Genomic DNA, 55,711 nt, shown 5'->3' with positions numbered 1-55,711 from the left:
AGAGGGTGGGAAAGGACAGAGGGTCAGAAAGAGGGGTAAAAATAATTCTAGGAACTAGAAACGGAAAATTGTTTATAACATGCATGATTAAGTCACTATGCAGTATATTCTGGATGGGAAATCACATTTTGTATGCTGTAATGATGCTTCGGGAAAGAATGTAAATTAAGTTACAAAAAAAAAGTTTCAGAAAAAAATATCTATTCGATGATTGCAGTAAGAGATATAGCCCCAGCTAGGCGCTACTTTATAGGATGCCTAAAGATAGACTTGTGTTCATGGAAATGTATATATCAGTTGTGTGTGCTATGAAAATATTTAGATTAATTAAGATCTTTAGTAATTCAATAAAATGTGGGGGGAAAACAGTATAGAAAGTAAACATAGATAACAGAGACAGTGTGGGAAGAGAGTGGGAGATGGCAGAGGGTAAGAGATAGGGAATCAAGGATGGGGAAAAAAAAGCAAAACATACAGAAAACAAGAAATGGAAAATTATTTGCTGACAATAACATGTATGTTGATGTGCTTGATTGAGACAATATACAGTGTACTCTGGATGGAAAATCTCATTTTGTATACTGTAATGATGTACATTGAATGAACGTAAATAAATAAATTTAAATTAGAAAAAAAGAAACATGAAAAATGGTTATAGGTACGAGATATAGTGAAGGAAGAGGGTGGTTATAGGTACGAGATACAGTGAAGAAGGCAGAAAGACATTAAGGGGAAAAATAGACATGACATTTATGTGACACAGAAATGAATTATTATCTGTTGATGATAATGTGTATAGTAACCTCAAGTGGACTGGTGAGAAATGTTTTCATGTTGGAAAACTTAATTTACAAGCTAAGTGATGTCTAGTGATTGAATAAAATAAATTAAAATAAAATATATATAAAAAAAGAAAAACACAGAAAAACGTGTCATGAATTTTCCAAGGTCCCAATAGTTTTCATGGTGACTGTAACGTGTGTGCAGGTGACAAGAAGTAAGAGGTAACAAAGGCTGAAAATGATGGGACATATTGGACCTAACATGTGGAGCTGTTAGATATTATCTCATAATGGTGACATCTTTCAAAGTTTTAAGGTGGTGCGTGAGATGGTTAGAAAAGTTTGAGAAAGCTAAATCTGGTGGCTATCAGGATGGTTTGAAGGGGTAAGGAATGGAGGCTATGGGATCTGATGGGAAAGTGACTGTACTAGTCTAAGTAAAGGAAGAGCAAGGCTTAGGTTACTATAGTAATGATGACTATAGAGAGAAGTGGACAGAAGTCAAAGGCTTTTCTAATCTCCATCTTCAGTCTCTGAAGATTTTAATGTAGGACCTTATTTTCTTCTCACCTAGAATGCAGTAATAGCTTTTTAATTAGTTTCTCTTCCTTTTCTTGGATACCTCCCCTGCACATAGCTACCAGAGTGGTATTTGCAAAATGTAAGCCCAAACATAATCTTCCTCCATTGGAATGGTTCGATAATGTTCTGTAATACTATTTTTCTTTTTGCAATAGGGTGTGTTCGCTTCCTGGGTAAGGAGAAGGAACGTGAGAAATCACCCTCTGGGGGTATTTCCAGGCTGCAATCCCTTCTCTCTTCTCATCTTGAGACATTGTGGCACACATGCACATGTACCTGGTGTATTTTTTTAAGCTACTTGGTCTGGGACTTCAACTGTACAATTGGTCACATAGGGTCTAGCCACCCTAACCTCCATGCCATCTGTTGGCCCTCCACATTTTAGTAAGGTAAAGTTTGTACTTAATTTAGCATGCAATCTTCTATATTATCTGGCCCCTGGTTCCTGCTCTTCCCTCATCTATCTATCTACCTACCTACCTACCTTCCTTCTTTCCTTCCTTCCTTCCTTCCTTCCTTCCTTCCTTTCCTTCCTTTCCTTCCTTTCCTTCTCTTTCTTTCTTTCTTTCTTTCTTTCTTTCTTTCTTTCTTTCTTTTAATTTCATTTTCTTGTATACATTCAATCACATTATTATTTGGCTTACAAAATGGATCTTTCAACAAGTGAACATTTCTCCTTAGTACAGTTGACAAAACTACAAAATATCTTCAACAGATAATACCACATTTCTTTGTGCCATTAATGCTTTGCCTCCCTATATTTCTTCTAAATGTCCTTCCTCAAACCCTCCTCTTTCACACACACTGTATCTGGTATTTACATCTATGTACTGTGTTTCGATATCCTTTAGTCAGTTAGTTTCAGTCACAGAGTGCGGACACTCGGTATATATTAAGTGGGGACATACAGTGCCTCTCCTTCATAGCCTGACTTATTTTATTCAGCAGTAAATCTTCCATATTCATCCACTTCCTGTCAAAAGCCAGGGTTTTTTTTTATGGCTAAATAGTATTCCATAGACTATTTGTGCCACAGTTTCTCACTTCATCTTTAGATCTATTGACCCATTAGTAGTGCTAAAAAATGGATCATGTTCTGTCTTATTTGCGTAACTTCCCACATACTCTTCTCTCTGCTTGGAATGATTTCCCATGACTCATTTTCCTGATTAATGCCTATTTTGCCATCAAGTCTGTGCTCCATATCATTTCCTTTGACAAGAATCCTGGGTTCCCAATATGATGTACATGCCTCTTTCTACGGAGCACTGAAATAATTACATTACCCATGTGCCTCTCCTAATAGACTGTGAGATTCTTGAGTCAGGGACTATCTTGTTTTAATTTTGTGTTGTTTGAATTATTAAGGTACAGTCATAAATGGCTATGGGGTTGGTACTGAATGACTAAAATATAGTCAGTACAATTTTAAAATTTCATATGATAAATAAGCGCAATAAAGTAAACATCTTAGTTTTTCAAATGTAGTACTTTATTGCGAATAATTCAGTTATTTATTTTTTATTTTTAAACTTTATTTTGTTCTTTCATGAGAGAGAGAGAGAAAGAGACAGAGACCCTCCCACAGGATCCTCATGCCACGATCCACCCCAGCCTGAGCCAGCCTGTATCACAGATATGTGGAAAATTAAAAATAAAGGTCCTCTTGAGAGAACAAGAGAGATAATATAACATTAATTATGTTTATATTTTATGTAAAAACATAGAATTAGATAATTTTTAAAAGAATAAATATGTTTTTTATTGGGAAAATTGGAAATGACTGATATCTTGCCCAATTAGTGTAACTTGAATGTAATAATACTACTTTATCCCAGTAATTAATGTATCAGACATCAGCTGGTTCACAATCCTAGGTGGATTATATTTATACACACATTCATAAATGTCTCAAATATTAAGAGACTAATCACTTCTTAAACTATAAAATTCCACTTATATTTTTAGTTTTGTAACTTTTCTTGGGTAACAAAAAATAATTTGGCTGGAATCTAAATTAAGGCTTGTACTACTATATATGTGTATATATATTTGTGGCATATATATGAGCATATCATATTAACAAATAAAGCATAAATTAACTATAGTTGATATTAATAGCAAATTGTGATCTGTAAAAATAAATCTCTAATAAAGTGTTATCCCAGAAACCACAGGGGAAAAAAAGAAATTTTAGCTTTTAAGATGAGACATAAATGATATTTTTTAATTTAAACTTTAAAAATAATTTTATTTCAAGTTCTTTTATACATTCAATCATGTTATTTAGCTTGCAAAGTGAATATTCCAACATGTGTACATTTCTCACCAGTCCAGTTGATAATACTATAAAATTATTTTCAACAGATAATACCCCATTTCTTCATCCCATTAATGCTTTGCCTCTCTATTTTTCTCCTTAATGTTCTTTCTCGACTCTACTCCTTCACTGGCCTTCTTCCCACACTATATCTGATATTCACAACCATTTACTATCTTGCTATATCCTTTGGCCATTCAGTTTCAGTCAAAGAGTGCAGACACTCGGTATATAGTAAGTGGAGACATACAATGTCTCTCCTTCATAGTCTGGCTTGCTTCACTCAGCAGTTAATCTTTAATATTTATCCACTTTCTGTCAAAAGCCAGGTCTTGTTGTTTTTTATGGCTGAGTAGTATTCCATAGAGTATATGTGCCACAGTGGGTTTTAAATCCATTCATCTGTTCTTGGGCATTCGGGTTGGTTCCATGTCTTAGCAATTGTGAATAATTCCACAATAAACATCGATATGCAAGCACTTTTCCGATTAAGAATTTTTCTGTCCTTTGGGTAGATACCAAGGAGTGGGATTGCTGGATCATGTGGTAGTTCTATTTGTAGATTTTTGAGGAATCTCCAAATCATTCTCCACATTGGCTGGACCAATTTACATTCCCACCAGCAGTGTAATTCAATTTAGACAATAAACATCTATTTCCACTTGGATTTTTCATTTGACATTTCTCAGAACCTTTGCCCTATTTTTTTTGTGTATTTAGATAATTAAATTCAATTGATACTTTTAGTTAAATACTATTAAAAATAATAGTCCTCACTCACTGCTGAAGGGCTGCTTCACCACAGGCACGCCTTGCAGCTGCTCCGCAGAAAGGCCCACAGTCCTTTGCCAGATGAGGCCCATGTCCAGGGCACTGGCTCCTCATCTCACTTGTGCTTATGCCAAAGTTGTAAAATTTGGTGCAGATGCCTGTGCCTTAATGCTTCAATTTGTAGACCTTTGAGCTGATGCTGTAGCCATTACAACGGGTCCAAAGGCAAGAACAGTAATTGTTGAACAGAGTTGGAGAAGTCCCAAAGTAACAAAAAATGGCATGACTGTTGCAAAATCAATTGACAATTGACTTAAAGGATAAATATAAAAATATTGGACTTAAACTTGTTCAAGATGCTGCCAATAACACAAACAAAGAGGCTGAAGATGGTACCACAATGGCTATGGTACTGGCACGCTGTATGACCAAAGAAGGCTTCCAGAAGGTTAGTAAAGGTACTAATCCAGTGGAAATCAGGAGCGGTGTGATGTTAGCTATCGATGCTGTAATTGCTGAACCTAAGAAGGAGTCTAAACCTGTGATGACACCCCAAAAAATTGCTTGGGTTGCTATAATTTCTGCAAATACAAAGAAATTGGTAACATTATTTCTGATGCCATGAAAAAGGTTGAAAGAAAGCATGTCATCACAGTAAATGATGGAAAAACAATGAATGATGAATTAGAAATTATTGAAGGCATGAAATTGGATCGAGGTTATATTCACCCATACTTCATTTTAAATACATCAAAAGGTCAAAATGTGAATTCCAGGATGCCTACATTCTATTGAGTGAAAAGAAAATTTCTAGTGTCTGATCCATTGTACCTGCTCTTTAAATAGCCAATGCTCACTGTAAGTCCTTGGTCATAATTGTTGAAGATGTTGATGGAGAAGCTCTAAGTACACTCATTTTGAATAGGCTAAAAGTTGATTTTCAGGTTGTAGCAATCAAACTTCCAGATTTTGGAGATAATCCAAAGAACCAACTTAAAGGCATGGCTATTGCTAAGGGTGATGCAGTGTTTGGGGAAGAGGATTTGACCCTAAATATTGAGGATATTCAGCCTCATGACATAGAAGTTGGAGAGGCCATTGTGACCAAAGATGAGGTGCCATGCTCTTGAAAGGACAAGGTGACAAGAATCAAATTGAAAAGTACATTCAAGAATTCATCAAGTGTGAAGAGTGGCAATTTCAGAAAACATGGTGTGACTTTTAGAAGCATGCAGAAATGCGCTTTTGTGAGCTACTTTAGCAGAACCATTCAGAAGCATTTACATATGAAAGTACTATTTGCTTGTTGTTAATGGCCATTTTTGTTCATGCTGAGCAGGTCCCAGCAATCAAGTAGATGTCACAGCTAGTCAATATGAAAAGAAAAAATGGAATGAACATCTGGCAAAACTTTCAGATAGAGTAGTGGTGCTGAAGGTTGGTGGAAATAGTAATGTGGCAGTGAATAAAAAGAAAGTTACAGATGCCCTCAATGCTACAAGAGCTGCTATTGAAGAAGGCATTGTTCTAGGAGAGGGTTGTGCCCTGCTTCATTGCATTCCAGCCTTGGAATCACTGACTGCAGCTAATAAAGATAAAAAAATTGATATAGAAATACTTAAAAGAACACTTAAAATTTCTACATGACCATTGCTAAAAATGCAGGTGTTGCAGGATCTTTGCTAGTTGAGAAAATTATGCAAAGTTCTTCAGAAGTTGGTTATGATGCTGTACTTGGACATTTTGTGAATATGGTGGAAAAAAGAATCATTGACCCAACAAAGGTTGTAGGAATTGCTTTATTAGATGCTGTTGGAGTGGCCTTTCTGTTAATTACAGCAGAAGCCATAGTCACAGAAATCCCTAAAGAAGAGAAGGAGCCTGGAATGGGCAGAATGGGAGGTAGCATGTTTTAATTTCTAGAATAGTGCTTTACCATTATTCATGAACTGTGACAGGAAGCTCAAGGCAGTGCTCCTCACCAAATAACTTCAGAGAAGTTAGCTGAATAAAATAAAAGTGAAGAAAAGGCTGGCTGATGTTTAAGAAAATCACTATAGCCATTAGTTGCTGGTTTCAGTTGACAATATATAGTAGGTTTCTGCTGTCATTGTCTATGTCTACAAATAATTTATTTTGTATTTTTGAATAAAAAGACATTTGTGCATTTCTGATACTGGGTGCAAGAGCCATGGACCAGTGTACTGCTTTTAATTGAAATCACTGAGGCATTTTTAATACTATTCTATTAAAATCAGGATTTTAGTGCTTGCCATCACCAGATGAGAAGTTAAGAAGTGGCCTTTCTGTGGAGAGTAAGAATAATTATGTACAAAGTGGAGAAATATCCAATTATGTGACAACCTTTATGTAATAAAAATTTGTTTAAAGTTAAAAAATCAGGATGATGTTCTTAGTCATTTATAAATTGTTACATTCAGTAAAACCAATAATAAATGACAAATTAAGATAAAAGAAAGCAAATACTCATAATTTTATCATCCATGTGTAGTATTAAGTTAGAATGCAGAGCATGGTGAGTCAGATCATGCTTTATTAAAAAGACTGAGTGATCTTTGCATCACAGTAGTTCAGAGATGGCAAACATCTTACATGCTTTTTTAGTTTCCTAAACCTTCTCTCACTTATGCCTGTGACAGACATCACAAATTGATTATAGCATTCTTCTCACTGAATGACCTGTACTGGGCCTCATGTTTCACCTAGAACTCAAGGCATCATTACTAATCAACTGGATTTGACATGTGAGATGAAACTTCTTTGCCATCCTTGAGACAGACAATTCTTCTTTTTTAAAAAAGGGAATTAAAAGTCAGAGAGAGATGCGACTCTGCTCGTATCACATCCTAGCTCTGTGACTACATTCCAGATTGGTACCTGTCAGTCTACTAAGTCTTTTATTCCCTGGTTTATATCCTTTTACTGTATTTGATTCTTAAGAGAGTTTAGTAAAGAATTCCACATATGGTGTTCATTCCAGGGATATTTTTGAATGACAGGCTTCATATTAAGCATAAAGTCATTTTATTAGAAACTAAATGGAGCATATAATGATTGCAAAAGTCATTAAATGCTCTTTCTCTCACATACTTTTGGCTGAGTGAGATGTTATGAGATGCTGACGATTAAGGACAAAGGGATCCTGTTAGTGATGGAGAGCGTGCTGACCTTTTGCTTTTAGGGAAAATGGAACTATGGAAATGTAGCAGGTTTTCTGTGAAGGCAAGAATGTAAAAAATGGCAAGCTAAGATAATAACTGGTTTATTCAATTGTGGGTCTATCAGAAACTTGGTAATTGCTTCTTTCGAACAGAAATATAATGGAAAGTAGAAAACAACCTGGGAGTAAGCTATTAAGTTACAGTATAGAGCAATATTTGTTGGATGGATAAATTATAGACGAAGGGATGTAAAATAGGTCAGCGATTAAGATGATGGGGCTAGCTAGGGCAAATGTGTGACTTAGAGCCAAATTTTAGCTCTAAAGTGATTGTCTTCTTAGGAAGTCATCAACTTATATTGAATGGTCATTGTAGCTCATACTGATGCATTTTAATGGCTTTAAGCTAGTCTTTCTCTTGCCCAACTGCCCTGTCTAGCACCTTCAGTACATTGAATAGAAGTGATAAGACTAGACATTCTTGTCCTGTTCTTGATACTAAGGGGAAAGCATTGGTCTTTTACCAGTAAGTATGATAGGTTACCTGTAGATTTTTGTAGATGCCCTCTGTTACACTGAGGAAATTCTTGTCTATTCCTAGATCATTGAAAGTTTTAAATCACAAAATCTTGGACTTTGTCAGATGCTTTTTGTGGATCTATTGAGATGATCATATAACTTTTTAGAAAGTCTATTGTTATTATATATTATCAATTTTGAGATGTTAAACCTACTTTACATACTTAGGAAAAGTCTCATTTAGTTAGGATGTAAAATTCTTTGTATATTGTATATGTTGCAATAGTAAGAAACGTGAAACTATGTTTTTCTTTTTCTTTTTTTTTTAAGAATTATTTTATTTAACTTATGTATGTATTTTAATTTTACCAGAGAGGGACAGGGCAAGAAAATGAGAGAGCTAGAGAGTAAGAGAGGGGAAGTGAGAAAGCAAGCTGCCAGGTCTGGGACTTGAACCACAGTTGACCATTTGGGAGTCCAGTACCACTAACCACCATGCCACCTGCTGGCCCCGTGAGGCTATGTTTATCTTTGTGGATAATTTTTTGATACTATTTCAATCTATTCATTTTTTCTAGAACTATTCGGATTGTCTATTCTTGAGTCAGCTTCATTAGTTTGTGTCTTTCTAGAGAATTGTTCATTTCATCTAAATTTTGACTTTGTTAGCATATGATTTTTTATAATATTCCTTTGTAACATTTTTTATTTCTGTAAAGTCAGTAGTAATGTCCTGTTTTATTTATAATTCTGGTAATGATTCTTCTCTTATGTGTAGTAGTCAATAGAGCTAATACTTCATAAATTTTGTTCTTTTCAAAGAACCAGCTTTTTGTTGCATTGATTTTTCTATATTATTTTTCTATTCTCTATTTTAACTCTAATCACTATTCTTTTCTTTCCTTCCTTTATTTTCCTCTCTCCCTTCTGTTCTTTCTCCCTTCCTTCTTTCCTATATTCCTTTCTTGCTTTCCTTTCTTTCATTTTCAATTTTTTTCTTTTCTTGTCCTTTCTTTATCTCTCCCTCTTTCTTTTCTTTAGTTTCCTTATCTTTTTTTCTTCTTTCCTCATTTTGGGTTTACTTTTCTTTTTCTAGTGTCTTAAGGTAAAAGATCATGAGATTGAGACTCTCTTTTTTAATAGAGGCATTTATAACCTGTATTTCCTTCTAAGCATTACTTTAGCTGCATTGCATAAATTTTGGTATGTTGTGTCTCTGTTTATACACCTCAAAGTATTTTTTGATTTCTGTTTTATTTTCCTTTGACCCATTGGTTATTTAAGGATGCATTATTTTATTTGCACATTCTTTTGAGGACCAGAAAAAATTTTCCTATTATTGATTTCATTTTTTTTTTTGAAGAGGTTTTTGCTATAGAGTGCGTGTGCTCACCAGACAGACAGAGAGAGACAGAGAGACAGAAGGTGAGAAATCACCCCCCAGGGGGGATGGCCACACCGCAATCCCTTCTCCTCCATTCTCCTCTCGGAATCTTGGGCATGCATGCACACGCTCCTGGTGTGAGTTTAAGCCACCGGGTCCGGGACGCAAACTGCGGTTGCCTTTATGGGAGTCCAGCGACATAGCCATTATACTAACTGCTGGTCCCTCCTATTATTGATTTCTAATTTTATTCCAGGGTGCATACTTTGTATCCTTTCTATTGTTTTAAATAAACTGAGGTTTGTTTTATGGTTGACTATGTACGTTATCTTGGAGAATGTTCCATGTACAACTTGGAAAAACTGTGTATTCTGTTCTGGTTGGATGGAATGTTCTGTAAATGTCTGCTAGGTCTATTGGATTTACGGTACTATTCAGACCCGTTTAATTGTTGATATTCAGTCTTGTTGTTCTGTTCATTATTCAAAGTGGGATACTGAAGCCTATATCCATTATTGTTGATTTGTCCACTTCTCCCTGTGTGTGCACATGTGTATACACATACAATTTGTCTTCGTTTCATATATTATAGTACTCTGTTTTGTGCTCAGATGTTTATAATTGTTATATCTTCCTGATGGTTTGTCTCTTTAATATATATTTTTTTCTTTTTTTGAGATCTTTATGCTATAGGGTGCATGCACTCACCAGAGAGAGACAGAGATAGAAAGCGAGAAATCACCCCCCAGGGGGGATGGCCATGCTGCAATCCCTTGTCCTCCATTCTCCTTTTGGGATCTTGGGCATGCACGCACATGTGCCCGGCGTGAGTTTAAGCCACCGAGTCCGGGATGCAAACCATGGTCGACTACATGGGAGTCCAGCAATATAGCCATTATGTTAACTGCTAGTATCTCTCTTTTATATTTTTAAAATACCTCTTTTTAGTAACTTTTTTGTTTATTTGAAAGTGTATTTTTTCAATAGCAGTATATCACTCCAATCTCCTTTTGATTGCTGTTTGCATGTATATGTTTTTCAATCTTTGTACTTTCAGTCTGTTAGTATCTTTAAACCTAAAGTGTGTCTCCAGTAGATAGTACATAATTGCAACATTTTTCATTATGCATTTTGGTCGATTTGTTTAATTCAATGAAAGATTTTTATTGATACAGTTGTGTACATGCCTGCTATTTTTCTTTTTGCTTTTTATATGTCTCATGTCCTTCTTGCTCATCTGTTTTTCCATCACTGATTTCTTTTGAATTAAATGAATATTTTTTTTTTTTTGAGAGATTTCTGCTCTGGGGTGCGTGTGCTTGCTGAAGAGACAGAGAAAAAGACAGAAAGCAAGAAGTCATACTGCTGACCAAACCCAAATGTTAAACTTTACTAGTCTTCACTAATTATCAGTTGATTGCTCTGCTGTTTTCAGTAATATGTTGGAGTATACATTGTCCTAAAAAGAATCAATTTCGGGGCTGGCAGGTGGTGTGGTGGTTAAGGACGCTGGACTCCCACATGGCTGACTACAGTTTGAGTCTTGGACCTAGCAGCTTGTTTTCTCACTACCCCCCGAACCCCCCATCCCTATCTGGTCAAATTAAAGTAAATAAATAAACAAACAAGCAAACAAACAAACAAAGTTAAAATAATTCTTTTTTTTTTTTTTTTTTGGAGAGGTTTTCGCCATAGGGCGCATGCGCTCGCCAGACAGACAGAGAGAGACAGACAGAAAGCGAGAAATCACTCCCCAGAAGGGATGGCCACACCGCAATCCCTTCTCCTCCATTCTCCTCTTGGGATCTTGGGCACGTACGCACACGTGCCCGGCGTGAGTTTTAAGCCACTGGGTCCGGGACGCGAACTGCGGTCGACTACGTGGGAGTCCAGCGACATAGCCATTACGCTAACTGCTGATTCCCTAAAATAATTCTTTAAAAAAAGAAATCAATTTCTCTAATGACTAACAAGGTTGAAAGTCTTGCTTCTGTTTATTACCCACTGTTTTTTTTTTTTTTTTGTACACAGGAAAACTAGTCTTTGCTTATTATTCTATTGTGTGTTGTGATAACCTGTCTAGATTTTTATAATCTTCTAGATTTTGGCCCCAATATTCCTCACTATTTTGTTATTTCTCTTATGAAAAACTTCTAAGAAGATATTTTTATATTTCAGTCAACTTTTTAGTTTTCCTCAAAGAAGGATTTGTTTGAAATGGTAGGTTGGTTTGTCCTTACTGGAAGTAGAAATCATTCATTCACTTATAATTTTCATTTCTTTGATTTCTAAGAATACCTCAAATTCTTTTTTTATCACTTGGGCTTATCAGCCATTCACATTTCTTTCTTTCTTTTTTTTTTCTTTATATTCAGTTGTTTAATTAGGTTCTTGGCTGTGGAGCTGAGGAACAGCTTTGATTTTTGGTATAATTTGCAAGTCCACAGCGTTCTGATTGGACTTGCGCTGCTCTGTAATCTCATATTTTTCCTTCTCTTTGTTGAAGATCTCATCTTCTGGTGTCTGGGTTTCTGCAGCTTCTTTTTCTTGAAGTAAGTATCAGTAAGGTGCTCTGGGATTCTTACTTTGCTAATATCAATTTTCATGGACATGGCGATGACAAATTTCTAGAGTGTTCTACGTGGTGGAACTTATTTGAGGACCAAAGGTCCAGTCATACATAGCAAGCCACTGCTCAGCTGCTTCAGGAAAACCACTCTCTTGCCTTTGTGGTGTCCAGTAAGAATGATCTGAATGGTCCTGGGAATGATGCTAGCTCGCAGCTTTCTCACATGCTGACTGAAGGGTATTTTTGCCATGACTCAACAGCTTTCAAGGCACTGTAGGATAGTACGTAGGCACTTTGTGAAGTTTAACCAGCCACGTATCACCATGCTTGTCCCCACCAACTGTATTTGTGACAGTGGTAAGGACCGTCTCCTTTTTCTTTTCAATCCTGGATTTAGTGGCCGAGTACTTCCTCTTGTATATGGCATACCTGGAATACAGGGCAGATCAAGAATATGTGATACCACGGATTAGGATTGGGTTTTGGCTGTAATTGGGGCTTCCCCTTCTTGAGCCTTTTAGCCTTGGGTTCACCCTTTTTAATTTGCTACTGGCATTTGCCTTCTTGGCTTCAGGTTTCTTCTTACTATCATGCTTCATAGCTTTTTTACCTGCTATCTTGTAGAATGGGAAACTTTAAGTTTCTAAGATGAAGTTTCCTATTTATGTTCTTTTCTTTTTTACAGAGATTTTGCTATAGAACATGTGTGCTCACCAGAGAGACAAAGAGAGACAGAGACAGAAACTGAGAAATCACCCCCCAGGGGGATGGCCACACTGCAATCCTTTGTCCTTCATTCTCTTCTTGGGATATTTGGGCTCATACATACATACATGTGCCCAGTGTGAGTTTTAAGCCTCTGAGCCCAGGACTTGATCTATGTTGACTGACTACATGGGAGTCCAGTGACGTAACCATTATACCATCTGCTGGTCCCCTTATTTGTATTCTTTACCTGTTTTTTTTTTTTTTTTTAATTGGGTTGATTATATATTTCTAATTGATTTACATGCAGGATCTTAAAGAAGTTTATAGAAAATTCATATTCAAAAACTGCAAGGATTTCATATTTATTACATATCAATGCACTCATGGTTTAGTTTTTCAGAGAACTTTTTGAAATCCCCTTGTATATTCTGAATATTAATACTTTGTGAATTACACAGTTATGTTATATCCATCTCTTACATTTTCAGTACACTTATAGCATATTTTTCTTTTTTAAAAAATATATTTTATTTTGGGGCCAGCTGGTCTGGTAGTTAAGGGTACTAGACTCCCACATAGCTGACTGTGGTTCAAGGCCCAGACCGGGCGGCTTGATTTCTCACTTTCCCTCTCTTTCTCTCTCTCGCTCTGTCACTCTCTGGTTGAATTAAAATAAATAAAATAAAGTTAAATACAAATAATAATTCTAAAAAATATAAATATTTATTTTGATTTCTTTTATACAGTCAATTACTATACATTGCTTAACTTGTAAAATGAATTTTCCAACATGAATACACTTCACACCAGTCAAGTTGGTTATACTATACACACTATCAACAGATAATAATCCATTTCTGTGTCCTATAAATGTCTTGCCTCTATTTTTCTCCTTAATGTCTTTCTTTAGACTTTTCTCCCCCCCTCTTCCCACACTGTATTCAGTATCCATAATCACTTTCCATGTTTCTGTATCCTCTAATCTTTAAGTTTCAGCCATAGAGTGCATATTTTGCTTTTTGAAATCTTCTGTTGTGTATTTTTATTTGCCAGAGGGTATGTGCACTGGCCAGACAGAGGGGAGAGTAAAAGCACCCCCCTCAATGGGACATGGACATGTCTGTCACAATCCCCTCATTTCCCATCCTGTTGGGACTTTGGGTACACATGCACATGTACTTGGTGTGTATTTCAAGCTACCAGGGCTGGGATTTGAAGCACAATGGGCCATGTGGGACTGAGCTCCCTTAAGCACTGGGCTACAGGGCCAGCCCCAGATTTTCTGTTTTAATGTATTTATGTTTCTGAATTTCCTGGAGTGTTCTATGCAGTGGATCTTGATTGAGGACCAGAGGTCCAGTCACACATATGGTTGTTTTTCTTTAAGGAATACTCCTTGGGGTCAGCAGGTGGCATAGTAGTTAAGGTGCTGGACTCTCACATGAACCATGGTTTGAGTCCCAGAACCAGTGGCTTGAAACTTATATGCTGCATGTCCAAAATCCTGAAAGAAGAATGGAGAAGGGACTACAGCATGATCACCCCCCTTGGGAGGTGATTTCTCTCCTCTTTCTGTCTGTCTCTCTCTGTTTATCTGGTGAGAGCACATGGCCTATAACAAAAATCTCTCAAAAAAAAAATAATGCCGAGCAGTCTTCCAAAGAGATTGTGTCATTTTACATTCCCACCAGGATGAATGAGAGTTCCTGTTTACCCATATCTTCATCAGCATTTGCTATTGTCAGTGTTTGAACTTTGGCTGTTTTGATTTTGGTATGTGGTAATATCTCATTATTTTAATTTTCATTTTCCTGATGACCTATGACTTTGAGCATCTTTTCATGTATTTTTTGCCATTGTATATGTTCTTTGGTGATGCATCTTTTCAGGGCTTTTGTCCACTCTTGAATCATTTGTTCTTATTTCTTATTGTCACAATAAAAAATAACGGAAACAAAAAACTGTCAAAGAGTGGATGTGTTCACTAGAGAGAGAGAAAGAGAGAGAGAGAGAGAGAGAGAAAATGAGAAAGCATCTCCTGTTTCTCCTCTCCCCACCCAGAGAGTAGTCATGCCACAATCCCTTCTCCTCCATTTCTCCCTTCTTTTGTGATTTTGGGCATGCACACACATGCACACGTATTTCCCAAGCTGCTGGGTCCAGGACTTGAACTGTGTGGTTGGCCATGTGGGATCAAGTCACAAGCTCGCTACTTATTGTCACATGCTAAGAGTTCTTCACATAGTTTGGATAATAGTCTTTTATTAGATCTACCTTGTTTAAATATTTTCTTCCAGTCTGTGGCTTGTGTTTCATTTTCTTGGCAGTGTCTTTCCGAGAGTGTGAATGAGCTATATTTTGATTATTGGAATTCTGCTTTAAGGCAGCCACAAAATAAAGTGAGTTCTCTATGCAGTTAGCCTCCCTAAAATTGGTTTTCTGTAAAGGAGTAAGAGGGAGCTGGCAGGTCTCTTCTGAAGAAAGCTAAGGACAGAGAGAAATGAAAGTGGTGTGGACTTGTGTTTTTATCGCATACAAATGACGTCGCTATCTGACATGTGGTAGATCCTCAGGTACTTAGAATGGAGAAGGAGCAGAAAGGTTTACGAAACAAGGCACCAGTCACTAAGTGTAGTTAGTCTGAACCGAGTACTTACCATATGGCCTGGAACAAGTCGTTATTCTTCTTGAGCCACAATTTCTTTACCTCTGAAATAGGTGCAGCATTACCTACTTTGCAGGACTGCTGTGAGAATTCAGTGACACGCTGTACACACTAGCACAAGCTCTGCGCTTGGCTTGTGATACATGCTGCCCACATGAATTCCTACTCCCCTTTCCTTCTTCCCTAAGTGCTCCCTTTTTGGAGGTCCTTGAGGCTATAGTTTTATGACGCTATAATTTTTATTCAATACCAATTTTAAGCACACCTAGTGAATCTGAGTGACCATGTGTGCTTTTATATCAAAAACCCTTACCATATGTCACTTCTTTTAAATAGTGTGCTGGCAAAAAGGCCCATCTGGAAATAACCAGTGAGAATGCAGAACCTAGTTTTAATAATAATAAAAAAAAAGGTTCTGAATGACTGGAAGGCAAAAACCAAACTAACAGTTCCAAAGGTCATGATGAATGAATTAGGAAAGCAATCAAAATGGCTTAGCAAAGCAATGCTGTCATTCTTCATCTTAATGAATCTCTTAAAGAGTAAATAAAAGGAGAAAGATGAAAGTAATTATTGACTGTGTACCTAGTTATTGGAGCTGCTGGGATCTCCAAGGAATACAGTTCATAAAGCTGAAGCTGTAGGTGAATATACATCTCCATCATGCAGCTGCCTCAGAGCTGGGGAACTATACATCATGTTTACACAGTGGGTGTATAAACACTGCGTTTAATGAACATGTTATGTAGACCTCTATTTCTCTGTCATGCCCTGCTCAATTTATAGAGTGAGTTTTGAGAGTTAGAAGGGCTAGAGGGAAGATGGCAATAAGAATCAAAGGCATGGGTCAGCTCCCATTGCTACCGCGTCTTGCCGAATAGAGAAAACCTTAAATTTTTGTGGCTGCCATTGAACAGCAAAAGAGATGGAGGAGACAAATGAGGAACAAAAATTTTTTTTAAAGAAAGCATTCCAAAAAAGGAAGAACAACGTACAGTATTATTATTCTTATGAGAAGAGCAATAAATCCTCTTTCTATGACTAGTGTATTGGGGGTGGGTTGGCTGGTGCAGATTTTATTCCAGTCAACACAAAAAGAACACTGCTAGAGCTGGGGAATTCTGTTCATTAATTGATGGCTAGAAAATGTGCAGGTTAGCCTTGTCATTTTGCCTGATGCAGCAATTATACCATTTTGTTCAATACATCGTAATGCTGATTATACAATAATATTAGTTTACTTGGAAGGCGATGACCAGAGAAGCAAGAAACCACCCAACACTGAGAGACATGTTGGAGTACAATTCTGGATAAAGGATAATGCACCTGTGATGAAGCGAGACACCAACTATTCACTGAAAGACCAGAGCAGGGAAAAGTGTTTGTCATGGACAGGTTGCTGGGGCCCCAGCCAAACAGTTTTAGTTACAGTCTAGTTTTATGACCTAGATATGCCCAGGGGACTAGAAGATATTAGAGGGTAGAGGTTGTCCCTTCTGTAGGATCTCAAATTCCAGACACTTGACTAATTTCTCATCTCACCTTCTCCAGAAACATTTTCAGAAGGGAGGTTGCTAAAAACCCTTCAGATTTGGTTATTATCGACATAGGACTGAACGAAGCTACTTCATTCAACTAAAGTTGTTCAGGGCTGAGGGAGGCTGTGAGTTTGACATGCTCTCTGTGTAAGTGATAGAAATGACAGACGTGTGGCCCAAGGCTGCAGATACGACTGATATTTACAGAGCCTCTTGCTGTCTGCCATTTAGGCGTGTCTAGACAGAAAATTAGGACTGAAGAACAATCAATCCAAATCTTTAGACACTTTGATAGCAGAATTGAATCAAATGCAACCAAATGAATATCTTATGCCTAAGCCAATCCTAACATGATCCTCCCTTAAAAGACAACAAAAAAAAATTGCCATGGGTTGTCAAGGTCTGAAATATTTGCCTCTTGAAATCCTTGCTCCGGAAGAATAATTTTACAGTAATAGTTATTAGGAAAACTCATTTCTCCCTGTTGCTTCCAGAAGTTGGAATCCTTATACTATGGTATCATGTAGAAGATTGTCTTATGATTTCTAGGGGACTTTCTAAAAAAAATCTCCTCTTTAGCCTTCTACTCCATAGTAAAAACTAAATTACTCAACCTAGTTCATTAATTATTTGGAAAACCATGTTTGTTTATTTTATTTTATTCTTAATTTGCCATAGGGCACATGTACTCATGGGACAGAGAGAGAGAGAGAGAGAGAGAGAGAGAGAGGGAAAGAAAGAGAGAAAAAAGCACCTCCCTTCAGGAATGGTCATGCCACAATCCCCTCTCCATTTTGCCTTTTGGGATTTCAGACATCACACACACACACACACACACACACACACACACACACACACGGAAGTGCCTTTGAAATTAGTTGCCAGGTCCAGAACTAAAAGCACACAGGCAGCCATGCTGGATCCAGCTGCCTTAACCACCATTCCACTAGCCTCCCCCCTTCAAAGTCATGTTTTTTAGCTTTAGAATCACTGTCCATATGACAAAGGAAAAAGTGTGAACTATGTTTCATTTTGTTTGCCAGTATTTAATAGAAGGGTTTATCAATATCTGTAATAGTTTAATAGTTTCTGTCAAGTGCTCAGAAAATTGGAACAGTTACATTGCCTCACCAAGGGAGACATGAAAAAATAACTTTCTTTGCTCAAAAGAATAGCTATGGGATCCTATTAGAGGGAAATATACTACTAATCAAGGGTACCTGAATTCTATGAAGTGAAATTTAGGTCAGCCTTGTTGGATTTATAATTCTACGTATTTCAATATTATATTCTACATCACAGCATTTAAAAAAAAAATTAATAGGTTAAGTATGCAATCTTGGAACTGATTCTGATTAGGTAAAAATCTACAACATTATCCACAGGACAAGCATATTACATAGAACAAAATGCTGATATATAGAATATTACTTATAATTTATTATAGGTTATATTGATTTTATCACACATTTCATAATTTTCAGTTTTGTGATCAATTTGTATCTACATACATAACATATCAAAAACTAGAAAAAGCTCCAAAGAAAAAGCACCCATGAAGAATTTCCTATCTTCCTCATTCTCCAAACAACTCAGTTTACTTCTAACAAGAACATCAGAAAGTTTCTTACTGTGGGAGAGTGACCTTTAAAAGAAAAGACCTGACAAACAGATAAACTACACACCATTTACAGAGGGATTCAGTGGAATTTACTCCATCTATTTCCCTGGTCTCTAGAGGAAATTATTCATTCTAGAAGGGCACAGTTGATTGAGGAAAGAAAGCACACGGATTGAAAGAGACAGTGCTTTGAATTTGTTTACAGGAGACGCTAGACCTCTGGATTCTTATCTGTAAAGGGAGGCAGTTGGACTAGTTTATTTTAAAAGAAACTTCTGAGCCGAACAGGATGGGTATTATGCTGAACTGGCTGTGCTGTTCACAAGCTCATCACAAGCTTATTATTGGACTGCAAGCACTTGGCTAGATGAGTCCAAGAACTTCAGCTCACTCGGTCTTCAGTGTGTGGGTCAATGCCCGGCCAGCCTTCTCTATTTTCTCTGCCCAGGGATTCTTTAGAGGTGTTTTACCTCCCTGAGGGTGTGGTGAGGGGTAAGTAAGGTATCGTACTTAGAACTGGTTCCTAGAGTGCTACAAAGGCTTTTCATTTTTAGAAAAACGACATATAAAGGTGTCATATGTAGGAACTAAGAATAGTCTGAGGCCAGCAGATGGCATGGGGTTACGTTGCTAGACTCCCACATGGCCAACTGAGGTTTGAGTCATGAACCCAGCCGCTTGAATATCACAGGGCATGCGTGCCCAAGGTCCCAGGTGAAGAATGAAAGAGAAGGGATTGTGGTATTGCCATCTCTCTGCAGGGATGATTTCTCACATTCCCTCTCACTGTCTCTGTCTCTCTCTCTCTGGCAGATGCATGTGCCCTAAGGCGAAAACCTTAAAAAAATAGTCTGAAGATATTTCTTTGATTCTGATCATTTTAGAATTGAAAGAAAATGTAATGAGTGTCTAGTACAGTCTACTTATTTACAATGGAGGGAGCAGATGCTAGCGGGAAAGGGACTACCCGAGGAGGCAGCTGGTGGCTGAAAGCAGGATGCCGTGATTCTGAATTCATCACCCTGCAGCTTTTCATTAGCTCATATTAACATTTACAAAAGAAGATAAAGTGATGCAAGGGAAAAGAGGCTACCTGCACTAATATAACCCTCAAGGTCATTGTGATGTTTGCCCTTGAAGATTTCAATTAAATGGTTATTTGAAAAATGTTTTATTTCTTCTGAGAGTGAGAGGTACCTACAATAGGCTCTCCATGCTGCAGTCTGCCTCTGGGCTCAATTGGCCTGAATCACAGGCACAGGGATGCTCCCTGCATAGTCTGGCAGGTCTCTAGATGTGAACCCAGGACCCTTCCCATGTAAATCCAGTTGCATTATCACTGTGTCACCGCCTGGCCCCAAATCATTTTACACAGAGAAACACTGTAAATCATGCCGTCTTCATAAAGCAGTGGAAGGACGAGTCAAAAGGTGAGAACAGTTTAATTTTAGATAGTGACTTTTGGTTTATCATGGGTGAGTTTGGAAGAAATTGCAATTATTTGTCCTCATTGAGTTAGTTTGCATGTATGCAGGAAATGATTTGGTACATGACATATACCAGGTCTTCAAGTTGCTTCATTATTTCCTTTCAGGGCAGTCGTATATATGTGCAGAATGTTTTAGACAGGGTCTTACTGCGTCATGATCCTCTTGCCTCAGCCCCCTGAGGAGCTGGGGCTATTAGACATGTGCCACCGTGATTGGTTTTAGGGTGGGCCAGGAGTTGAACCTGGCCCTCCTATATGGCCTCCGTTGTGGAGCAGCAGTCTAGTGTGTGCTACTGCAACTGGGCCACTATCTTATTATTATTATTATTTATCTTCTTATTTTTTTAAGAATTATTTTAACTAACCAATTTTCTTCCTTCCTTTTTCTTTTTTTCTTCTTTTTGTCTTCTTTCAATTTGACCAGAGACAGACAGAATAAGAGAGAGGGAAACTGCGAAAGCAAACCACCAGGTTTGGGACATGAACTGTGGTTAGCCATGTGGGAGTCCAGAGCCCTTAACCATCACGCCACCCGCCGGCCTGGGCCATTATTTTTAATGATCATATCTAGCTGTTTGTGTACTAATTTCAGCCCAATCATGGAGAGCTTTATGTATTTTCTTCTTCCCTTTTTTTTTTTTTTTTTTTTAGTTTGCCATAGTGTGCATGTGCTTACTGGAGATAGAGAGAAAACAAGTGAGAAAGAACCCCCTCCTCCCAGGGTGGGGATGGCCACACCACAATACCTTCTCCATTCTCCTTTCAGGGTTTTATGGGCATGCACACACACATACCTGCGTGTTTTTCAAGCTACAAATTTGGGTCTGGGACTCAAACTGCATAGCTGGCCATGTGGGAGCCAGCTACTCCAATCACCCTGCTACTGGCTGGCCCCGTATTTACTTACAGGTGTAATTTTTAAGCGAAATGCTTGAGAATGCCTTAGTTCATTGGGCTCAGAAGAGATTCCCCAAGCTCAGGAAGATATTAAAACAACAACAACAACAACATTGCTCTGGGATGAGCAGATGGCATAGTGGTTAAGGCACTGAATTCCCACATAGCTGACTGCATTTTGAGTCCCAGATCCACAGCTTGAAACTCATGTCAGGTGCATATATGTGTGTGTCCAAAATTACAAGAGGAGAATGGAAGAAAAGGGATTGTAGCATGGCCATCCCTCCTCGGGGGTGATTTCTCACTTTCTGTCTCTGTGTCTATGGTGAGTGCACATCCTCATAGTAAAAATCTCTCTAAACAAAACAAAACAAAACAAAACAAAAGGGACCAGAAGATGGCATCATGGTTATGTAGCTGGATTCCCACATGCTCAACCGCTGTTAGAGTCATGCACCTGAAGGCTTGAAACTAAGGCTGGGTGCATGTTTGCGTACCCAAAATCCCGAGAGGAGAATGGAGGAGAAGGGATTGTGGTGAGGCCATCCCACCTGGGGGGAGGGGTGAGTTCTTGCTTTCTGTTTCTCTGTCTCTCTGGTGAGTGCATATGCCCTATAGCAAAAATCTCTCACAAACAAACAAAAAAACAAAACAAAAATCTGCTTATGTTGTATGCAGATAGGTCTTTAAGATGACCTGAATTTTCAAAATTTATCCACAGATGATTAGAAATGGTGTTCATTATAACCAAGGCATCCCTGCAGTGGAGTTATGGTGTGTGTGGGAATTAATAATGTGGCAATTAGCAATTGAGTGCTTAGAAAAATCAGACAGGAGAGACAAATAAAAATTAAGTGTACTCTTCATATCTATATCTTTAAAAAATCAGTATAGTCTTATATATGGTCATTTTAGAATATTTAGAGATACTTATAACCACAAAGAGAAAATGAAAAAAAAAAACCTTCCTATTATTCAGAGATAACTGCTACTACCAGTCTGGTGTATAGCACCTCTAGACTATTTTGACATATTTAAATAATATGTATAAATAAAAAAAATCCTTTTGCTTTATAATCAGTCTTTTCTACCTACCATGAATATATTTTCCTGTAATTTAGTGTATCATATTCTTTTTTTTTGGAGAGGTTTTTGCTATAGGGCGCGTGCGCTCGCCAGACAGAGAGAGACAGAGAGATAGAAAGCGAGAAATCACTCCCCAGGGGAGCATGCACACACATGCGCCTGGCGTGAGTTTAAGCCACCGGATCTGGGACTCGAACCGTGGTCCACTATGTGGGAGTCCAGCGACATAGCCATTATGCTAAGTGCTGGTCCCTCATATTCTTTAAATCACATACCAAAAATAGATTTCTTAGGATTACTGGAACGGAATACTAATATGGGCACGTGAAGTTAGTTTAAGGTATTGTAAATTAATTCCTATCAACCTCCTACTTTGCTCTATGCCAGGCACATAAGAGGTGATGATTTCATTAGAATGTGGTGCTATGTATGAGATAAAGTTTTGATTGCTTGGGACTTGTGATTTTAAATTTATAGCACTGGTTTTCAGGCATAGTTATACTTACAATCTAGAAATTGCAGTTTCTCCCCAGAAGCAGTCCTTTATTATCTTCATGAGGAGGACTTAGGATTTTAGAAGTTGTAGACAAAGAATTATATAAGGCAATTTAATAAAGTTAGCTGAATTATGATATGTATTGATTAGGGCTCCTAATGTAGAAACTCCTTGAAAATATCTCTTTATTACGTCAAGGAACTATGAATGAGCTAAACCTGCACTATTGAACACCCTAGAATTGTCCTGTATTTGGGATGTTGTTGTGGCTGAGATAAATCATCATATTTGTATCGAAAGACCAAATGTCCAAAAGAAAGAAAACAATATAGCTTTAATTATAATACATAACTCAAAAACTAATTACATGTACCTTTAACTGGACATAATTTACTAGAATTTTTGCCAAATAGTAATAGCAAACAATCATGTGAAGAATCTAACTTTTTTTTAGAGAGATTTCTGCTGTAGGGTGTATGTGCTTACAACAGAGACAGGGAAATAGCTGAGTCTAACTTTTAGTAGGTGATTCACTTGTGTGTGCATTCAACTATTGCTAAAAATATGTATTCAAATCCAGCACTTAACTGACTTGGCTCAGTCCTTGAGTATAAGGATGAGTAACACACTTAGTAGGAAAATGAGTTTTCTGTTACTGGAGGTTAGACTGTTGTGGTCATTGTATGATACTGAGTATTGTGGTGACAGGTTGAAGAGGCAGCTGTTCTCATTAGAGGGTAAAATCTTTCATGTCAGTTACCTGGGAAAAAGGTTGATCTTTCAGTTTGGTTGATCTGAGCTAATGAGGGAAAAGCTCTTCTTCTTCATCATCATCATCATCATCATCATCATCATCATTTTCTTCTTCTTTTTTTTTTTGGAAAGGTTTTTGCTATAGGGCACGTGTGCTCGCCAGACAGAGAGAGACAGAGAGACAGAAAGCAAGAAATCACCCCCCGGGGGGATGGCCACGCCACAATCCCTTCTCCTCTATTTTTGTCTCTGGATCTTGGGCATGCACACACATGTGCCTGGCGTGAGTTTTAAGTCACTGGGTCTGGGATGCAAACCACAGTCGACTACATGGGAGTCCAGCGACATAGCCATTATGCTAACTGCTGGTCCATGTCTTCTTCTTTTTTAACAATTATTTAAGAACTTTATTAATAGGTGCTTGAAGTTTGTTGACTTTTTTGAGAAAAAAATTAAGTCGTAAACTTTTACTACAAATTAAAAATAAAGTTCTTAAAAATCTCAACCTGATCAGATATGAAACAGTTTAAAAAACCTTTAAAAGAATATTGAGAGGGTCCACCAGGTGCTTCGGTGGTTAAAGGTGCTGGACTCCCACATGGCTGATCATGGTCTGAGGCTTGGTTTCTTGCTTTCCCTTTCTCTGTCTCTCTCTGGTCAATTTTTTTTTTTAAAAGTAACAAATGTAAATAAATAAATAAATCTTTAAAAAAAGAATATTGAGGAAAAAAACAGGCTTTTAAAAACATATGTTGGTCATTACCAGAAAGAGACATGTTTAGGTAAAAATGATAAATAAATCTATGCTCCATAGATAATGTAGATAGTTATAGTTAACTGGTCAATGGGCAAAAGCAAATACTTAAGGTCTTTAATTCCAATCTTTTGTTTATTTGTTGTTAGAATTTTATGCTCATTTCTTGTTGGATGACTAAATTGGAAGATGGTGGAGATGGCAAGTTGGCATTTGCTCAACCCTGCCCTGCTCAGCCTTGGGAGCAGATGAACTGTGAGTGGATCCACTGCTTTCATGTCTTTGCCATGTTGTGGTTTCGGGTTTTATGGGCATCTGTATAGGTAATTGAAGTTGCAGAGGTATGGATGTTAAAGTGGCTGTTGCCTTTGAGTTTCATCTCCTTGGTTAGGTACCGATGATGATGTGACTGTTGACCTTGGGTCTCATTTCCTTAATTTTCCTTATTTTCTTTATTTCCATCCTTTCTAGCATTTCTTTGGTGAGGAGGCTCCCTGAGAAATCATGGGTTATAACCCTGATAGATATTCTGCCTCACCAGTCTCCCTTGTTCTGCACCCTGGTTGTCAGCACCCTTCATCACTTCTCCCTCTTAAGAATGTTGGAATGCTGTGGTAGATGCCCATAGGGTCTCTACGTGTGATAAGGAGGGGATCTCCGCCTACTATAGGGGCAGTGTTGTTGGGCCTGGCCTTTGGGAGCTTTCTCTGACCCCACCTTCTTTTCCCCACTATCACCATTTCAGTAATTTTACTGCTAATTGTGGAGGACTCCTACAATGCAGATAGCTTCTGTAAAGGTTATTGTCGGTTGCATATTTATTGCCTTCAACTGCAACCACAAGGGCCTGTAACATTCTCTACATCCACACCTTTTTCTCCTTCAAGAAGATCATATTCCACAGTCTCTCCATCTCCTACACTGTGAAGGTACTTCCTGGGGTTATTCTTTAAGACAGTCTGGTATACAAATACATCTTCTTTGGTGTCATTTCTGATCATAAAACAATATTTGTTTCTGACCGAAGACCCTTTGCCCAGACTTCACCCTCCTGCTCCCGGTCTAGCCAGGAGCCAGGATAAGCCAGTCAGCAGCCATCTACATCTCAGTTAAAAGTGGCCCCTTTCAGGGAGTTCAACTACTGACGACCGTCTGCCCAGACTTCACCCTCCTGCTTCCTAGTCTAGCCAGGAGCCAGGTTAGAACACCTACTCATTCTCTGTCTCTTTCCATCTTTCTCTATTTTAGTATTTTTTTTTTTTAAATTTAAACTTAGCTCTTTGCAGCTCTTTTGTCTTTCTAATTCTTACCTTTCCCTCTGCTCCCATAGGATAAGCCAACCAGAAACCATCTACATGTCAGATAAAAGCAGCCCCTTTCCACAGTGTGCTAGCGCCGCTGCAGTTTTCATTTTTTGACAAAAACAACTTTTTTCTTCTCCTTTTCTTATTGTTTTTGTCTTATTTTTTTCTCTCTTTTTTCCCCCCACGTATTCCTTTCCTTTTTCTTTTTACCTTTTCTCACTTTTCTGCTCAGACTCCATACACTGATTTTCTAGACAGGTCGAGGTGCTCAGTAGCCAGATATCTGAATACTTTTATGATCAGATTAATCCTCAGGTTTCATTGAATCAGTTTTGCAAAGGCATAAACATGGTACTAGGTACAGACTGCAGGTCACCTCCTGCTGCATTCCTCTGATTGCTCAGATTTAACTTCAAAAAATGGGAAAAAAACATATAATCCATCAGATGACTAGAAACCACTGCAGAGGCACAAGAAATATGAGAAACCAAGAAAACATCACTCCTCTAAGGGAAAAGAATAACTCCTCTTTGTCCACAAAGAATACAAGAAAATTCATGGAAATGTCAGATAAAGAATTTAAAATATTCATTATGACAAAGCTAAAAGAGATGCAAGGGAATAAAGACAACAAACTCCAGAAGATGTAGTAGAAAAGAGATACCAAGTTCCATGAGGTGAGGAAGTTCTTGCATGATCTGAAAGAGGAGATACACATCATAAAAAAGAATCAAATGGAATTGTTAGAGATGAAGGCTGTAATACAGAAAGTCAAAACTTATGGTAATGTAAAATGAAATAAGTAAATAAATAAATCAAAAGCAGATTAGACCATGCAGAAGATCAAATCTCAGGATGTCGAAGATAGAATCTCTGACCTAGAAAAATTAACCAAAAAGATTGATAAAATAACTCCCAAAAATGAGAATAACATATGAGTTATACTAGATACCATTAAATGCCACACCCGGATCATCGGTATCCCTGGAGGTAAAGAAACTAATAAGGGTGTTGATAATTTTATTCCATGAAGTTCTGGAAGAAAACTTTCCAAATCTAGAGAGGCACTCAAATATCCATACCCAAGAAATAAAAAGGAGCCCTCATAGAATCAACCCAAGAAGATCTTCTCCAAGGCACATCATAGCCAGATTGACCAAAACCACAGACTGAGACAAGATGCTAAAATTGGCAAGACAGAAATGTCAAGTTATTTTCAAAGGATATCTCATCAGATATATGTTGAACCTCTCATAAGAAACAATGTAAGCAAGGAAAGAATGGGAAAATATATTCAAAGTGTTAAGTGAAAAACAATTTCAACCAACAATACTATACCCAGCAAGATTATCTTTTATATGGGGGAAAAAAAAAGACGAAAACATTCTCAGTTAAACAAAACCTGAAAGAATTTATCAGCACCAGACTAGCTCTCCAAAAAGTGATGGAAGGAGTGCTATACCAGGACAACTAAAGCTGGACACGCAGAAAAAGAGTAGAAGAAACAACCAAAAGAATGTCCAGCCTAATGGTAGGGACAAATCCAGAGTTGAATGTTAACTTCCAGAGTTTAAATGGAAAGATCAGACCATAGTAACACTGCAAATTCAATAGAAGAGAAATTAATTATACAAGTCTGAACTAGTGAAATAGAATTTTTTACTTTAGACTGAAACATTACTGATTTTTTTCTATGCTTTGATTTCTATATTTAAGGATTTTAGTCTTCTCTTGATCTGTTGAGAGGTTCATCTACCTACTAGTTGAACTGAATCCTAACATTTTTCCTGGTTTTAAGTCCTAAGGAAATAACTCTTAACATTTTTTTGATTTGGATCTATTAGAACTATAATTTTTTTTGAAATGTAAAAATACATTAAAAACACCTATTAAATACCTATTCAATTACTGCAGTAAGCTATATAGATAGCCCCAGCGAGGTGCTACTTTATAGTATGTTCACTTTGCTCACTGAGGTTTACACCTAAAGTCAGACATGCATTCTTAAATATGTACATATATCAACTGTGCTTGATATTGAAAGCTTTCAAATTAATTAAGATCTTCAGTGATACAATAAAATGTAAAAAAAAAAACAAACAACAAAAACCAACAAAAAAACCCATATTCATTTCTTACATTGAGCCATTTTACTGTTTCTAGAAACTTCACTGTGATGACCTTCTTTTCCTCTCTCTGGAGGTGCCACCAGTGTGAGGCCTCCTGGGTTGCTGCTTCATGTACCAGTGTGGTGGTGCCAGGCTTGGTGTCTGCAGGATGGTGGAAAGTTCTCTGTTCTTAATTGAACTCTTAAACAACCTCTTCCTCTTTCTTCTCTTCTTCTTCTTCGTCTTCTTCTTCAGAGAGAGGAGAGAGAGAGAGAGAGAGAGTGAGTGAGTGAGTCCTGAAACAAGGTCCTGATCTGTCATTTTTTCCCCCTGCTTCAGCCAGCTGGGATGATGGGGGCACATCCTGCATGCCACAAGATATCCTGGGACAGGAACCCAACACTTTTACCATGTGGTTACAGTTGTGCTGCCATGGCACCACCCCCTTGGTCCCAGAAAGTTCTTAATTTTGAAGAAAACATTAAGATTTCTAGAAGTGAGGTGAGCTTGGGGGTTGCATTTTGGGATGTAGTATATTTCCTTTGGCTCAAGCCTTAGCTCATAGGAAGGTGTCTATTTAACTTTCCTCACTTTTACTGACTCTGTCCTGTAAGATAAGAATCATTTTATTTATCTTAATACAAGGAAACTAGATTTTAGAAAGAGAAAACAACTCTTTAGTGTACAGTTGCAGAGGACAGAAATTAGCTATTTTAAGTGGGAAGGAATTTAAATAAAGAAACTAGATGCTTATGAAATTATGGGAAGAGCTAAAGCAGCAGTTGCTCACCTGACCTCTAGGAGCAACTTCTAAACACCACTCCAGAACTAGCCTGCCAAGGAAACTTCTATCTCTGCTGCAGCTGGGCAACTGGGAGTCCCAAAGCTTCATGCCAATTGCTGCTACAATACTACATCATCTTAGCTGTGATCCAAGGTTTAGATGCTGTTTTCAGAACCACAGTTCCCAGAACCAAGCTGAGTTTGCTATGCCTTGATAACTGACTTCTTAACACTTTCTAAACTAGTTACTGAACACTGGGACCTCTACTAATGCTGTTTTAGGAAAATCAAATCCATATGACTGCATGTTAGCAGAAACAGTAGGATCTGGGGCCAGACAGCAGTACATTAACAAGGCGATGCTCTGCAAGGCTAGCCCCCTGGGCAGGTGCTGGGTTCATGTCTAGAGACCTCTCTGAAAACACAAGGTGCATGCATGCCCAGACTGGCTGAGGTTAGGGGTAGATCATGGTTATCACCTGCTGCATATTTACTGCCTTCAAACCCTGTGAGGGTGCCTCTCAACAAACAAACAAGAAATTGTAGGAGTTGCTGAAGTGATTTCTAGCACCTTCTGTTTTTTGAATTTCTCTTGAGTTCTTTATGTTAGCAGAACCTAAAGCACTTCCTGAGCTTTACTTGCAAGGGAATTTAGAAGAAGTGGTTTTCAGGACAAGATGTCAAACCAAGAGGAAGGCAGAATAAATTGCATTAAATGACTATACCTATCAGAAGTGAGGAGCTGGTATTTGGACTCAGACTTGTCTGAGTTTAAAGATCTGAGTTCTTTTCAATATACATATGTTAATTTAGAACCAATATATAATCCACTGAGGGGAGCCTACTGATTATTTCCACTAATTTCTAGTAATTAAGGGGAACCTTTTGATCAGGAAAGACTTGAACCAAACCTAGAGAAAGTTACATAACCCTCCTTGGAGATGGAAGCCTGAGGGGCTCCTGACTGAGAAGGAATACATAGAGACCGTGATCATGATCAGGCAGAATGAGAGAAAGAGTAACAAGAAGAGATAAAATGATGTCAGCTCAGTTTCGAGGGAAAACATTTTCTGTGTGTAGAGAATGTATATACAGCTAAAAATCATGGGCAAATCATGAAGAATCTACGAAGGGTTGCATTTGACAGATCTGGGATATTTCATGTCTTTGAGGCTCATATTTGCTATTATTAAGCCATTTTTGAGAGTATTCAAGGTAAAAAATGTATACAAATTGACATGAATGAAGATAGAAGTTCTTTTGGCCTCCTAACCCACTCAATAAAGGAGAGTTGAAAGTAAGGAAACTTCTTCTCTTGATTTACCAGTAAATCTTACTGATTTTTCTCATCTTCGTAATGAGCCTTGACAAATTCAGAGAGACCGTGGTGCACAGCATTCTTTTTCAAGGAATGCTTATCTCTACTAGTTAAAATTTCAGATTTTCAGATGGCAGCTCATATTCATTGGATTATAAACCCCATGAAGAGCCATGGGGTTGATAAACCATGTAGTCAATGCCCATCACAGAGTTTGGAACATTTAGCATGCACTTAGTACCTCTCTTCCCTTTAAGAATTATTACCAAGTTGAGAAATGAAGAGTAAATAAAAGATGAACATTAATTGCAATTAGAGGCTAAACTGTAGGCCATAGCAATGTGTGAGAAGTAAATGTCTACCAATCTCACTCCCAAAATGAAAGTTGGAAAGCTAAGCTATTTGTTCTTCCCAAATTAATTAATAAGATAAGTCATTCTCCACTTCCTAGGGATGGGGTGAATAAAGGGAATCAAAAGGAACAATGTAGGAACAGGCTTTGGGAAAATTTCTCTTCATGAGAACCAGGAGTGGGGGAGAAAACATTCTTGTCTATCAGTGGGTACTTAATAGAGTTTCATTGTGAACAAATGAATGACATTCTTGTCTATCAGTGGGTACTTAATAGATTTTCTTTGTAAACAAATGAATACATACATGAGTGAAAAAATATTATGGGTGTATGGATAGTATTTCTGACTGAACTTAATTTTTTCCGACAGATATTAAACTCATCTAGAACCTAACTTACCCTAGATATGACTGGTGTGTTCAAGTGATTTAATTTTTTATTTAATTTTCAATAAATCTAACCGGTTAATAACTTCCTTGAATCTTGGAAGCTGGCTCAATCTCAGTCCTCTTATTGAGGAACTTGGCCTTGTTACCTAGACGGTGCTAGCCTCTTCTAGCAAGGTTGTTGTCTCATTCTTAGACTCTATGAGTTTTCTTCAGGTTACCACGTTTCAGCTCTAATGATCCACTTGATGTTAGGAAATTCAGTCATTCTAAAATATTGGTACTGTTTTTCATGCATTTTTACCAGATGAATATAAATGTCTGTCGATTTTTTCTTTTCTCAAATTGATATTCCCTCATACTCTTTGAACCTGAATGTTGGACTCAGATTCTTTACTTATCCTTCCATTCTAGATGCGTGACAATAAACTTCTGTTGTAATTTTTATTAACCTAGTTTATTTAGCTCCCCTAGTTGTGCTGCCCACTACAAACATTTTGGGGTTAAAATAACTATGACAGTTGTTTTTAAATTAAGTTGCCAGCTCATAGAGAAGTAGAGACTGTATTTTATACTTTTGTAAACTCAGGCTTTTAATTAATGCCTACCGTTATATGTAAAAAGGAATGTCTGAGGAACTCTCTTACCAGCTGTCTGGCAATTACAAAGTTGTGAACAGTCTCCAAATAACATAAGACTGTAAAGTCTCTGAGTGTGAGACATGTTGAATACCTTGAAGCTAAGAAGAGTTGAAGAGAAGACAATAAGTGACTGATAAATCACTGGCAGAAAAATGCACTCTCCTTAATTTGCAATGGTTGCTTGTGTTATGTCTCATTGGTACCAAAGCCAAGGAATAGGCAAAAATAAATGAAGGAAGGGAAACAGAGTGAGGACAGACTATAATTTTATTTTATTTTTAATTTTTTTGAGAGGTTTTTGCTATAGGGCGCGTGCGCTCGCCAGGCAGACAGAGAGAGACAGAGTGACAAAAAGCGAGAAATCACCCCCCAGGGAGGATGGCCACACTGCAATCCCTTTCCCACGCTGCAATCCATTCTCCTCTCGGGATATTGGCCACGCATGCACATGCGCCCAGTGTGAGTTTAAGCCACTGGGTCTGGGACTTGAACCGCGGTCGACTACGTGGGAGTCCAGTGACATAGCCATTACACTAACTGCTGGTCCTTTTTTTTTAATTTTTAAAATTTTAAAAAATTTTTTCAGACTATAATTTTAGAGAGCCTTTACTGTGCCATATGTTATTTAATTTAAGCATTGCAATAATTGATTGGAGTGGGCACGGTGTTTATTTATTTATTTATTTATTTATTTCATTTAAAGACTAAGAATTTGAGGATTTGTGAGGTTTGTTAATTTTCCTAAAGTCATCCTCACATGGTTCTTGTAGAGTTGAGATTCTAATCTTTATCTCTTTGATTCTTTTGGGGTAGAATTTCCTTTCTAGTGGTTAATTGGCACAATATGAGGATATCTACTGGGATTATATTCCTGGTTTGTCGATACCTCTCATTCAAGAATTTGTCAGTTAATTTGGCAACAGGACTTCTACATCTTCTCTTTTTCTTTTACAAGTTAACTGCTTACAGGAAGCAAGCACTTTGGCCTTCACTGTCACCCACATGCATGCTTCCACAAAGTCAGTGCCTAGAACAGAGTCTGGTATTGATAGGTAAATTTGCTATATTCTGGGGTTCAGTTTCAAGAATCTTATGGCTGCTAGAATCTAAGTCAATACCAGTGATATAGATATTAAAAGTGATATTTGATTATTAATTTATCTATACTTTTGCTGCTTTGCTTGGTTCACAAGTAATTTCTGGAAAAAAGGGACTTATGTATTGACTCCAAATCATGTTCCTTTCCCTAGATAAATGCTAAGAAGAAAATTAAACATGAAATGAACAGCGGGTAAAAAGAAGATAGTAAATAGCAGACATGAAGTGGAAAAGAGAAAGAAAAAATAAAACAACTCAGTAACCGGCAAAAATTCAGAGGAGATATAATCAAGTCCATATATCACAATCCCAGAGTGCACAGTGCAATAATTAATGTCCATGATGACAGTCCTTGATTTATCAAAAAAATTAAATTATGTTTAGCAGACTTCTTTTTCTTCACCTAAGCTAGAAAAGAATATGTAATTCACTTTAGAAAGATTGATTCTTTTGATAAAGAAAACATCATTTTACTTCTATTTGCTGGACTTTGTAAGGAATACCATTGTAAAAATACTTAAGTATAGAAAAAGAGGAGGGAATTGTTGAGGATGACTTCTTAAGAATACAATATCTTTAAAATGAAAGATTCTACCACTGTATCTTCATTTTTCTACTCTACTTCAATTTGCCTAATTAGGATTAATTTTTAAATTTTTATCTTAATTGATAAATCAGCCCTAAGTGCCTGTATTTAGCATGATGAATCAAGTTATGTTTGATTTATATGCAAAAGATGTAAAGCATCTATTTTGATTTAAATTAAGCTAAATTTTAGGGTTCAAGCTCATCAAAGTTAAATTATAATTAAATAATTTCACAACAATAGGTAAGCAATGTTCTATTCATTCTAGAACACAGATACTTTAGTTGACATTGCAGGTGGGAAAAAGCAAGTTTGGCAGTCTGAGTGGTTTTAGATGTGAAGATGTAAAATTCTCACTTCAAGATCCTTCAGGGTAGCGTTATATTGATGAATGTCCTAGCTGCCTAGACCTTGTTTTGTCAGCCTCCAGGAGTTGAGCAGACAGGGGCAGGCTTTATGCTAATCCCTTTTCTAAGAGAGACATATACAAAGCAGAATGCCAATAAACCAATTCACAATGGAGTACAGTATGATGAGGAGGAATATTCATAACCTCCTTTAGGGTTCCTTCTTTATAGCATCGGGATACCTGGTAGACCAAATTAATAATTTAAGAGTTGTTTGATAAGCATGGTGTTAAGAAAAAAGGAGGTGGATAATTTGAAGATTTCAACCAGCCAGTGGAAGGGCTACTGAATCATCCCTGAGCCATAGCATAGTTAGAATAATATGTGGTGGGGCTGGCAGTTGGCATGGTTGCTGTGGGTGCTGGACTCCCACATATCTGACCGTGGTTCAGGTCCCAGACCTGGTGGCTTGCTTTCTTACTTTCCCTTTCTCTCTCTCTTTCTCACTCTGTCCCTCTCTGGTCAAATTAAAAACATAAATAAAGTTAAATAAAATAATTCTAAAAAAAGAATAATATACAGGAATATTTACTAATCATCATGCCAAGCACATTATAAATGCTTTGCTTCTATTAATTCATAAATCCTCCCAGCAACTCCATGAGACAGTCTCTTCTGAGGAGTCCTCTCCATTAAGTAGATGACAAAGTAGAGAGACTAGAGTGTAAGTAAATCTCTTAGGGTTATAGGGTTGGCAAGTTTCAGGGGTTGGATTCAAACCTGGTGGTCAGGACCCAAAGCTGACACTCTTAATTGCTATGCTAATTTGTCTCTCTAGGGGTAGTTTGTTTTCTCTAAATTTAGTGTTTCTTTTCTCAGGCAAATGTTGGATAAAAACCACCAAGTTCTCATTTCTTTTGCTTTCCATATCTAGCTTCTTAGCTCTCCATTGCGATTTGGTTCTTAGAGTCTTTCTCAGATAAATTGCAACCATATGGGTCGTTTCTGTTTGCCAACTTAAAGCACAGTCTAGTCCATTCATTGTGATATTTTATTCAGTCTTCTTGGACTGCACGTAGGTGTTTGCAAATCTTGTGATCATCAAATTATACAGTGTTCGAATTGCTCTCTGAGGAACTACCCTAAAGCTTGTTCTCACCTATTCATGTGTGCTTTTACTTGCTTCACTGCAATCTGATTTCTGTTACTTTCAAGTTTGGGGGGATTCTTCTAATTGTCTTCATGTACCATCAACAATAAATAGATAAAGTATTCATGGAGAATGATTTCAGAATGGATTACAAAACTATTTAACTTTTGAAAAGTGAATAGCTCCTAAAGATTTCCAAACTACTAGCTGAATCTCAACTTTTAAAAATTGACTTTCTGGGACCAGCAGTTAGCGTAATGGCTATGTCACTGGACTCCCATGTAGTTGACTATGGTTCGAGTCCCGGAACTGGTGGCTTAAACTCACGCCAGGCGCATGTGCGTGCATGCCCAAGATCCCAAGAGGAGAATGGAGGAGAAGGGATTGCATGTGGCCATCCCCCGTGGGTGGTGATTTTTCACTTTCTGTTTCTCTGTCTCTCTCTCTGTCTCTCTGGCAAGCGCACACACCCTATAGTGAAAACCTCTCCAAAAAAAAAAAATTGACTTTCTAACTTCAGTAGTGATTTTTAAGAAAGAGGACCAATAACAAAGTATTGCTTGTTGTCTCAGTTTATTTTTTAATCTGCACATTGAGACTAAGAATAGTATGGAAGGGGATTTTCTATTTATAGTTTCTGGTACCATCAATTTGTAACAGTAATAATGTGAATCATAGCTGTGAAGTGAGTTTCAAATTTTCACCAATGTATTTTATGTCCTCCTGCAAGTGAAGAGGTAACATTTGACTTGAATACTAATGTTAAGATATATTTCAGATCCTCTGAGCAGTTCCTTGAGATCTTAGGAAGAAAGGTTCTTTATATAGCCTCTTACAAAGTATTTGCGACAGCACTTGTGAATTACTATGTGCTGACAACTTTATCTGACTGTACCAAAAGTCATGGGGTGGATTATGAATCAGCTCATGGAGACAACTCAATTTTATGGACTGTCAGTCACCTTAAAGACAGGTGAGGTCATATAACAAATACCCTTGCTCCTCCAAAAATCCTATATGAATGCTCAAACCTTCCGGGAGCTTTGACTGGATTTCTTGCATTGGCAGTAAACTGTCAAATGATCAGCAAAGTCAGTGTGTCACTTGGCAGAGCAGCAGGGCTGGCTGCTGTGCTCATACCAACAGGAGGAACAGAAGGGGATGGGATTTTCTAACCCGCTGTACAGATGTGAAACCTGGATTATGTTCAGTGTTCCATTCAGTCTTTGGAGATGTTTCAATTCATAAATGATAAATGTATATTGCTGTGCAGGTCATGAGAAAACTGCAGATGATAATTCTAATACTGTTATTAAGGGAAAACAATCCCTTGGAAGAAGAGGAGGCAGAACGAGGGACAAAGAGAAGGAATTAGAAATGCATTGAGTGGAGAGAAGCTGAAGTAGTGCTATGATGACAATTATAGTTTGGAAATGTCAGCAGCAGATGGGATCTGCCATCACTTGCCAATTGTAGCCTGCTTTGGGTCCCATAACAAATGCATGGCTCTCTTGGAGCGAAGGGTGATTACACAAAACAATAGAAATGTCTGAGGAGTTTGAAACCATGGAAGAGCTATTCAGCCACCAACATATCCTACTAGGAGAGAGGTGTGAGGGAGCAAGATGCAACAAGGAAAATACAGAGGGGAGCCAGCTAACGTTTAAGGATGGTTGTCTTTACTTTCTTGAGTTGACTATTTTTGAATGAAGTAATCTCCTTTTGATTTTGGAAAATTGTTTTAAAAAAATAGTTTATCAATTGATTTTAAAACCAAACTATACAAAATGAAATCATAGTAAAAATAATATTTTTCCGCGTTCAAAATATATGCATATTTATGTCACACAATATACCACCTTTCTTCAGGATAATTTAAGGCAAATATAACATTCCCTGCTTAATGCTCTCATTTGGTTACCTAGCAGCAAGCAGAAATGTAGAAAGGCAGTAACAGAGAAGGCTGCTCCTCAGAGCAAAAGCGTTCTAAGTAAGTGCATTGTATCTTTTGTCCTCTAGTACATTTATTAAGAAATACATTCTCTCTCACTAAACAAGATAGTGAAGAAAACCCTCTGCTCTATTTACTTCGTGTTTTCCTCTTCATCTCCTTCTCCCCATTAGGCCTGAGTAGTGTGGTGCACATTTATAAGTGAGCTTTTATTTCTTTTTCATTATTATTCTTTTGTAATTGCCAGAGGGCATGTTTCCTCACCAGAGATTGATAGACGGAGAGAGGAGAGGGAGAAAGGACCCCCTTACTCCCATTAGGGCATGGTCCTGGCTCAACCCCTTCTTCGTTTGTCCATCCTGTTGGGATTTGGGGCATGCATGCACATTGTGACTGATGTGTTTTTTTAAGCCACTGGGACTTGGAGTCAGCCTGTGGTCAGCTATGTGGGATCCTACTCCCTTAACCATTAGGCTACAGAGTAGCCCTGCTTCTTCCTTCTCCTGCTCCTCTCCTTCCTTCTTCTCCTCCTCTTCCTCCTCCTCCTTTCTTCATCTTCTCAAAGTTTGTTGATTTATTTCTTCTATGAGAAGAAGAGAGAGAGAGAGACTGGCTGGCTGGCTGGCTGGCTTTTGGCTGGCAGACACAGTGGTGTCCCTCTCAGAACATTCTTTGAGAACGGACTGGTTGACAGCTATGAGGAGTATGTTAGTTGAGAGACTCCAGTTGTTAGCTCCTCCATGGACAACATCAGTTTCTGAGCCACCATCCTGTTCTTTCCCATGGAACCCCAGGCGATGACTTAGCAAGACATTTGTAGCAGATTCTTCTTGAGTCAGCCCACAACCAGTAACTGGACAAGTCATTGGTTCACTGCCCTAGCCACTTCCTTGTAACAGAAATCTCCTCTAAGCAGCACTAAAGTTCCCCATGGGCTGGCAGAGACTTTGTCAAGTTTTCAGGTCTAATGACTCTCCTAACTCAACCAACTTCTTCCTTTTCCTTTCACTAGTGTCACTCCTCAACAAACCTCTGTACTTCTAATTCTGTCTCAGCGTCTCTGTCCTGGGAAACCCATCCAGCAAGCTTAATGGTGGAACTCCCATAATATGACCAAGATCTGATTCCTCTTTTTCCATGTTTTGACTCCAAAGACTTCAGTACCGATGTTGTACTCTGAATTTATATTGTAGCAAGACAGCTGTAGTTCTTCACATATGCTCCTGTTTTGAGTCTAGCAGGAGAAACTCTCTGCCTCAAGCTTCAAAAAGGCCTTGGGAACCAGCAGTTAGCGTAATGGCTATGTCGCTGGACTCCCACGTAGTCGACCACGGTTCGTGTCCCGGACCCGGTGGCTTAAAATTCACACCGGGCGCGTGTGCGTGCGTGCCCAAGATCCCGAGAGGAGAATGGAGGAGAAGGGATTGCGGCGTGACCATCCCCCCTGGGGGGTGATTTCTCGGTTTCTGTCTCTATGTCTCTCTGTCTGTCTGGCGAGCGCACGCGCCCTACAGTGAAAATCTCTCCAAAAAAAAAAAAAAAAAAAAAGGCCTTCTTGTTTGGGTCCTATTTTCATTCCTCAACTAAACATTGAGACCAAGGGGATAGCATGTGCTAATTGACTTAGGCCAATGAGGGCCCATTCCTGAAACTAAGTGTGAGATTAGCCATCTCAAATGGGCTAAGAATGGGACTTCTCTAAAAGAGAATCAGACTCATCCAAATTGCTTTCATCTCAGTCTCTAACTCTGTGTGATCAGGGATCTGCCTTTTTATCTTATAGAAACTGTAATATGTCCTATTTTTGGTGAGGTTAGCTTTCTCCTCTTTTTTTTTTCTTTTTAGAATATTCGTATCATTCAATACATGTGCTTCCAAAAGGACTACATATGATATATATGTTTAGTTTCAGAAGGGAAACAAAATTGATGTTTTTATTAGTATCACATTACATTTATATATTAATGGAAGGAGAATGAACCTTTATGATATTGAGTTTTCCTATGAAGGTGTATATATTCATATTTTATTTTTCATTTTTGATGTCTTTAATGAAGTTTGCCCTTTCCTTAATATAGTTTTAAATATTTTATCAACTTTTTGTCTATAAATTTTAAATGTTACAAGATGGGGCTTCCATTCTTCCATTTTATTGTGAGTTTATATAAAGGATATTTTTGCACTGTACAGGTTTTTGTTTGTTTGTTTTTCCCATCTCCCAGGGGAGATGGCCATGCTGCAGTCCTTTCTACTCTTTTCTTCTCTTAGGATTTTAGGCACACATACACTGTGCCTGGAGTGATTCTCAAGCTGCACGGTCTGGGATTTGAACCAGGATTGAGTATATGGGAGTCCAGTGTGTTAACCACCACACTACTTGCTGGCCCTGAGGTATTTTTAATTTTTTGAAGATGAGGTCTTGCTGTGTTGCAGTCTCTCCTGCCTATGCCTTCTGAGTCACTAGGATTACAGGTGTATACTACTGTACTTCATCTTTAAGTACTACTTAAAGTTGGGAATTGAAACCAGTCTTTACATGTGGTCCTAGCATGCAGAACACTGTCTTAGCAGGGCACCCCACCATGTCTGGGCCCTTGTGTAACTATCCACTGGATCTGGGACTCGAACCACAGTCGACTATATGGGAGTCCAGTGACATAGCCATTATGCCAAGGGCTGGTCCCACACATAACACATGAGTTATTGCAAGGGAAATTTAAATATAAAATTAAATAAAATCTCATAATATCTCATAATTGGTTTCTCTTCTCTCTCTTTTTTTTTTTTTTTCTTTTTTTTTTTTTTTTTTTTTTGGGAGAGGTTTTTGCTATAGGGCCTGAGTTTAAGTCACTGGGTCCAGGACTTGAACTGCAGTCGACTACATGGGGGAGAGTCCAGTGATGAGCCATTACACCAGCTGCTGGTTCCTCCATGTCAGTTTTTCATGGCATGTTTCTAGTCTCTCAATCTCCAGTTTCTTTCACAGCATTTTAAGCAATTTTTTTAAAGAGATTTTTTTTTTTCCTTTTCTATATGGCGTGTACGCTCACTGGGGAGACAGAGAGAGACAGAGTGACAGAAAGTGAGAAATTACTCCCCAGGGGAATGGTCATACCATAACCTCTTCTCCTCCATTCTCCTCTCAGGATTTTGGGCATGCATGCACATGCTCCTGGCATGAGTTTTAAGCACCGGGTCTGGGACTAGAACCACGGTCAACCATTCAGTGACAACCATTACACCATCTGCTGGTCCTTAAGAAAATTCTTTAGGTTCTATCTTCAAAATACATCTGGAATAAACCTTACTTCAACTTCTCTACCACCATAACCCCAGTTTAAGCATGACCATAACTCTTCCTAATTAGTCCTTGGGGTTCTACTTACCCCTTGCTTATTTTCGAATAGCACCCAGAGTGATCCTGGTAAAACATAAGGCAGGTGGGGCCTGAGAGTGGTGCAGTGGTAAAACACAACACTCTGCAAGGCTGGGTTGCTTCCAGGTTTGTGCCTGGAGACCTCCCTGAGAATGCCAGGCTTGTGCTTTCCCATGACCCAGGGATGACTGAAGCTGACTGGATTACATCATCAAGACCCTGTTGGGGGATGCTGTCTCTGTCTCTCTTTCTCTTTCCTTTCACTCGTGGAAGAAATAAATAAGCTTTAAAAAAATTATAAGGTAGAGCATAGCCATCCTCTGCTCAGACCCCCTTTTCTGACCTTTCATCTCGTTTGAACTGAAAGCAAAAGCTGGCAAGAAGGCTGAGAGAGCTCTTACCACCTCTCTTGTCTTATCTCCTCCCACTTTCTCGCTTTGTTCTAGACACAGTAGTTCTTTGAACAGCCCAAATATACCCCTTCCTCAGAGCCTTTCCACCTATGGTTCCTTTAGCCTAGAGAATTCTTTTCAACGGAACTTCATGTTCTACTCCTCAACTGCCTTCATGTTTTTGCTGAAATAATCACCGTTCAGGAAGTTTCCACTTTTACTCGGTATCCCTCTGTTCTGCTTTCTTTCTCATAGTATACCTTCCCATCTGGTAATGGCTTATGTGTTTGTTGTCACTCTCCCTCAAGTAGACTGTAGGTTCCATGGGGGTTAGGACTTTAGTTTTCTATAGCATATCCCAGCACATAGAAAAAAATGGTAGGAGCGCCATAAACACTCCTCGAATGAATTTCACGGAGTGGTTATAAGTTACTGGAGCCTTAAGGAGGGTAAATTACTGTTTAAAGAAAAATTATTTTAAGTGATTTGGTACCGACTTCATGCTCTATAGAAGTCATGGGAAAATCCACGTGGGCTTGAGTTATTGACAGATACTTCTGTGGGAGAAAGGGCTTAAATAATGAGATAACTTCTGTCCCCATTTCTTAATTATGCTGTTGTAGCAAGAAACTAGCCATAGACAACTCATAAATAGTGTGACCGTGTTGTAATACATTTACGTACAAAGGCATGTGGTGCTTGGATTTGTCTTGTGTCCATTGTTTGTTATTCCCTACTCTAGGCCACACTTTGAAGTGGGCAAGGCCTGTCTTTGGTGTCTCTCCTCCTCTTCTTGATCTGTGCAGGTGTCCCTACTCCCAGCACTACTCCAGTGTCCTGTTTCCTCAGGAAATACTCCCATTAGTTGACTCAGTTGACGAATCACCAGACGAGGTATTCTGTGAATCTTAAGAGGTTTATCCTACTGACATGTCTGTATTTAATAGGGAATTCTGAAACAAAAATATAAAGGCTTTGGCTAGGTGGTAGCATAGTGGTAATGCAACCGGACCACATGGGAAATACTCTGGGTTTGCATACCAGGAACTGCCTGAGCACATAGCACGTGCTCTCATGCCTGTGGTTTGGGGCTGGATAAGACTGTGTGTGTGTGTGTGTGTGTGTGTGTGTGTGTGTGTGTCATGGTGTGAGGAACCTGTTGGAGGTTCCTATTTCTTTCTCCTTCATAATAAACAAACAAACAGTCTATGAAAAATACAGTTAATTTTTTCCTGGTGATAAAAATAAAATGTACTGATTACAAAAAAAGTTGGAAAAAAAGAAAGAAAGAAGATCATAAATTTCACTACTGTCAACATTTTGGAGCACTAATGAATTAATTTTCTGTTGGAGTATTTCAGGTACTCCAGAATGCAGCTGGCATCAACACCTGAGAGAGCGGGCTTGTCTTGGCCTACCATCTGTTGACGGCTGCCCCATTTATTTAATTTTTGAGGGTGACTCTATTTCCATATCTTCTTTCATGCTGCCTAGCTTTTACTTTCCTCTCTCTGCAGGAAGACACATTCTTTGACACAAGTACTGAATTATGTCACTGACTGAAGAAACAGAATGACAAAAAAAAAAATGACTTGAAGTAAGTCACCATTTTCTGTGAGTCTCATTTTCCTTTCCTGGCAAATGAGGGGGTAGATTCAGGTGATGTCTGAGGTACATGCAGTCTGCACATTCTAGTATTTTGTAAAAATAATTTTGACTAAATTTCAGTCTCAAGGCCACTTTAGAAGCTAGGGAGATGAAAGACTAAATGAAACTAGTATGAAATTAAGACAGAACCGAGTTGGCTGTGGTGGTGCAGCAGCGACACAGTGCTCCGTGATGCTGAAGCCATATGGAAGGTCCTGGGTTTGTGTGCCAAGGTCTTCCTGTGCACACTGGCCGCATGCGTATGTGCTCAGGATTCTGGCTGGCTGAAGTTGGGAGTAGATTGTGGTGTGAGGATCTGGTTGGAGGGATTCTTTCTCTCTCTTTTACTTTTACATTTAAAAACAAATTTGATCAAGTATATATGCACTTGCTGGAGAGAGACAGAGAAGGTAAGTGAAAAGCACACCTCCTTCCCCCATTGAGAATGGTCACATTGAAAACCCTTACTTTTTCATTTCTCCCTCCTTTAGGGATTTTGAACACATAAACCCAAGCCCAGTGTGTTTTCAAGCTGCTGGGGCTGGGACTTGAACTGCATGGTTGGCAATGTGGAATTCAGCTGCCTTAACCAGCATGCCACAAGCTGGTCCTTTCTCACATTCATGGAAGAAGTAAACTTTAAGAAGTGGTTTCTGGGTCCCAGGAATATAATGGAATATACTTACAAGAGAAAGTCAGAGTCAGAAACATTGTGGGAAAATAAGAAATGAAATGATAATTTACTTAAAGGGATTCAGGTCTTGCAATGGGAGAATAGAAAGTTAAGAATAATTAATCTACTCATTCCAATAGATTAGTGTAAAGAATGCTCTATACACAGGGTCAGTAAGCTTGGGGACACAACATTAAAAAAGACATTATCCCTTTCTCTGAGGAGCCAATAATCCAATTGTGGAGACATAGTAACAAATAATTACCATTTAGTCTAATGAGTGCTTCACTAGAATAGTGATTCACAAATGCTAGGCTGTCACTGGGTCAAAATGATCTGATGTTATAAAGTGGCAAGATTGCAGAGTTTATACTGAAGGCAACGTTCTATTCTAACCCTAGAAAGAAGTTTACTTCTTAGTTTCTTTAAGAAGTTATCCACATCCCAAATTCACAAAACACGCTGAAGTATTGGGTAGTCAGAAAAGTTGTGGCATTTTTTTCTATTTTTCTATGCAAAAATGCATCATGGCTTCTGGCAACCCAATAGAATTTCTGTGATTAAATTTATTTACAATACTAACTTAATAAAATATTTGCAATGTCAAGTTTTGAGTTTAGGACCAAGACTTTGTTTTTCAGGGAAAGATGAGATGATGGAGAATCACATCATTAAAAATTAAGTCTAGTAATTGCTGATTCAATCTTCACCAAGCCCAGCCAATAGCTTGTTAGATTTAAATAAAACCTGTCATCTTGTGACAAAATTCAATTTTGAGAATCCGTGAAAATCCATTTCAATTTTCAGTTGTTTAGCATACTAGCAAAGCCAAAAACTTATGGTAGTTTTTTTTTTCATATTTATTTTTCATCAGGTGACAGGGAATTAAATCCCCTATGACCCTAGAGATGTTAAGATTGATGAGTTGTTTACATAGGCAATCAGAATTCAGTTCAGATATTATTAAACACTGTATTGTCTCAATTTATTCTAGCTTAACATGATTATAACCCTTACTAATTCTGAACGACACCACAAACAAATTTAATTAGTTGATCTTTTGCCCTTAAAGGTAATTCTATATGGTAGTCTTTTGAGAGTTAATGTATTTCACGACTGGTAATTATTCTTACTGACTTGTAAAATTATCAAAACAATTTATATTTTAGAGGTTAAGATGCAGTAACTATTTTTTAGTATAAGGAATGAACAATGTTTAAAGCCTGAAGTAAAGGATACAGGCATCAGGAGGAGAAAAGTTATAAGATCACGGAGGCCAGAGCAATGTGGCAACTTTGTCCCAACACATTTTCTTACTAACCAAACTTAGCAAATGACAGCTAAGCAAAGCTACCTCACTTATTGGTGGCAAAATTAATCCAATCCACTTTAAAATTACAAAAAAGTAGGTGAACGCAGTTTGTTCTTGCCAGTTATCAATTCTTACTAGTTATTTCTCTCTTGTTTATAGAAGAAAATGCTTTCTTCGTCTCTTTTTGACCCTTTTCTAACCAATAAGATTCTTTCCCAAGAAGTAACGAATATTTGACTTGTATCATGATAAATGAACTGTGTCTGTTCTTGAACTTCATATAAGCATATAGTTTAGTTCTATGATTATTAACTTTTTAAATCATGTCCATATCATCGATATGCATTTATTTAGATGTATGGTATACCAGACTTCATGCTTCAAACTCATCATACTCTTTCTGATGTTAGACTTCCTATCTGTATCAAATTTAAAGTGGGTCTCCTTGGCTTCAGTTAAATCATTCTTAATTCAAATGGAATGGAATGAAATGGTAAATTTTGATAGAATTGAGTACCTTGCAGATGTAGGGGTATAGGGCTCTGTGTTGGTCAAGGTTCTCCACAGGAACAGAGCCAACAGGATAAATATACTTATGAAAGAAGGGATCTATTATAGGAATCATCTCACTTGAGCACAAGGTAGAGAAGTCCCACAATAGTCTGTCTGCAAGTTGGAGAAACAGCTGAGGCTCAGATGCAGGAAGCTGGTGCAGTTCCAGTCTGAGTCTAAGGGGGTCTTCATGAGGTTGTGTGCCCCAGAACCCTTGGATGACTGCTAGTATGAGTCCAGAGTCCAAAGGTTAAAGACCTTGAAGCCTAAGTAGGGGAGTGGGAGATGAGGGGGCTAGAATCAAGTGGAGAAGCAGGGATGAGGCAGGCAAATGTATAACAATAGAACACACAGAATGCTCTGGAAGGAAAGATTGAGATAGAGGAAAGGAGAGAAGAAACAGACCCCCTCTTCCTCTGTACCTTCCATGTTCCCAGAATTTTAGACAGTACCTGCCCACATTATGGTGGGTCTTCCTCTGTCAGCCTACTGGCTCACATGCCAATCTTGTCTGGCAATAGTCTTGTGGCAATCTTGTCTGCACACTTAGGAACAGTGTTTTAGCAGCCATGCAGGTGCTCTTCAGTCCAGACAAATTGACACCCCATATTAACTATCACAGGCTTGCCTTCTTACAGAACCTATGAGATAAAGGCCTGGCTTCTGAGTAGGGCAGATTTGCCTCTTATTGACTGACTTCAGCTGCCAGAACTCTAACAAGTGCACCCTAGGAATCAAACAACCCAAGTCTGTATAGATTGCTTCATCTGCTGGCACAGCCGTTCCCCCAGACTGAGAGTGAGAAAGTGAGCTTAGAGAATCAACTTATCTAGGATCTCCTCTAAACTGTCTCTTACTAGCTCTCTCTCTTTGAGACTCTGGGAAAGTTACTTTACTCTTCTGAGTCTCAGTTTCTCAATTTGTCCGAGCATGATGCAATAGTACCTACCACTTGGGTTAAACGAAATCCTCTGTGTAAGAGGCTGGCAGACTTTATCCCTGGATGGAGAAAGAAAAAAGAACCCATTTAAACTATCTGGCCTTCAGAATTCGCCTAAGACATTCTCTATTCAGAAATCTGCCCCACCCCACCAGCCTGCTCATGGTACATTTTATAACAGTTTTCTTTCTAGCCCTTCTCTGGCTACTCTACCACCTGAGGGAAGCAACCGTGTTGCTCACATATGCAGTTCTAGTACTCCATGGCGTCTGGCACAGAGTGGGTACTTAGGAAACATTCTTCACATGCATAATTAAGTTTGTTATTTGGCAATAAATAGTACACATCATTTGTTTTGAGTGGCTTTCTTTTGGTGTACACATTTAAGTTTATTTTGCAAGGATGATATTAGTTTCAGCAAATCCTTCAAATTTATCTTTAAAGCTTCTCTAGCTACCTTAAATTGGCTTGACAATCAACGTGAACACAAAATTACCTTTTATGAAATGATGCTGTTGGAAGGCTCTGCTGTGATAGTGTGAAAATAGCTATAATTTAGGAATCAAGTAACATTTACCTCAGTGAAGGAGTTAGTAGAAATGAGAACCTTTCACTCCAGCTGCCACCACAGAAACTGTGTCAGACTTCTGGGATGAAGATTATACAGAAGCCTGCTAATTTTGACCATTTTCAGAATATATGAAAGCGGAAGTTCTGACTACAAGCTCCAACACTTGAGAAATGAGATTAGCAAAACTAGCAAATGCTCCCACCTACCGGAAATATAAGCACACATTTCTGTTGTTATTAGATTATTGCGACAAGAAAAGAAGCAAACCTCCTCTGTGTTCACCTGTACAAGCGAAGGAAGCAAGCTGAAAGCAGCAGGAAGTTCTCGGATTACTACCAGCAGTCTATACCCATTTCCTGGCTCCCCTAACATCCTTCCTAAGATGCCCACAAATGCTTTCCACATGCACAGACAACCTACATTTAAAACAGATTGTAGAAGAGAAAATCATTTATTTTTTTCTCAGCCCTCATAAATTCTTAGTTGGGACACACCCCTGTAGTAAAGGACAGATTAGCAAGAGCAAAGCAGTTATTAACCATGTATGTTTGACATACACATGGGCGATGTAACGAGTAGTTCTCAGAGAGGTGGCTTTGGGATTCTATTTTATGTAGCATCCTCAAAAATCACAGTAAATCTTTTTTCAACTTAACAATGATTATTTTTATTATTTTTAATACTAAATACTGTTTATCATTACAACATGCAAAATGAATTTTCTCAGCATGAATACACTTGCATCTTAGTCCAGTCAAAGATATTATCATATGTATTGTCAACAGATAATTTTCTATTTTTATGTTCTTTAAATGATTTGCTTCTTTCTTTTTCCTCTTGATTTCTTTCTTTTCACTCTCCCCCATTTCTCACCCTCTTCTCTCACTTTCTCTAGTATCCACAATTGTTCTTCTTGCTTTTATATCTTCCAGTCTTTCAGTTTCTACCACAGAAAGCAGACATCTGGTATATATTGAGTGGGGGCATGCAGTGCCTCTCTTTCATAGTCTGGATTGCTTTGCTTGGAGTAAATCTTCCATAGTCATCCACTTTCTATTTTATATTTTTAAATTTATTTATTTTTATTTATTCACTGTACATCAATACAGTATACAAAATGAGATTTTCCATATAGAATACACTGAATATTAACTCAATCAAGGATATTACCATACATGTTATCATCAACAAATAATTTTCCGTTTCTTGTTTCTTGTATATTCTGCCTTTTTGTCCCTCCCTTGATTCCCTACCTCTCTCTGTCATTTCCCACCCTCCTTCCACACTGTCTCTGGTATCTAAAGTTGTTTTCCATGCCTTTTTTTTTTCTCACATTTTATTGATTCATTATTAAAGATCTTAATTAATTTAAAAACTTTCAATAGCAAGCACAGCTGATATATACATATCTATGAACACATGCCTGACTTTAGGTGTAAATCTCAGCAAGTAAAATGAACATACTATAAAGTAGCACCTAGCTATGGCTATGTAGTTTACTGAAGTCATTAAATAGATTTTTTAATGCATTTTTTAATTTCAAGAAAAATAATTTTAGTTTTAATAGATCAAAAAATGTTAATAAGGAGAAATTTGCTTAAGATTTAAAGGCTTCTGTTCGAATAGTAGGTAGATGAACCTATCAACAGTTCAAGAGAAGACAAAAATCCTTAAATATGGAAATCAAAGCATAGAAGAAAATCAGTAATGTTTTAGTCTAAAATAAAAAAATTCTATTTCACCAGTTCAGGCTCATGTAATTAATCTCTTTTTCATTGAATTTACAGTATTATGGTGGTCTGATCTTTCCTTTTTAAACTCTGGAAGTTAACATTCAACTCTGGACTTGTCCCTACCATTAGGCTGGCCATTTTCTTGGTTGTTTTTTGTCCTCTTATTTCTGTGTGTCTCACTTTAGTTTTCCTGGTATAGCACTCCCTTCAGCCCTTCTTGGAGAGCTGGTCTGGTGTTGGTAAATTCTTTCAGGTTTTGTTTATCTGAGAATGTTTTTGGGTTTTTTCCCCATATGAAAGATAATTTTGTCAGGTGTAGTATTCTTGGTTGAAATTGTTTTTCACTTGATACTTTGAATATGTTTTCCCATTTTTCCTTGCTTGCATTGTTTCTGATGGGATATCCTTTGAAAGTAATTTATCTTTCTCTCTTGCCAAGTTTAGAATCTTGTCTCTGTCTGTGGTTTGGTTTAATCTGACCGTGATATACCTTGGGGAAGATCTTCTTGGCTTGATTCTAGGTAGGGTCCTTTGTATTTCTTGGGTCTGGATATTTGAGTGCCTCTCTAGGTTTATGCAGTTTTCTTCCAGGATTTCATGGAATAGGTTATCAACACCCTTATTAGTTTTTTCACCCCTATGGATATCAATGATCTAGATGTTTGGGTGTTTAATGGTATCTAGTATTACTCATATATTATTCTCATTCTCTTTTTGGGGGGTTATTTTCTGTCTTATTGGTTAATTTTTCTAGGTCAGAGATTCTATCTTCTACATCTGAGATTTTATTTTCTACATGATCTAATCTGCTTTTAATACTTTCAAGGAAGGTTTTGATCTCCTATATTACATTGTTCATCTCTAACAATTCCATTGGATTCTTTTTTTATGATGTGTATCTCTTCTTTCAGATCGTGCAAGAACTTCCTCACTTCCTGGAATTGTCTCTTTTCTCCTGCATCTTCTGGAGTTGGTTTTCTCTCTTTTCTTGCATCTCTGTTAGCTCTGTCACAATGAATATTTTAAATTCTTTTTTTTTTTTTTTTGAGAGGTTTTTGCTACATGCGCTCACCAGAAAGACAGAGACAGAGAAACAGAAAACAAGAAATCACATACTCCCCCCCGCCCGGGGGAGGGTGGCCACTCCACAATCCCTTCCCCTCCATTCTCCCCTCAGGATCTTGGGCACACACACACATGCACCCAGCATGATTTTAAGCCACCAGATCTGGGACTCTAATCACTGTTGACTACATGAGAGTCCAGTGACTTAGCCATTACACCAAATGCTGGTCTCTAAAATTCTTTACCTGACACTTCTACAAGTTCCCTTGTATTGTCTGTGGAGGAAGAGGAGTTATTATTTTCCCTTAGAGGAGAGATATTTTCTTGGTTTCTCATATTTGTTTGCTTCTGAGGGGGTTTCTGGTCATCTGATGGATTATACATTTTTTCCTAGTTTTTAGAGTGAAATCTGAGCATTCAGAGGCATGCAGGAAGAGATGGCCTGTGATTGCCAAACAGTACCATTTTTCTCCCTGGTGCAGTAGATTCAATGAAAAGTGAGGATTAATCTGACCATAAAAGTATTCAGATATTTGACTACTATGCACCTAGATAGACCTGTCTAGAAACTCAAGGTGTGGAGGCTGGGCAGAAAATTGAGAAAGATAAAGACAAAAGGAAAAGAAAACAACCAAAACAAGAGAAAAATAAGACAAAGACAATTAAAAATAATATTTTTAAGCTAAAAATGAAAACCGTGCAGTTGATGATTGACTTGTCCTATGAGGGTACAAGGGGAAGGTATGAATTAGCAAGATAAAAGAGCGAAAAGATAGCTAAGAAGTTAAAAACTAAAAAAAAAAAAAGTTAAAAATAGAGAGATGGAGAGAGACAGAATAAATGGGATGCTCTAACCTGGCTTCTGGCTAGATCTGGGGCATAGGAGGTTGAAGTATGGGCAGTAGCTCTTCAGTGGTTCTAATCCCTGAAAGGGGCTGTTCAGAACTCAGATGTAGGTGGTTGATAATTGGCTTGTCCTGGATCCTGGCAGGACAGAAGGTCTTCAGTGGTCCTATCCCTGAAAGGGGCCTCTATGAACTCAGATACAGTTGGCTGATAATTGACTTGTATTGGCTCCTGGCTAGATATGGGGGCAGAAGGGTGAAGTCTCCCATATTCATCCACTTTCTATCAAATGCCAGGGTCTCATTACTTTTTATAACTGACTAATAGTCCATAGTGTATATGTATCATGCTTTTTCAATCCATTAATTTGAAGAACAGTGATTTTTTTTAAGTTATTAATTTTATATATTTACTCATTTTACTAACCAGAACATTAAAGTTTTTTTTTTTTTTTTGAGAGATTTTCACTCTAGGGCGCGTGCGCTCGCCAGACAGTCAGAGAGAGACATGGAGACAGAAAGCGAGAAATCACCCCCCCAGGGGGGATGGTCACGCCGCAATCCCTTCTCCTCCATTCTCCTCTCGGGATCTTGGGCACGCACGCACACGCGCCCGGCGTGAGTTTTAAGCCACCGGATCCGGGACACGAACCGCGGTCGACTATGTGGGAGTCCAGCGACATAGCCATTATGCTAACTGCTGGTTCCCCAGAACATTTAAGTTTTTAAAGAAATGACAAGACAAAGGAAAAGGACTTGGCATTCTTTAGAGTGCAATGTCAGAGACTGGCAAATACAGGCATATGAAGGGTAGTTAGCAAAGCTCGTTAATGTAGATACTTTTGGGGCCATGTCTAGGTCCAGAACTATCTAAAGTTATCATCAGTGGTTAAGGTTTTTTCTCCCTAGTATAGAGGTAGATAGGATAACTTTTCTTTCAGTAAATTTATGGTCTGCTTTTAGGCAAATAGAAGGAGGGCATGGGGCTTTCTAGCATTAGTTTCTTAATTGCTTTGAGCTCAACAATCCTGCCAAAGAACCATACTTTGGGATGACATATTGTGATCTTCTGTAAAACAAAACAACTCATTCTTAAATTCATTAAACTACAAGTAAGTGTTAATCCAGGTCTTGTCCTCCATTATGACCAGGGCATTATAGACTTGATATCCTGACCATCTTTGTCCCAAGATTGTGTTTCCTTTTTATTTTATTTAGGATTAGAACACATTTCAGGGACAGCTTCAGTGATGCAGTGGAAACAATGCTCTGTGATGCTGAACCCACATGAGAAGGTCCTGGGTTTGTTTCCTGAGGATTCTATGCACTCACTGGGCATGCATGCGCTTGCACCTGATCCAGGCTAGCTGAGGCTGGGGTGGATTGTGGCAGGAAGACTCTTTTGGGGTTGTCTCTCTGTCTCTGTCATTTAAGTAAATGTTTGAAAATCCACACATTTCAGAACATATGTAATTATCTGCGGTTCAGGGAAATTTAAGAAACCATCTTGTAAATCTAGGTAAATTATTCCATTTTATGTATTAATGAGAGTTATCATAATTCATAATTGTTATCGTGGGGATATAATATTGAATGGAAATTTAAAAAAAGAAAACTATTTAAACTATCTTTAGTTCTTTTTTTTTTTATTTTTTGGAGAGGTTTTTTGCTACAGGGCGTGTGCGCTCGCCAGAAAGACAGAGAGAGACAGAGAGATAGAAAGCGAGAAATCACCCCCAGGAGGGATGGCCATGCCACAATCCCTTTTCCTCCATTCTCCTCTTGGGATCTTGGGCACGCACGCACATGCGCCCAGAGTCAGTTTAAGCCACCGGGTCTGGGACTCGAACTGCAGTCGACTACATGGGAGTTCAGCAACATAGCCATTGTGTGAACTGCTGGTCCCAACTATTTTTAGTTCTTAAAGAAGTTACAGAAAACTTAGGAGAGATCTAAAATATATAATCTTGGCATTGTGACAATAGTTTTTCTATTTATTATTTATTTAGAGAGACTTTTTTGCTATAGGGTGCATGCACTCACCAGAGAGACAGTGACAGAAAGCAAGAAATCACCTCTCAAAAGGCATGGCCACACTACAATCCCTTCTCCTCCATTCACCTCTTGGGATCTTGGGCATGCAAGTATATGTGCCTGGAATGATTTTTATGTTGCCAGGTCCGGGCTCGAACTGTAGTCAACTACATTTGAGTCCAGCGATATAACCATTGCACCATGTATTGGTCCTGTCAACAGCTTTTCTAGGTAAAGATGAAGACAGTAAGAAGCAGAAGCTCTCTTTCTGCTATGCTGCAATGAATGCTAAGTCCATGTTAATTAAGAGAATTTTTACTTGCAGCTAGGGTCTGTATTTAACTTCTTAGCCTATATGCTAACTACCTTTGTTTTTAAAATAACTGGAGATTTGGTTTATTAAAATTTGATATACATGTATTTTTTAAGGTTCATTTTTTTCACTATTGTATTCTTTGCAGTATGGCTAGCAGCTACTGTCTCTGAGGTGGTAAAGCTAACTATTATATATAAAAAATAGATAGCTTTAAAAATATATAACTATGTTTATGTTTATATATGCATATATTTAGTTATATATAATATATTAAATATTTAACTTTAATATATATTTGGTGCCAGAGGATATGTGCATGAGAGAGAGAAAAAAAATACCACCTCATGTGGAGTGGTCAAGCTCCAGTCTCTTCTCTCCATTTTTTCATCCTGTAGGGATTTGGGGCATGCATTTGTATATACCCAGTGTGTTTTACAAGCCACCTGGGCCAGAATTCCAATGTACAACTGTGCATTTGGCAATGTTGGATCCAGCTCCCTTAATCACTAAGCGTTGTGGCTGGCCCATGAGTTACAATACTTTGACCATTTACTGTAAGCCAGGACATTTACATATATTTATTCTATTCTTAGAAATCCTAGCAAGACTTACCCTTTTATTCTTTCTGTCTAGTTGAGGAATCAGGTGTTGTAAGAAGTGGAAAAATTTGCCCACGGATATAGGCAGTTGGAATTCAGCCTCAGACTTGCCCAGTTTCTAGACCCCTACTTTTTCTACCACCTCCTGCTCTGGGGTGGTCTGCTTGTAAAGAATGCTCATGAAATTCAGTGGTCATGCAGGGGCTTGTTTTAGATATTCCTTTTGAAATTCTTTCCAATGTGGTTACCAGACTAAGTTGCTACTTCAGTCATACTTAGATATGAAGGAAGATGTTATTTGGGGTATTCCTGTACCTTTGCATTTTTTTTTTAACACACTTTAAATTAGTTGTTGAAGATTTAGGTCCCTTTAGATTTCTCAGCAATCACAAGATTGCCAAAGGGTATTAACTTCACTCAACAAACCACTACTCTGATATAGGCTTCTCACACATAAGTTTCTTTTTTGTTGTTCTGGAAATTATCCATTTTCTGAAAGCAAGAAACTTGATGAATGTCCAAATAAGGGAAGCTGCTGAAGGTTACAAATACATGATTAGCATTTATCTCTTCTGGCTTCATGTTAAAAAACTGCAGGAGATGCTGTTACAGATGCACATGCATGTGTAAAGAATGCTGCAGAAGAATTATACAGCACTCCTACATGGGAATCTTTCCCAAACTGTTTAATTTCTTTCTCAAAGAATCAAATGTGTTACAGGCTCTGAACTAATCTTTATTTCTCTTGACATTTCCCTGCTATTCTGGTGAACTGGAGTCAGTAGCACATGTTAATTATGTAGGTAAATCAGGCAGACTCTGTACCTCATGCTTAAGAATCTTTATGGTTCCCAGTGTGGGTCCATCAGGTACGTACTCTGTGGTCTTAAGCAAAATTATTAACCTCTCTGGGCTTCACTTTTCTCCACCTGCCAAATGGGCCTGGAAAAGAACAGCACACATTTCAATGTGTGCTATTCTTTGTGTGCTGAATGGCGAGGTTTAAAGAGAGTAAGCTGAAAGGCATTCAGAACACACAGAGAAGCCAATAAATATTAACGACTATTTTTTTAGGGGATATGCTACAAGTAACAATGTTTCCTTTACTTTATGAAGGCAAATTCATATTTGAATTTTTCTGAGACATAAAATAAGCTTTAAAAAGGCAGTAGGGTATAGTACAAAATAAAATCAAATATTTCTAAAACATGAAAACACTTTAATGAATTTCAGACCAGAAAGTATATTTGATCCATAAACATTTATTATCTATCTAGGTGTGCCGGGATAAATAATTACAGTCTAGCTGGGGAAGGCTAGATTGTAAGGCTAGATAATATGTTCTGAGGAAAGATAAACAGAATCCGAAGCAGAAAAGTGCACGGAGTTTACAGCAGGTGCTCCAACGAAGGATGAGAGGAGGTGATCTGGAGCAAAGGGCCTCGGCAGGATGCTCGGAGCTGGAAGACTGGCCAGAACAGAAAGGAGGCTTTTGATGAGGGAGTATCATGACACTGATGAGCCACTGCTTTTCAAATGTCAGTGAACACATGAATCACCTCATGGACTTGTGAAAATGCAGAAGCTGGTGCCACAGGTTGGGGTAAAGCCTGAGATTCTGCATTCTTCAGCAGCTGCTGCATAAAAGGCCATTCAAAATGAACAGAAAATAAATAACACTTGGCTAAATACACAGGGAACAGGGAGAGGCATCAATGGTCATCTCTGATGGGAGGGGAGCGGTGTGATGGATGTAAGTTGGAAAGGTTAAGGGGAGAACTTATGGGGAGAGGGGTGTGACTAGCTTGATTTTCGAGAAGAGTACAGAATTTCACTCAGTAAGCCCACTGATAACACTTATTTGAATTTTTAAATGTAGAGAAAGCATTATATAGTCATAGGAGAAAAATCTGTAAATGTAAAAATATACGCAAAAATGAAAATCAAAATCACATAGAATTTCATTACTAGGAGAAGGCTTTCTCTTTCTTTCTTATTGTGTGTGTGTGTGTGTGTGTGTGTGTGTGTGCACTCTTTTATGTCTTTTCCTTTGCAAACATATATATTTGTGAGAAGACTCTGGATTCATGTCTGGGATCTCCCTGAGTTTCCTGGGCATGTGCATGCCCATGATCCAGGGCTAGACAAAATTGGGGCTGGATTGTGGCATTAAGACCATAATAGGGGGACCAGCAGTTAGTGTAATGGCTATGCTGCTGGACTCCCATGTAGTTGACTGTGGTTCCAGTCCTGGACCTGGTGACTTAAACTCACACCGGGAACGTGTGCGTGCCAAGATTCCAAGAGGAGAATAGAGAAGAAGGGATTACGGTGTGGCTATCCCCCCTGGGGGGTGATTTCTCACTTTCTGTCTCTGTCTTTCTGGCGAGCACATGTGCCCTATGGCAAAAAACTCTCAAAAAAAAAAAAAAAAAAGGCCATATTGGGGGTACTGTCTCTTTGTCTCTTTTGCTCATGGAAGAAGTAAATGAATAAACTTTGAAAGAAAAAGTAAAGGAGAAGGGAAATAAATTTGATAAAGAATGTATTTTAAAAAAGACAAATATTGGCATCGTTCTTGAGAGCATAGGCCTAGAGAATGAAGAAGAGATGAGGCCATGATAAAGAAGTGCATGCTGTAATAACGTATTACCGTCACGTGAACTGAGAGCACTTGGACATACAAACAAGTTCACAGGTATGGGTGAGAATTAGTGGGTAGACAGATTGTATTTGAAGGAATTACCCAACTCTGTGTGGTCCTCCTGTTCTCATGCTGCAAGTCCTTGAAATAACTTAAAAAGTCAACCTGACAGAAATTTTTAATTGGTGTGAGGAATGAGAGAATAACATATCTTTTTTCTGTGTAATTTTAAAATTTCGTCTCTTCCATGGGTGACACTCTGACCTCATCTGTAGGACTCAGACTCTTCAGACAAATTGTTTTATGTTTTTTGACTCAAAAGTCCTCATTTCCTATTCAGAGGTACATAGCAACAGACTTAAATGCCATGTATTTTGTCTGTTTTTATTTCCTTTTGGTTTAGTTAAGTATAAGAATTATTGGGGCCAGCAGTGTGGTGGTTAAAGCATTGGACACTCCCACATGGCTCACCACAGTTTGAGTCATGGACTTGGTGACTTGCTTTCTCACCTTCTCTCACTCTCTGTGTGTCTCTCTGGTCAACTTAAAGTGGAAGAATGAGTAAATAAAATTAAATAATTCTAAAAAAAAAGAGAATTATTTCTGGGGATTTGACGTTGGTCCACTGCAAAGGGTGCCTCTGCTGCCTTTTTGTCTCCAGGTGGGTGGTCTACAGCACACACTGTGCTCACTCTGTTTGCTCTGAGGTCTTCAGTCTCTGCTGGTCTCACCACAGGCCATGATGACAAGAGCAGCAAAAGAGGCTCAGGAGGGTTCAGAAAAAGGAAGCATGACAATTGTCCATATAACCGAAGAAGAGAAGGAAGGACGTTAATTCTTCACCTATGATATTGGCCTTCAAATCGTTTCAGC

The 55,711-nt window shown here is 38.2% G+C and overlaps 3 pseudogenes; 2 read left to right on the top strand and 1 right to left on the bottom strand.

The window, feature by feature from the left end:
• Positions 1 to 6,371, top strand: part of LOC102481369 (60 kDa heat shock protein, mitochondrial-like) — an 88,010-nt pseudogene extending 81,639 nt beyond the window's left edge.
• A 5,574-nt stretch (positions 6,372 to 11,945) lies between these two features.
• On the bottom strand, positions 11,946 to 37,005 carry LOC102480945 (60S ribosomal protein L6 pseudogene; annotated as a pseudogene).
• A 16,639-nt stretch (positions 37,006 to 53,644) lies between these two features.
• Positions 53,645 to 55,711, top strand: part of LOC102480517 (translin-associated protein X pseudogene) — a 37,597-nt pseudogene continuing 35,530 nt past the window's right edge.

Source organism: Tupaia chinensis, unplaced genomic scaffold (genome assembly GCF_000334495.1).
Source record: "Tupaia chinensis unplaced genomic scaffold, TupChi_1.0 Scaffold000180_1, whole genome shotgun sequence".
Classification (NCBI taxonomy): Eukaryota; Metazoa; Chordata; class Mammalia; order Scandentia; family Tupaiidae; genus Tupaia; species Tupaia belangeri.
The sequence above is the reverse complement of the archived record's forward strand: the minus strand, read 5'-3'. Positions and strand labels throughout refer to the sequence as shown.